At 36.7% G+C, this 72,089-nt stretch overlaps 2 protein-coding genes across 2 annotated transcripts; both read left to right on the top strand.

Annotated features, from left to right (window-relative positions):
* Positions 1–47,288: 47,288 nt before the first annotated feature.
* Positions 47,289–48,347, top strand: LOC136217291 (mitogen-activated protein kinase kinase kinase 18-like). Its single transcript, XM_066003895.1, has one exon. It carries the CDS (start codon positions 47,289–47,291, stop codon positions 48,345–48,347), a length of 1,059 nt encoding a protein of 352 aa, XP_065859967.1.
* Positions 48,348–56,999: 8,652 nt separating this feature from the next.
* Positions 57,000–58,235, top strand: LOC136217290 (mitogen-activated protein kinase kinase kinase 18-like). The gene has a single exon (XM_066003894.1). The coding sequence runs from the start codon at positions 57,000–57,002 to the stop codon at positions 58,233–58,235; it is 1,236 nt and encodes a 411-aa protein (XP_065859966.1).
* Positions 58,236–72,089: the final 13,854 nt, after the last annotated feature.

The following is a 72,089-nucleotide window of genomic DNA, read 5'->3' as shown; positions in this document are numbered from 1 at the left end:
AGCTTCCATGGTGGATAGGGGTAGACAAGTTTGTTTCTTGCTACTCTAGGAAATCGTGCCATTTCCTAGCAAGAACACATAGCCTGACGTGGACTTTCTTTCGTCCAAGTCTCCTGCCCAATCAGCATCCGTGTATCCTCTCCGATTTAGGTCTTTACCTTGATAGCATAGAGAATAATCTGATGTTCCTTTGAGGTACCTCAGTATCCTCTTCACAACTACCCAATGTGCTAGTCCTGGGTTGGACTAATATCTACTCACCATCCCAACGACATGACAGATATCAGGTCTTGTACACAACATGGCGTACATTAGATTACCTGCGACACTTGCATATGGAACTTTTTGCATCCTTTTCTTTTCGTTTGGATTCTTTGGACACATTTTGGTACTTAGGGTGATGTCCTTAGTCATCGGGCTATCTACATGCCTACTTCCACGCATACCGAAATGATCAATGACTTTATTAACATAATTCTCTTGAGACAGTGCTAATAGTTTCTTTGATCGATCCCTTGAAATCTTAACCCCAAGTATGTATGCGGCTTCGCCCATATCTTTCATTACAAAACTTGAGTTTAGCCAAGCTTTGATTTGGTTTACAAATTCTATGTCATTTCCTGCTATCAGTATGTCATCTACATACAGAGATAAAATGACAAAATTTCTACCCGACCATTTCTTGTAGACACAATGGTCCTCTTCAAGCATCTTGAAGCCATTCAAAATCATTTGATTGTGAAAACGAAGGTACCATTGCCTAGAGGACTGTTTAAGGCCATAAATTGACTTTTTCAATTTGCAGACCTTATGCTCGGAGCCTTTTACCACGAAGCCCTCTGGCTGTGACATATAGATCTCTTCGCTCAATTCTCCATTGAGAAAAGCAGTCTTAACATCCATCTGATGTAGCTCTAGGTCTAAACTTGCTACAATAGCTAAGATTAGTCTAATAGATGTAAACCTTACAACAGGTGAGAATGTCTCCTCGAAGTCTATTCCTTCCTGTTGTGTATAGCCTTTAGCGACAAGGTGAGCTTTGTACCTTTCGATACTATTGTCAGCCCTTCGCTTCACTTTGAGAACCCATCTGCTCCCAACAGCTTTTCTACCCTTTGGCAGATCAACCAGTTCCCAAACATGGTTGGATCTCATAGAATCTAGTTCCTCTTGCATTGCTATAGTCCATTTGTCTTTTTCCGGAGAAGTGAAAGCTTCTTTAGCATTTCTAGGTTCCGTGTCATCATTTGGAGTTGTTGAAACACCTTTCCACATGATTTTGATTTGACAAAATTATTTAAGTAAGTGATAAAAAATATTCTAACACATTAAATCTAAATGCTTTGACTTATTCATACTAATGTGTTTGTCCAATGTTGAGTTTATTGATTTATAAGACATTAAGATATAAAGTCTAAAAGCCCATAAGTGAAAGTCAAACCCAAGTCAACACATCAAGACCACACGGCCCAAGATTTTAAAACGCGGTCGTTTTGTACAAAGCACAAGCTCAGCTTGAAGAAGGATCGAGAAGCCTTCTCTCAATTGCTTCAAGATGAAGCTGCTGAGTGGAACGACAAGAAGTATAAGACATCGGCAGACAAGAACCAACTTCTAGACAAAGTATTTCTACTTTGGGTAAAGTTCAGAAGGCGCAGGAAGCTGTTTGGAAGACTTTGCCAAATATGTCGAAACATTCTATTTACCGGACGAAAAGCTGCCGAGCACTGCCACGGACAGAAGATGCAAGAATCTCATTGGCCAACGACACTGAGCGCGTATTGAGTGACAACGACAGGAAGCCGTTTCCCTCCAACGGTTATTTCAAAATTTGAAATTACCGGTGCCTCAAGTGTCACTATATAAAGGCCTCTCATTTGCTTCAATCGATGCAGATCTTCAATTAGTCGAAACGCTGTCCAAATTCATACTTGAAGTTCTGTGAGAAAAGCAAAGCAAAAACCTTACACCAATTTCCAATTATTGTGTAAAAGTCTAGAGTGATTTTCAATCATCTAAAGTGTCTTAGCAATTGTTGTTTAGGACAAACACTTTATCATTTCTAGAAGAATAGAAAGGAGAGGCTGAGTACTCGGTTATAGTACTCAGCGGTAGATATAGGAGTGAGTAGAGGTATAGAGGAAGGTACTCTTGTATACTCAGCTTCTATTGTAAAAGGTTTCGTGCTCTACCTTTAAAGAGCTCAGTAGAGAATTCAAAAAGCTCGGACGAGTTCCGGGGACTGGACGTAGGCGGAGAGGCCGAACCAGGATATGTCTGCTGAGTAACATATTTCTAAACCTTAAACTCCTTTATATATTGCTTGCTATAAAACTGACTAAGTAACGAACTCACGCTGAGTTGAGTGCACTAAGAAGCTGAGTTCATGAATAGACTCTAAGTGCTATCTCCTGACTCAAGGAAAGAAACAGACTTAGTCACAAGTTGACTAAGCTTGTGTCTTAGAACTACTTAGCGCCGCTGTGTAAACCTTTTCTTGAGAAAAGAAGTCAGCCTAAACGGACAAAATTTTATATAGTTCATATCCCCCCCTTGGAACTAAACTTGTCACGTTATAAGGGACCAACAAGTGGTATCAGAGCCTAACAGCTCACTGAGCAAGATATAACTATCTTGAGCTGATCCCCACAATGGCTTAGAACAGCACTCGTTTCCTCCCAGGAAACCAGACCACTCAGATTTTACCTGAGGGACTGTCCATTACTCGGCCTCCTCTGTTCTTCGGGTCTAACTATACCTTTTGGAAGAACAGAATGAAAAATTTCATTCAGGCAACAAATATGAGTGCATGGCTTTCTATAGTCCAAGGCCCATTTGTTCCTGTTGAAACTATTGACGGCCAAACGGTTGTTAAAGCTGAGACTAAATGGACAGAGGATGATCTCAAGAAGCTACAAAATCATGCTTCGGCTATAAACATGATTCATTGTGCGTTAGATGCTGCAGAGTACAACAAAATTTCAGGTTGTGAGTCAGCGCAGGAGATATGGAAGAAACTGGAAGTCACCTACGATGGAACCAACAAAGTTAAGGAGTCCAAGGTGAACCAGCACATGAGGTTGTACGAGCTGTTTGAAATGAATGATGATGAAGGAATCTCTGAGATGAACGCAAGGTTCAAAAACATTATCAACGAGCTCAAGAGACTTGGCAAGATCTTTACTGAGGAAGAGCAAGTCAAGAAGATACTTAGGAGTCTTCCTAAAAGCTGGCAAGCCAAGAAAACTGCTGTTGAGGAAGCTCAAGACTTAACCACCTACAAGTATGATGAACTCATTGGCTCGCTGCTGACCCATGAGATCTCGATGAAGAACTTTGAGGTGAAGGAGAAGTCTGAAGACAAGAAGCAAAAGTGTCTTGTCATGAAAGATGACTCCACTGATGGGAGCTCAACAGACGATGAAGAGATGGCCATGTTCACTAGAAAAATGAAAAGGCTGTTCAGAAAGAATGACAAGTATTCAAAGAAGCCTTACAAGAAGTTTGATAAGTACAAAGCTAAGTCCAGCGACAACAAGTACAAGAAGGACAGCTCAAAGCCAATCACATGCTTTGAATGTCATCAAACTGGCCATATCAAATCAAGCTGTCCTACCTTAAGGAAGGAAAAGAAAAACAGCAAAAGGCAATGGTGGCAACCTGGAGTGATAGTGATGAGTCATCATCATCAGGAGACGATGCCACTGAGTCAGCAAAGATCTGCTTCATGGCAGATGAGCTTGCTGAGCCTTGTGTTTCTGAGCATGCTGACCCCTCCATTGCATCTGACGATGAGGCATACTCAACTGAGGTAATATCACTACCCTTGCTCAGAAATGAAATGATAAATGCCCTGAGTGACCTCTACACACTTGTCAAAAAGTGTAACAAGAAGGTTAGAGCACTCAACAGGTGATGTGATGAGATTGAAGAGGTCAAACTGAGTGACCTTCGATATCTTCTCCAAGACAACTCAACTTTGCATAGCAACGTAGAAATTATGCAAAATTTTCTCTCCGAGGTCCAATCAGATTCTAAGAAACTGAAAAAGGATGTCACATCTATTCAGAACCAACTCAAGGTTCCGAATAAAAGAAATATTCCTCTAAACACTCAGTACCGAAGTACTAGTCAGCAGAGATGGAATCCTCAGTGGAATGTCTAGTGTGACTTCTGTGGGAAGAAAGGACACACCACAAAGGTGTGCTAGCACGCTCAGCACTGGGGTGCTGACCAGTCAGTGAGATATCCTAAACGGAAGGTCAGCTATGACTTCTATGGGAAAAATGGACACACTGTCCAAGTGTGTCGTCATAAAATGAAACATGATGCTTTACCTGCTGAGCCTAACAAACAAGGACCCAAAAAGACTTGGGTACCTAAAGATAACTAGCTATATTGCAGTTAAGCCTGAGGTGTGCTGAGAAGTCAAAGATGTGGTACATTGACAGCGCATGCTCGAGGCATATGACTGGTGATGAAACTCAGTTCATCACATTTGTGCGTAAACGAGGTGGAAGTGTAAGTTTTGGAGACAACAAAAAGGGTACGATAGTAAGGTCGGGAACCGTTGGTGGTAATCCTACTATTGAGTCAGTCTCCCTAGTCGGCGAACTCAAATATAACTTACTCAGCGTAGCTCAGCTATGTGACAATGGGAGAAAAGTTATATTTGATGACACTGGATGTAAAATATTCGAGGGTAAAACAAATGAGTTGATTTTATCTGCCCCTTGTATTGATAATGTCTTTATGCTGAACTTAGAAAAGAAATTTTCAAAAACTGTATGCTTAGTGTCAAAGGAAGAAAATTCATGGCTATGGCACATGAGACTTGGTCATGTAAGCATGGACCTCCTGGCCAAATTAGCAAGAAAGCAATTAGTTGAGGGACTGCCAGAACTTAAGTTCGAAAAAGATCAATTATGCCACGCTTGTCAAGCTGGAAAACAAACCAAACAATCTTTTCATAGTAAAAACATTGTCTCAACTAAGCGTCCATTAGAGTTACTACACTTGGATCTCTTCGGTCCAGTCCAGCCGCTGAGCTTGGGTGGTAGAAGATTTTTCTTGGTCATTGTAGATGACTTGTCTCGGTACACTTAGATCATCTTGCTGAGTAGCAAGGATGAAACCTTTGAGACGTTTTCAAATTTAGTAAGAAAACTTGAAAATGATAAAGACCTTAAGTTAGCTCACATCCAAAGTGATAATGGTGGAGAATTCAAGAACCAACAGTTTGTTGAATTCTATGAAGCCAACGACATTGACCATAATTTTTCTGCCCCTAGAACGCCTCAACAAAATGGGGTTGTTGAAAGGAAAAACAGAACCTTGGTTGAAATAGCCAGGACAATGCTGAGTGAGCATAGGCTTCCAAAGTACTTTTGGGGAGAAGCTGTCAACACAGCGTGCTACATACTTAATAGGGCTCTAGTTAGACCCATATTAAAGAAGACCCCCTACGAACTTTGGAAAGGATGAAAGCCCAACATTGGATACTTTCGTGCCTTTGGTTGTAAATGTTTTATTCTAAATACCAAAGATAGCCTAGCTAAGTTTGACTCAAAAGCTGATTAGGCTATCTTTTTATGCTACTCAACAAACAACAAAGCATATAGAGTTTTCAATAAACGAACTCAGGTCTTAGAAGAGTTAGTACACGTTGAGTTCGATGAAACTAACCCTGCAGGAAAAGACAAGCAGCTGACTGAGGATGATCCATACTCAGCACCCGCTGACCAAGAAACAGCCGCTGAGTCACTACCTCAAGGGCTGACCAAAGGTAAAAGCAAACTCAAATTGTTTCCACTGACCAATGTACACCTGCAGATATTGTTGAAACACAACCAGCTCAAGACATCAATCCTCCAAAAGAGATCAGAATACCAAGAGGACACTCAGAAAGTGCCATTCTTGATGCTGCTGAAAACACCCTGATGACAAGAAATCAACTCAGGAGATACCTCAGCAACGTAGCATTCGTCTCAATTCAGGAACCAAAGAACTTCGCTGAGGCTGAGTATGATGAGTTCTGGATGAATTCAATGCAAGAAGAACTTGATCAGTTCAGAAGAAATGAAGTATGGGACTTAGTGCCAAAACCAAAAAGCCAGAAGACCATAGGAACAAGATGGGTCTTTCGCAACAAGATGGATGAACAAGGGAACGTGGTCAGGAACAAAGCAAGACTTGTAGCTCAGGGCTACAGTCAGCAAGAAGGTATTGACTACGGTGAGACCTTCGCCCCAGTGGCAAGGCTAGAGACTATACGAATTTTATATGCTTATGCAAGTTATATGAACTTTAAATTTTTTCAAATGGATGTTAAGAGTGCATTCCTTAATGGAGTTATAAACGAGGAAGTCTATGTTAATCAACCTCCAGGGTTTGAGGATCCCAAGTTCCCAAACCACGTTTATAAACTCAAAAAGGCTCTGTATGGTCTCAAGCAAGCACCACGTGCTTGGTATGAGAGGCTGGCCAGTTTCCTGCTGACTAGAAATTATGTCAGAGGTAAATCTGATACAACCTTATTCATTAAGAGAAAGGGTAAAGATACCCTATTGGCTCAGATATATGTTGATGACATTATTTTTGGTCCCACTAACGAGTCAATGTGCAAGGAATTTAGTAAGCAAATGCAGACTGAGTTTGAAATGTCAATGATGGGAGAACTCACCTTCTTCCTTGGACTTCAAATCAAACAAGGGAAAAATGGCATCTTCATCAGTCAAACTAAGTATGCTAAGGAGATATTGAAGAAGTATGAACTTGAGAATTGCAAGTCAATATCTACCCCTATGGGCACTGACACTATCCTCTGCGCTGACGAAAATGGTAAGTCAGTAGACAGCAGATTGTACCAAGGTATGATTGGCTCTCTACTCTACTTAACTGCTAGTAGGCCAGACATTCAGTTCTCAGTATGTTATTGTGCTAGATATCAATCTAACCCTAAGGAATCTCATTACATAGTTGTAAAAAGAATCCTTAGATATTTGCAAGGCTCAGTGAATGCAGGTTTGTGGTATCCCAATACTCATGATTTCACACTCATTGGATATATTGACGCTGACTACGGACGAGACAAGTTTGAACGAAAGAGCACCTCAGGAGGATGCCACTTCCTTGGGAATTGTCTTGTGTCCTGGTTCAGCAAGAAGCAGACGTCAGTAGCCCTGTCAACCACTGAAGCTGAGTATATTACTGCTGGAAGCTGTGTTGCTCAAGTCCTATGGATTAAGCAACAACTTGAAGATTATGGTGTTCAGACTAAAACAATTGAAGTCAAATGTGACAACAAGAGTCCCATTGACCTATCAAAGAACCCAATCCAGCACAGCAGGATGAAGCACGTCAGCATAAGACATCACTTCATCAGAGACCATGTACTTAAGGGAGAGGTCAAGCTGACCTATGTCCCAACGGATGAGCAGCTTGCTGATATCTTCACAAAGCCACTGGCTCGTGAGCAATTCAACATACTTAGAGAAGCCATTGGTATGTTTAATCTTCTTCAGTAAATTCCAAGTATAATATGTGATATATATACATGCTGAGTTGATTACCATGCTGAGTGAATCATGCCAAATTAGTAACTATCATATGCTGGGTAAATATACATGCTGAGTGTTTATCTTAAACTGAGTGATTGAACACACGAATTATCCCTTGCGCAACACTGACTACTCAAAACTTTAAACGTTTGGAATCCTTAACACTGAGTATAAAAAAAAATCCGTTGCAAAACTTAATGCAAAACACACGAATTAAATAGCCACCTAGGATAACGTAAGCGCAATAATTAGAAAATACACGCGCCGAATGTGTCATAAATGCCAGAATCCTTGTCGATTGAGTATCTCGAGGTCAAACGGACACCTCAACGCTTAGGATCAATTCGAAACCTCTATAAATAGTGGACGATTTCCCACTCTTACCTCTTTACGCTTAGAAATTTCTGGTATTCAAATACTCTTCTCTAAAAACTCCCAAACTTCTCAAAACTTCTCTAAGAATCATGCCAAAAGATTCTCAGAATGTCTCCGGTGCCGGTTACACCGATAATCGCTCCGATGAAAACCCTCAATCCCCTGCTCAACAGGAACATGGTGAGACTCCCACCAAGTCTCAAGAAACTCAGCGTGACCACTCAAAAGTCACTACACCGAGGAAGCAAACCAAGGCTGACCAAGCCACCTCCTCGAAAGGGAAGCAAAAGCAAGATAAGGCGAAAAAGCCCGTGGAACGCACCTACTCTCTTGTTTACGAGAGTGTGAGGGGATATAAGGTTGACCATTCTCGATGGTTTTCAAAGGGCTTTGTGGAAGCTGAGCAACCTTTCTGTGAGTGGATCAAAAAGAACGGCTGGACCGAGATGTTCTCAACTCGCGAAAATACCTATCCTGAGTTAGTGAAGGAATTCTACGCTAACCTAAAAGTCGCGGATGATAATCGGGACTACATGGTCACCCAGGTTCGAGGGAAGGATATCTTCATCAACCCCGCTTATCTTGCCTCACTACTCAAGCTGAAAAACGAAGGAGCAATACTTCATAAATCTGGTGACCAAGATAAAACCAACTACTCCGTTGAGTTCTGCAAACCTCCTGGTCATGTAGGGGAAATTTTGAGTACCTCCATGGGTCAGCATCAGAAGATGGCCCACTACATACTGACCAATTTCATCTTTCCCAAGATCAACTGCACCAACTCAGCGACAAACTTTGAGAAGTGCTTCATCTGGCACATGCTGACCTACACGCCGATAAACATGCCTGTCTTCATAATCGGTGGGTTTCAAAGAAGCACTGGAACCCTTAGGTTAGGCTCCATAATTACCAGAATCCTTAAAGATCACAAGGTGAGCTTGGTTGAGGAAATACACACAATAGGAACAAAGATCACTGCAGCGGCACTGTTTGGTCTATTCTACGATCAACCAATTGTGCCTAAGAAAAGGAAAGCAGTCGCTGTCCAGGAAACCGATGGGATGCAGACCCGTAAAGGAAAGAAGGAAAGAAAGAGGAAAGCTGTTCAAAGCCCCTCCAAAGAAGTTGTTTCTCCACCAAAGAAGCTTAAATTTGTGTCCAGAGGAACAAAGCCTCAAATTCAACAAGGTCAGGATGGACCTAGGTCAGCGGAAAACCTTAAGAGGGAAGCTGAGCCTGAGGTAGAAGAGAGAGAGGACGCTGATGAGCAACCACTGAGGAAGAAGAAGAGGTTCTCTTCTGAGTTAAGTCCTATCAACGTTGCACCACTAGGAGTTGTCATTTCTGAAGATTCTCATTATGTGCAAAGTCTTGGCGTTGATATTGACCAACCACAGGTTGAACAAGATGAAGAAGAACTGGGTGGTCAGTTCGATAATGAGGAAACAGTGGATGATGAGCATGATGAGCCATCATATGTTGACCAACATGGCACAATTTACACTGAGGAGATTGAAGAGGAAGAAGTCGATCCAACAGAAAAGGAACACACTGTTCAAAGGGAAACTTCACTTGTTGACTCTATTGAGTCTATTCCTGCTGACCCCTCTCCTCCAAAGACCAAGAAATTAAAGAGACTTAAGAAGAAGGCACATCGATCCCCAGTCATTGACCTAATGAGTGACTCGCCTCTGAGGGATGAAATCACTGACCTATCAGATGTACATATTAGGTTCTTCTCTAACCCTATTGAGTCTCCACCAGAGCAACAGGAAAAGCAAGCCTCTATTTCTCAGCCTAAGGAACATGCCGACTTAACTGCTTCCCCAAGCCAAGATGATGCCGAGCAAGTGCTCGAAGATCCTGCTCCTCAACATGTTGAGCAAGCTAAGGAAATACCTGCTCAGGTCAATACTGAACTTCCTCAGCTTCCCAAATCCAGTCAGCTTCAGCCTGACTCTGAGCAAGTAACACATTCTGCCGATCATCCTCTTCCACAAATCCAAGTGCAGAATCTAATCCAGTCAGCCTCAACTGGAAATGTGAACTCAAGACCAGCCGCTGATCATGCTGGCACTTCTAATATTGAGCAGAACCAAACACCGCCTCCATTCGGTTCTACTCCTCTTCCGGCATCTGGGCCAACAAATGATGGATCATTCAGCTATCTTACTGCCTCTGAGTCTGGTCGAAGAATTATTGACTCAGCTCAAGCCCTGCTCCAGGACCTCCATCAAACAAACAACGATGCCGCTGGGTCAGTTCCTGTTGAGCCAACTCAGCTTTCGTCTGTCACTCAGCTTCTTACAGAGATCAAAGGTCTGAAGGATCTTCTGAGTGTCATGACTTTATTACAGTCTCAACAGCCCAGGCAGGAATCCATAACCAAACTGGCAGAACTCCAGCTGACAATGGTCAATCACATGAACTCCCTACAGGGTCAAATTCATCAAATGTCAGCTGCGAACACAATGTATGCAACTTCTGTCGAAGTTCATCAACTCTTCAACCAGCTTCACACTGAGTAAGAGAAAACCAATCACTAACTCTCTTCCTCCTCCCAATGCTCCATTGAGCAAATTAGTGAGGCTGTACGTCTGCTAAACTTAAGCAAGGAAGAGATGGAAACTGACCAGCTAAAAACGAATGAAATCCAGAAGTACTCTCGAGTCACTTTCAACCACGTGCGCCACTCAAATGCTCAACGTCAGTATTTTGACACATCCTTGCTGAAGATGTTTCATCAATCATTTTCCATGCTCACTAACAGTATACACCGGATTGGAAAGTCTCAAGCATATATCCTAACTATGCTCAGTGCCGCAGCTATCAGGATTCCACGTGCTATTTTGGATGATGGTGTTCCAATTTTTGACGGCATAAATGAAAGCAAACGAAAGCTAAAGGCATTCTCTAAACGCCTAACTCAAGCTGCCATTGAAGACACCTTCATTCCTCCTCCTGCCGATGGTGGCAAAACGGGGGAGAAAGAACAAGCTCAAAGAACTCAACATTCAGAGGAAGCTTCAGGTAGTCAGCAAAAATTCAAGGGAAAAGGAAAAGCTAAAGAGCATGAAGCCCAACTCAACTACAAGAAAAAGTAGCTTGACTAGGATTGACTAGATTCAATTTTGTTAAACTTGTAGTCTTTCCCTTATGCATTTTTGTTGTTGTGCTGACCTGAATACAAAACTATGCATGCATCTATCCTTTTAAAATTGACCAATCTTATGTGATGCTTACTTAAGTTTTGTACTGAATAGTTAACGCATCTTCACTAAATCAACTGTGTTATTTGTCTACATTGCTTTATGATTGTATGATGTGTTGATCTATAAGTTGACCTCTTTTACATGTCTTCTTAAAACACATTGAACAAAGAAATACTCAGCGCTCTCTCATATCTAAATCTTCCCCATAAACTGAGTTAAAAAGAATATGATTTATAAGCTGACCTATTTCTGAAAACTGACCTTAGACTTACTTGATTAAACCTTGAAATGTTTAAAGTAAAACTAAGTCAGTGGCTCAACTCTTACGGGGGAGAATCCTGAGTAATATAAGGTCAACTGTCGTGGGGGAGCTCAACTCTGACTTCTTCAACTGAATATTTTTGCCAACATCAAAATGGGGGAGTTTGTTGAAACACCTTTCCACATGATTTTGATTTGACAAAATTATTTAAGTAAGTTAAAAAATATTCTAACACATTAAATTTAAATGCTTTGACTTATTCATACTAATGTGTTTGTCCAATGTTGAGTTTATTGATTTATAAGACATTAAGATATAAAGTCTAAAAGCCCATAAGTGAAAGTCAAACCCAAGTCAACACATCAAGACCACACGGCCCAAGATTTCAAAACGCGGTCGTTTTGTACAAAGCACAAGCTCAGCTTGAAGAAGGATCGAGAAGCCTTCTCTCAATTGCTTCAAGATGAAGCTGCTGAGTGGAACGACAAGAAGTATAAGACAACGGCAGACAAGAACCAACTTCTAGACAAAGTATTTCTACTTTGGGTAAAGTTCAGAAGGCGCAGGAAGCTGTTTGGAAGACTTTGCCAAATATGTCGAAACATTCTATTTACCGGACGAAAAGCTGCCGAGCACTGCCACGGACAGAAGATGCAAGAATTTCATTGGCCAACGACACTGAGCGCGTATTGAGTGACAACGACAGGAAGCCGTTTCCCTCCAACGGTTATTTCAAAATTTGAAATTACCGGTGCCTCAAGTGTCACTATATAAAGGCCTCTCATTTGCTTCAATCGATGCAGGTCTTCAATTAGTCGAAACGCTGTCCAAATTCATACTTGAAGTTCTATGAGAAAAGCAAAGCAAAAACCTTACACCAATTTCCAATTATTGTGTAAAAGTCTAAGAGTGATTTTCAATCATCTAAAGTGTCTTAGCAATTGTTGTTTAGGACAAACACTTTATCATTTCTAGAAGAATAGAAAGGAGAGGCTGAGTACTTGGTTATAGTACTCAGCGGTAGATATAGGAGTGAGTAGAGGTATAGAGGAAGGTACTCTTGTATACTCAGCTTCTATTGTAAAAGGTTTCGTGCTCTACCTTTAAAGAGCTCAGTAGAGAATTCAAAAAGCTCGGACGAGTTCCGGGGACTGGACGTAGGCGGAGAGGCCGAACCAGGATATGTCTGCTGAGTAACATATTTCTAACCCTTAAACTCCTTTATATATTTCTTGCTATAAAACTGACTAAGTAACGAACTCACGCTAAGTTGAGTGCACTAAGAAGCTGAGTTCAGGAATAGACTCTAAGTGCTATCTCCTGACTCAAGAAAAGAAACAGACTTAGTCACAGGTTGACTAAGCTTGTGTCTTAGAACTACTTAGCACCGCTGTGTAAACCTTTTCTTGAGAAAAGAAGTCAGCCTAAACAGACAAAATTTTATATAATTCCTATCCCCCCCTTGGAACTAAACTTTCCACGTTATAAGGGACCAACAAGAGTTACTAAAAGAGCCGTGCCTTCGATACCAAATCGTCGACTATCAACTCTTTGCCTTTTAGTACGGCGCGGTTCCGAGTTTTGATAAACTTCTCTTATGTATTCATCATAACCCAGAATCCTATCTCTTAGACTTTGTCCCAAATTCTCACAAGAATCAGGAATCAAACTCCCACTTAAATAAGGATCTGTCACATTCGAAACGTTTTGAGGTTCGGAACTTTGACCTTGTTTTTGTTCCTGGTAGTGATCGGTATCATTACCTTGATCCTTAAAATTCCTCCCACTCGAATGGAGAGGTTCGTTTGAATCTATTTCCTCAAACAGAGTGAGATCAGTGTCAACTTCTCTTAGCTTAGGAAACTCATTCTCTAAGAAGACGACGTCTCGTGATTCAAATTCTGTCACTCGGCCTTCACTAGTTTCTCCCACTAGGACATATCCCTTTGATACGTCAGGGTATCTTATAAAGACACACTTTCTACCTCTTGGGCCTAATTTCCCAAATTTGCTAGAGGTATCATGGGCAAAAACAGTACAACCCCAAGGTCTGAGCATACTCAAATCGGTTTTTCTACCAGTCCACAGCTCATAAGGAGTGGAAGTGACAGTCTTGGAGGGCACTCGGTTTAGAACATATGTAGCTGTTAGCAAAGCATCTCCCCAATAGGAAATAGGCAAGTTTTCTTCAGCCATCATAGATCGAACCATATCAAGGAGAGTTCTATTTCTCCTCTCGGCAACACCATTTTGCTGCGGAGTGTATGGGATAGACAACTGATGCTCTATCCCTTTCTCATCACATAAAGCTTTGAATTCATCTGAAAGATATTCTCGACCTCGGTCAGTTCTCAAAACTTTGATCTTGTTATCTAGTTGATTTTCAACAAGGTTCATAAACTTTCTGAAACAACTCAAAGCTTCAGACTTGTGAGACATCAAGTAGATGTGACCATACCTTGTATAGTCATCTATGAAGGTGATGAAGTAGTAGGCCCCATGTCTAGCCCTCATATTCATTGGACCACAGACATCAGAATGAATTAATTGCAGAGGAAATTCTGCGCTAGTACCCTTCCCGAATGGTTTTCTATGCATTTTTCCTTTAAGACATGGTTCGCATGGAGGTAATTCAACTTTTCTTAAACTACCTAGTAAGCCCTCTTTGGCTAAACGATTCATGCGATCTTGGCCAATGTGATTTAACCTAGCATGCCATAAACTAACATCTTTATCCATAGAAGAAGAAGTAGTAACAGAAAAATTATTGGAGTCATATAATTCAACATCCAAAATAGTCAAACCATTCAGTACATATCCTGAACCAAAGAATTCATTATCCAAACTTAAATGCAAACTGTCATTAGCAAAAAGAAAGGAAAATCCAATTCTTAACAAAGAGTTCACAGAAATAAGGTTTCTCCGAATATTCGGAGCATAGAGAACATCTTATAGGAGGAGAGTTTGACCGCCACGTAGACTCAATCTACATGTGCTAATCCCTTCGACTGAAACTCTCGAGTTGTCTCCCATATAGATCCATCTTGAACCGACTGGAATTCGTCGGAACTCGACAAAGATCTCTCTTTCCTTCGTCACATGGTCCGTTGCACCTGAATCAACAACCCACAAAGGATCATGTTCAACTATAAGAACAGTGCTAGATACATTTATTTCACTCACACATGAGTTAGTGTAGTGTACCTTAGGAACTTTGCAATCATTTGCATAGTGTCCTTTTTCTTGGCAGTTGAAACATTTCACACGTGAAAGCTTCGGTTTCTTTCTGTTCTTTGTTCTCTTTCCCTTTCTATTTTTTGTATTCACAGGCTCTTTGGCTTGCTCTTTTCCCTGGCCATAGAAGCGCTTACGCTTTTGCCTTGGAGGATTAGAACGCCTCCCACTTGAGTGGGCTCCCACATAATGGGCTTCACCATTGATCTTAATTGATGCCAGGCGATCCTCCTCTAGCTCAAGGTGGCGACAAACAGCATCGAAGGTTTGAATTGCTTCGGTGTGGGTTAGGTGCACCTTCATGTGCTCCCAACTGTTTGGCAAAGAGCGGATAACAGCTTGCACTTTCTGCTCATTGGTCAACTGATGATCTGCTTCATTCAGCTCACTGATCATGTTGGACATTTCTCTTAAATGCTTTTTCATTGTATGATCGGGCCTCTTCTTGTAAGTGTCAAACTTAATTGTCAATGAGCGGAGCCTAGTCAGAGACACACCTCCGAATTTCTCCTTCAAGGCATCCCATAGGCCATTGGCTGACTCAATCTTACAGAATTGCCTAGTGAACTCATCATCCATGGCACTCAGCATGATGATGCGGGCAGTGGAATCCTTTTTCTTCCATGCCGTATAATCTCGACGAAGCTGAGCAGTTGCACCATCCTCAAGTTCGGCCATAACCGTATTCAAGTGAGCAAGCACATCTTGCTCTTCAAGCACATACTTTATTTTTATTGACCAAACCTCATAGTTATCCCCATTTAATTTCAGGTCTTTGTTGAGTTCAGCAACTATAGACTTTCTAGCTGCTGCCATTGATGACTGATCTACAATGGTATTGCATGACTTAGTAAGAAGTTATTAAAGGTTCAATACACACATTAATTCTCTAGACAACTTATATCTAATCAATCGAATTTTCATTCTAAATTTCGATTCGAAAATGAGACCGAAGTGGCTCAAATTACCCTTTACACTTTAGTAGTAGATCCAACTAATTAGATACATTAATGCTTAGAGAATTTTGTTACTCACAAGTAATGATTTTGCAACTTATTACAAAAATATGGTTGTTGTAAGGAATTAAGATGACTTTTGATTTATTATTTCGATCTTAATGTTGACTAATCTTAACTACTAAGGTCGAAGATAATCATTAAATCAATAATAACTAATCACTGATTTAATAAATCGCAATTAAATGCTCACATAAAATTATTCAAGCTCATCAATTCCAATCCAACATACAAAAAATTATCCAATCAAAATCGAATAATAATTAAATTAGGATCCCAATGGTTATCCAAACATATTTGAATAATCACACCATAAATAAAAATTATCCAAACATATTTGAATTTTTTTTATTAAAAAACATTAGAAAACAAAAATTTCAATAGAAATCCTAACAAAAATTATAACACTGGAATAATAAACCCTAAAGAAAAAATTTATTCCAAAAATTAAATCCACAACCACACCAAAAATAAAAAATGGTTCATTTAACCAACATAAAAATCTTCCATCTCTTCCATGTAGGGAATTTCTCCTACACGGAACGGACGAGGGAAGGAACGAATCACAGATCTCCTTAACATTTCAGGTATCTTCCCGAAAAACCTCCTGTATTGGACAGACCTAAGTTGTCTCTCGGACCTCAGTCTCACTCCATCGTCACTTACATGTAAGGTGACATTCAGCTCATCTAGCTCATTTAAGAACAATGACACGGAATGTTCATAATTCAAGCCAGAACTGTTAAAGCTATGCAAATATAGCCTATGGAGTCTTGGAGAGGACTTTAGGATTTCAAGAAGGCCGGAGAATAATATTATTTTGATCATGACCTCCGTCAAAATCTTCCATAAGGATGAGGCACTGCATAAGGTCATGTACCTCGATCAGGTGACGCACAATAGCATCTGCATCATCCCATCACACTTCCTTAGACATTCTGCATTTCAAAAGTCTAATGCGAAATATCTCCCTGATAGCCACTTGATTGTCTGTTACAGGCTCCACTGGGGTGAATCTAATGATTGCCATGACTATCCAAAAACAAAGAAACACCAGAAAAGGTTAGTGCCACATGCATAGACCTTTTCCCAATCAAAACATCTCTCGATTGTCATAGTGGTAGGGACCTCCTTAAATCTGATTTAAAATCATTTATAACACATAAACAATTTTATAAAATATTTTTAGAGAGTTTATAAAACATTTATAACACATTTAAAATATTTAATATACCCTAATTAAAAGAGATTGTATAAACTGCTCATCCAAAATTTTTGAAAAAATACCCAAAAAATCAGAAAAATTCAGAAACGCGTTCTGTAAAAAAAACGGGAAAAAATTGGTCATGGGAAGAGGGCCCACATGCCCACACGCGCCTGGCGCGTGTGGAGGGGCCTCTGCCACGTGGCGTGCGTTGGTTGGTACAGCTGGCGCCAGCGCGGCACCGACTTGCCAACCAGTGCCTGCCGTGTGAAGGCCACGCGCCGCCTTCCCGACCGATTCCGGCGACGAAAAATATATGAAACCTAGGGTTTTCGGGGTCTCTAGACTCGATGGTGTGGTCGGTTTTTCGATTTGACGAGCGGAACGAAAAATCAGAAGGTAACAGAAACCTAAAACGGGTTTAATTGAGTAAAAAACGTTTAAATCGAACCCTAATTTAATTTAATCACATTTTAATCCGTGGACTAGACCTCTAGTCCTAAACAATTGGTGTCTCGGGTCATGTTCTTGTTCTATCGACATAAGAACTCTCTTCACTACATGGACTCCCCGGTCATCTCCGGATGATCTGCTATCCACGGGCTCACAATACACCCCATCGTTTCCTCCATACTCATCATCCTCGTACCTCTCAACCATATTAGCGCTCCTACTCTTTGGACATTCATTCGAGCGGTGGCCCGATTCATTGCATCGAAAGCACTTAAACGGAGCTGGTTTGGTGTACGGGTTGTTGCCATTAGGAGGGGCTGCTGTCCTAAAGGGTCTCACATCTCCGCTAGGTGATTTTCCCCCACTCAAGACTTTAGTGCCACTTGAGCTAGCACCACCTTTGTCCTTGTCCACCCCCTTGGACTCTTCTCCCTCCTCATATGCTTCCTCAATCCTCGGTCTCCGGTACCCATCACGTGCTCTAACATTCAATTGAGACTCGACCTTCAAAGCTAGATTCCTTGCGTCTTGAACACGGATTACCATTTGGGTCCCAATTCTATCTTGAATATTATACCGTAGCCCCTCTAGATACCTTGAAGTCTTTTGGATTTTGGTTTCTGATAAGTTAGCCCTTGCCGAAAGCCTCAAGAACTCCAAAGTATACTCATGAACGCTCCTAGGCCCTTGTGAGCAATTCCGGTAGGAGCTGTAGATATACTGCTCGTAGTCGGGTGGCAAAAACTGTTCTCTCATCATCGATTTCATCCTCCGCCAAGACCTAATCGGTTCCCTTCCTCCTCTTCTCCTCTCTTCCTTCACATTATCCCTCCATACCGAGGCTCCCCCTTTCAACCTATAGGCCACTAACCGAACTCTCCTATCTTCCGGTATACCCGTATAGTCGAAGAACCTCTCCACCTCAAGCAACCAATCAAGGAACCCCTCAATGTCAAGTTCCCCTCCAAATGAAGGTAGATCAACCTTTAGCTTGAACGCATCATCCCTATCATAGTGTCCTCCATACCCCACTCTCCCATTCATTCTGTCCATATAGCCTCCTCTACCAACATTATGACCCCCATATGGGTCATTCATTCCATAATTCCCCCTTCCGTGACCACCTACATCATCGACATTCAAAATATACAAATTCCTGGCACGCACATGCGCGGGACCAACAACATCATGCATATTCATATCATTCACATGCCTAACATCCCCAATACCGACATCATGCCTAATACCCATGTTTCTAGCAATCCTATTCAAATCGAATTCATCAAATAGATCACCGTCACTATCACTATCGGCATTTCTAATGACCATGGTGTTAGGATGCCTTACCTCATGAACCCGAGGGTCCACTCGTTGTGGTGCTTGGTTTCTCAAAGGAGGTGGCATTGGGTGTCTATCCGGTGGAGGCCGGATTGTATCTACATTTTTCCGGTGAGGGTCTCCGGCGGGTTGAGTGTGGGAATTCCGAAACTCAAGAACAAGTCTCTCCATGGCAAGGTGCATTTCTCTTCTACCCACTTCTTGCTTCTCTTCAAGGTCCATCATCTTGTCACTCACTGCCTTCATATTTGCTTCTAGTGCTTCGAACTTTGCTCATTGGTTCCAATGGCTTCGGTGGTGATACATGGTTGAACCATCTCCGAGAAGAAGTCTCCGGTAAGGAAAACGACTCGGCTCTGATACCAACTGATGTAGATTAAATCGATCTGAGAGTTTTAATCGTAAACTCACAAAGATTACAAACTTCTCTAGCTAAACTAGAAGGTTGAGTCAACCCAAAAAGGATAATATCCTTGCTCCACTGGAGGCTTCAAATTCAATATTCATCAAAGTTGGGAAACATTACAAAATGAGGAGAATATATACTCCTCCCAAATAAAAGACAAAAGACTAAAAGGCCCCCCCTAGGGTTACCAACAACTAAGGAACCATAGCGGTAAGGTAGGAATTACATAAAGAAAGATAATAGGGTAATTAAGTTAAATGGCAAGGTGGTGAATAGTTTGTTGAAACACCTTTCTACATGATTTTGATTTGACAAAATTATTTAAGTTAATCCATGATTAAGACAATTAAATTTAAGTGCTTTGATTTAATTGTACTAATGTGTTTGTTCAATGTTGAGTATAATTATAAATGAGAACAGAAATAAAAAGTACGATAGAATGAAGTCAGCATGAGGCACAGAAGCTGGGTAGAATAATGACTCAGCATAGCAGAAGAAAAGTCTTCTTCAAAACAAACGCTTGAAGACGAAGCTGACCGAAGAAGCTAAGTAGAATGTGACCCAGCCTCACCAGAGACAAAGATTGAAGGCAACATCTATTAAAGTCAAGCTGAGTGTTCATCAGGACAGCGCCAATGATCCGTTTACTAAAAGACAAGATCCGATAGAGATCTGTGCCAATTTAGAAGCTTTGGAATTACGCAAGGAGACAGTTTCGAGATGCATGGGTCAACTGGCCTTTGGCTAAAAGACGAAACTGGCACTAGAAGACGAATCTGGCGGAAGAAGACAAGCCTGACGCCTGCTAAATTCAAATGATAGGATTGGCCTGCAAAACTGTATGCTGACCAGTGAATGACGCAAGAAGACCGTTTGAATTCAACGGATACATCCGAATTCAAATGATTGCTGCCTCAGAATTCACTATAAAAGGACAAGTTCATCTCTTGGATCCTTTGCCGAAATACAAAAAAGAAAAGCATACATACAAGCACATACAAACAAGAAAAGAAATTACTTACACCCAAATCATATTTCTGTGTAAAAGTCTAGATTGAATTTGTATTCATCTAAAGTGTTCTTCATCTAGAAAGAACAAATCTGTATCAATTGTAAAAGTTGAGAGAGTGGTGCTGAGTACTCGGTTTTAGTACTCAGCGGTAGAGAAAATCTGAGTGTTTGGTTATAGCGCTCAGTAGGGGTTGAGTAGACGAATAGAGGAAGGTACTCTTGCATACTCAATTGCTTGTAAACGGTTTGTGCTCTACCTTTAAAGAGCTCAGTATTGGATTGAAAAAGCCCGAAAGGATTCTGGGGACTGGACGTAGGCGGTGAGGCCGAACCACGATAAATCTGCTGCGTAATTTCTAACTCTTTCTCTCAATATATATATGTATGTGTTGCTTGCTTAAATTACTCAGGATATAAATTGTATAAGCTGACACTGAGTAATCAGAGTGCTGAGTTGGAAGCTGACCTATGTGGTAATTCCCAACTCACAAGTAAAACAGTTCTAGTCAGCCTCTGACTAAAGCTGTCTTACATCTCTCTCGGCCGTGCTGACCAAAACTGAGTTAAGTAATTTAAATAATTGATTAAGTCAGCATAATTAAGCGAAAAAGTTAAATTAGTTCCTAACCCCCCCTTGGAACTAATTACATGGGACCAACAAGTGGTATCAGAGCCCATTAGCTCACTACTCAAAGATAAAACTATCTTGAGCTGATCCCTGTAAATGGCTGAGAACAGCACTCGTTTCCTTCCTGGAAATCAAACAACACAGATACTCCCTGAGAGATTATCTATTAGTCGGCCTCCCCTGTTTTTCGGATCAAATTATACATTTTGGAAGAACAGGATGAAAAACTTTATTCAAGCTACAAACATGAGTGCATGGCTTGCAATAGTTCAAGGCCCGTTTGTGCCTTACAAAATGGTTAACAACGAGAAAGTTGTTAAGAGTGAAACTGATTGGTCAGAAAATGACCTTAAAAAACTACAAAATAATGCTTCGGCTATCAATATGCTTCACTGTGTGCTAGATGCTGCAGAGTACAATAAAATTTCAGGTTGTGAGTCAGCACAGGAAATATGGAAGAAGCTGGAAGTGACCTATGAAGACACCAGCAAGGTCAAGGAATCTAAGGTGAACCAACATATGAGACTATACGAGCTGTTCGAGATGAATGACAATGAAGACATCTCCGAGATGAACGCTAGATTCACCAACATCATAAATGAGCTAAAAAGACTCGGCAAGAACTTCACAGAAGAAGAGCAGGTGAAGAAAATCTTGAGAAGTCTACCCAAGAGCTGGCAAGCTAAAAAGACAGCTATGGAAGAAGCTCAGGACCTGACCACATATAAGTATGATGAGCTCATAGGATCTCTGCTGACCCACGAGATCTCCATGAAAAACTTTGAAGCTAAAGAGAAGTCAGAAGACAAGAAGCAAAAATCACTTGTCATGAAAGCTGACTCAACAGAAGCTGACTCATCAGATGATGAGGAGATGGCCATGTTTACAAGAAATATGAAGAAGCTGTTCAGAAAGAATGACAAGAACAACAAAAGGCCATTCAGAAGAAGCGATAAGTACAAAGCTGAGTCCAGCGACAACAGATACAAAAAGGACAGCTCGAAGCCTGTCACATGCTTTGAATGCCATCAAACTGGGCACATTAAATCAAGCTGTCCAACTCTGAAGAAAGAAAAGAAAGGTAGCAGAAAAGCAATGGTGGCAACATAGAGTGACAATGATGAGTCAACCTCATCAGAAGCTGATGCCACGGAGTCTGCAAACATATGTTTTATGGCGCACGAATCTGCTGACCAAGGCCGATCTGAGCAAGCTGACCTCTCAGATGAATCTGACCAAGAGGAACACTCCAATGAGGTAACATCTCTTATCTTGCTTAGAAATGAAATGGTGAACGCCCTGAGTGATCTATATACACTGACCAAAAAGTGTAACAAGAAAATAAAAGCACTCAGCAGGCAATGTGATGAGATTGAGGAGGTCAAACTGAGTGACCTCCGACATCTGCTTCAGGACAACACTAGGCAAGATGAAAATTTAAAAATAATGCATAGATTTGTCTCTGAAGTCCAATCAGACTCCAAGAAGCTGAGAAAGGACATCATAAACATACAGAACCATCTGAGTACATCGGCTAAGAAAAGGCTCTATCCCAATGCTGAGTACCAAGGTACTGGTCAGCATCGACAGTACACTCAGTAGAACAGTCAGTGTGACTATTATGGAAAAAGAGGACACACTATAAAGGTGTGTTGGTATGCTCAACACCATCGTGCTGACCAAAAGAGGAAATACCCTCAAAGGGTAATCTTTTGTGACTATTGTGGTAAAGATGGCCACACCATAAATGTATGTCGTCACAAATTAAAACATGATGCATCACCTGTTTATGCTAACCAACGAGGACCCAAAAAGAATTGGGTACCTAAAGATGAATAGTTTAAAATGCAGGTGAGCCTGAGGTGTGCGGAGAAGTCAAAGCTTTGGTATATTGACAGCACATGCTCGAGGCATATGACTGGTGATGAAACTCAATTCATCACACTTGAGCGTAAACGAGGTGGAAGTGTAAGCTTCAGGGACAACAAAAAGGGTAAGATAGTAGGTTCAGGTACTATCAGAGGTAACCCTACTATTGAATCTGTCTCCTTAGTCAGGGGTCTCAAATATAACCTATTGAGCGTGGCTCAGCTGTGTGATAGCGGTAGAAAGGTTGTATTTGATGCCACTGAGTGTCGGATACTCGAGGGAAAAACAAACGATTTGATTTTAACTGCCCCTCGTGTTGACAATGTCTACATGTTGAGTTTAGAAAAGAATTTTTCAAAAAACATATGCTTAGTGTCAAAGGAGGATAACTCCTGGCTATGGCATAAGAGACTTGGTCATGTAAGCATGGACCTCCTTGCCAAATTAGCAAGAAAGCAATTAGTTGAGGGTTTGCCCAAACTTAGATTTGAGAAAGATCAATTATGTAATGCCTGTCAGCAAGGTAAACAAACCAAAAAGTCTTTTCAAAGTAAAAATATTGTCTCAACCAAGCATCCATTGGAATTACTACACTTGGATCTTTTCGGACATGTCCTGCCACTCAGCTTGGGCGGTAAGAAATTTTCCTTAGTCATTGTAGACGATTTCTCTCGGTACACTTGGGTCATCTTGCTGAGTAGCAAGGATGAAGCTTTTGAGACATTCTCAACACTGATAAGAAAACTTGAAAATGACCGAGATTTAAAATTAGCTCACATCCGTAGTGATAATGGCGGAGAATTAAAAAACCAACAGTTTGATGAATTCTGTGAAGTCAGCGGCATTGACCATAATTTTTCTGCTCCTAGAACTCCTCAACAAAATGGGGTAGTTGAGAGGAAGAACAGAACACTAGTTGAAATAGCTAGGACAACGCTGAGTGAGAATAGGCTTCCAAAGTATTTCTGGGGTAAAGCTGTCAACACAGCATGCTATATACTCAATAGGGATTTAGTTAGACCTATTCTTAAGAAAACCCCCTATGAACTTTGGAAAGGACGAAAGCCCAACATTGGATACTTTCGTGCTTTTGGTTGTAAATGTTTCAATATGAAAGACAACCTTGCCAAATTTGATTCTAAAGCTGATGAAGCGATCTTTATAGGGTACTCAACTAACAGTAAATCATATAGGGTGTTCAATAAACGAACTCAAGTCATAGAAGAGTCTGTCCATATCGAGTTCGATGAAACTGACCCTGCAGGAAAGTCAAGTCAGTCTGCCAAAGATGACCCATGCTTAGCTTCCGCTGACCAAAATGGAGCCGCTGAGTCATTACCACACGGGCTGCCCAAAGGTAAAAATGAACCTGAAATTACCTTTGTTGACCGATCTAAAACTGCAGAGATTGTTGAAACACCTGCTCCTGACAACTCAACATTACCCAAAGCGATCAAAATCCCAAGAGGACACTCGGAGAAGTCCATTCTTGATGTTGCTGAGAACAACCTGATGACAAGAAATCAACTCAGGAGATATCTTAGCAATGTTGCGTTCGTCTCAGTCCATGAACCAAAGAATTTCACTGAAGCTGAGCACGACGAATTCTGGATAAACGCTATGCAAGAAGAGCTTGATCAATTCAAGAGAAATGAGGTATGAGATTTAGTACCAAAACCTAGGAATCAAAAGACCATAGGAACTAAGTGGGTCTTTAGAAATAAGCTAGACGAGCAAGGCAATGTAGTCAGGAACAAAGCCCGACTTGTAGCTCAAGGCTATAGTCAGCAAGAAGGCATTGACTACGGTGAGACCTTTGCTCCCGTTGCTAGGTTAGAGGCTATTCGAATATTATGTGCATATGCTAGTTTCATGAACTTCAAACTATATCAAATGGATGTCAAAAGTGCATTTCTTAATGGGTTTATAAACGAAGAGGTATATGTTAGTCAGCCTCTAGGGTTTGAAGATCCAAAATTTCCAAACCACGTTTATAAACTCAAGAAGGCCCTGTACGGCCTGAAACAAGCACCACGTGCTTGGTATGAAAGGTTGACCAGTTTCCTGCTGACCAGGAACCATGTCAGAGGCAAAGCTGACACAACCTTATTCATTAAGAAAAAGGGTAAAGATACCCTGCTGGCACAAATTTACGTAGATGATATTATCTTTGATGCTACTAATAAAACTATGTGCAAGGAATTTAGTAAACAGATGCAAACTGAGTTCGAAATGTCAATGATGGGCGAACTCAACTTCTTCCCTGGACTCCAAATTAAGCAAGGGAAGAACGGCATCTTCATTAGTCAGTCTAAGTATGCGAAAGAAATATTGAAGAAATTCGATATGGAAGAATGTAAGCCCATATCTACCCCGATGGGTACTGACACAGTCCTTTGCGCTGACGAGAATGGTAAGTCAGTAGACAGTAAGTTATACCGAGGTATGATTGGCTCTCTACTTTATCTAACTGCTAGTAGGCCTGACATTCAGTACTCACTATATTATTGTGCAAGATATCAAGTTGACCCCAGGGAATCTCACCTTATAGCTGTAAAAATAATTTTTAGATATTTGCAAAGCTCAGTCAATGCAGGTTTATGGTATCCAAATACAAATGACTTCACACTCATTGGATACACTGACGCTGACTTTGGACGAGACAAGCTGGAACGTAAAAGCACCTCAGGAGGATGTCACTTCCTTGGGAGCTGTCTAGTGTCTTGGTTCAGTAAGAAGCAATCATCAGTGGCCTTGTCAACAACTGAAGCTGAGTACATTGCTGCTGGAAGCTGTGTGGCCCATGTCCTATAGATTAAGAAACAGTTGGAGGATTATGGAGTACAAACTGATACAATCGAAGTCAAATGCGATAATAAGAGTGCCATTGACTTATCCAAAAATCCAATCCAACACAGCAGGATGAAGCATGTCAGCATTCGGCATCACTTCATTAGAGACCATGTACTCACAGATGAGATCAAGCTGACCTACATACCAACCGATGAACAGCTTGCAGATATCTTTACAAAGCCTCTGGCTCGTGAGCAATTTAACATACTAAGGGAAGCTATCGGTATGTCTAATCCTCTTCAATAAAATTCTATGTTTAATTGAATGTTGAAGTGATTACCATGCTGAGTGATTTGTGCGAAATTAGTAACTATTGCATGCTGAACTAATATGAATTACATAAAATCACCTTATGCTGAGTAGACATACAATACCGAGTGATTATCATAAGCTGAGTTACTAAGCATACGAATATGCCTATTACGTAAAACTGTGCACTCAGAATGAAAAAAACGTTTAGTATTCTAGATACTGAGTAAAGCCAGTAACAAAATAAATGCTAGCATGCACATTAAGTAGCCACCTAGGATGACATAAGAGCAATAATTAGAAAACACATGCGCCGAATGTGTCATAAATGCCAGAGATAACTGTCGATTGATCATCTCGAGATCAAACCGCCATTCCGACCTATCAGATCAACTCGGCACCTCTATAAATAGTGGACGAATTCCCACTAATCACTCTTTACACTTAAAATCTTTGGCACTCAATCTCTCTCCTTCTCTCAAATCCTAAATCCTCTCAAATTTTCTCAAAGAATCATGTCTGACGATTCTCAAAACATCTCCGGTGCCGATTACGCCGATAATCGCTCTGATGAAAATCCTCCTTCCCCTGCCCAGCAGGACTATGAAGAGACTTCAACTGAGTCTCAAGGGGATGGTCAGCATGACCAATCTAAGGCTACCACTCCTAGCAAAAACCCTAAAGCTGACCAAGCAACACCTTCGAGAAAGAAGAAGAACAAGCAACCTAAGGAGAAGGCATTCATTCCTGTATACAACAGCATAAAGAATTGTGAGGTACTTCGTTGCCGTTGGTTCTCCCCAAGCTTTGTAACGGCTGAGAAACCTTTTTGTGAGTGGATCTCTAAAAACGGCTGGACCGAGCTCTTCTCTCTTCCCGGTAACACCTTTCCACAGTTGGTAAGAGAATTTTACGCTAATCTCAGAGTTGACGAGGACAATGCTGACCACTTAATCACCAAAGTCAAGGGCAAGGACATCACAATTACTCCGTCCTATCTCGCAACTCTGCTAAAACTGAAGACCAATGGTTCAAAACTCAGAACCACAAATGATTACCTGAAAGTTGACTATCCTGTTGAGTTCTGCAAACCAAAGAATCACAAAGGGGAAATAGCCAGCACTTGCATGGGTCAGCCTCAGAAAATGACTCATTACATCCTGACTAACTTCATATTCCCCAAGGTCAACTCCTCCTCATCGGCTTCCAATTTCGAGTAGTGCTTTATCTGGCACATGCTGAATTATATCCCACTCAACATGCCCGTCTTTCTCATCGGCGTATTCCAATGAAGTACCAGGAAACTCAGGTTGGGCTCCCTCATTACAAAAATTCTTCAGGACCACCAGGTGAGCACCGTCGAGGAAATTGAAATTTAGGGTACAGAAATGATAGCGGCACTACTGTTCGGGTTAGCCTATGACCAACCCATTAAGTCAAAGAAAGGAAAGGGTGCAGAGGAAAATAAAGAAGGGGATAATATGGTTGAAGCAGCACAGGATGTGCCAACCAAGAAAGGAAAGAAGGTAATGGTAGAAAAAGAGCCCGCTGACCGAACGAGGCAAGATAAGAAGCGGAAAGCTGACCAATCTGCAAGAGATATTAACACAGTGCCGAAAAAGATTCGGATTGTTTCTAGTGCCAAGAAAGCCGCTGAGCAAGCTCAAGGGGAATCTAAGAAAAGGCAAGTTGAGCCTGAGGAAGAAAGTGAGGAAACCCCTGAAATGCCCTTGAAGAGGAAGAAAACATCTGGGTTGACGCCAATTGATAACAAGGGATGGATTTCTGATCAACTTTCTTCCCTGTGGGGGCGTCGTTGGGTTCGACGGGGGGAAGCTCCGATGCCAAAGTTAGTATGGAATAAGGAGAATAAACTATATTGACAATGGTAGGGTTTAAGGAAGAGAATGAATGTGTACCTCAATAGTTTGGGGTGCAAGCTATTTATAGTCATGTGATCGTAACTCCCAGTAACCAGAAAGTCTCCATTAATGCCTCATTAATGGCGGTTACGGATCTCCCTTAAGTGTGGCCATTAGCTCATTAACGGTTCATTAATTGCCTTTATTGGGAATCGGCTTGAGCGGGCGGATCGAGATGAATAGGCGGATCTCACGTAAGTTTGACTTCAGATAACGTATGGCGGAATCTAGGAGATCCGCCACTGAGATGACTTGCTTGATACGCCATCGCTTCCCCAGCGTTCCCAATACGTTGTCGTTTTGGTAAATATCCTCTTGGATCCCTTGGATAATATCTCGATGTTATCACCAATTGAAGCTAACCCTCTTGACTTCGTGGTCACTCCGGAATCACACTTTGTATGGAGTCAAGAAATTGACCTTAAGAAGACTCCTACTGACCAGGAGGAAGAACTGGGAAATGCTGAGGGACAGCCTCAAGCTGATAAGTTGGGTGATGCTGAGCAAAATGAGCAAGTTGATACTGACCAAGCTGAGCATCGTTCGAAGTCACCAGTGAAGGACAAGGTGGTGGAAGGCCTTGACACTGACCTCAACCTCTCTTCTAAATCTCTTGAGCCTATTTATGCTGATCCCTCTCCACCAACCAAATCCTCTAAGGAAGGTTCAGATAAGTGTTTTAAACGCAAGGCTCAAAAGACAAACCTCATTGATCTGATGGATGACTCCCCACTCAGAGATCCCATCACTGACCTCACTAAGCTTCAGTTCCAATTCTTCTCGACTGTCACTGAGCCCTCTCCGGAGAAATTCAAGGAAAATCAAGCCTTTGTTTCTCAAGCTGAGGAACAAGCCGACCCCACAGTTCCTAAGGGTCCAATCCCCGCCAACACTTCTGCTCAACTCCCCACTGAGCAAGTGCTCGAAGTTCCTGCTGCTCAAGACAAAGAGTTAGCAAAGGAAAATCCTGCTCAAGTCAGCTCTGACCTGCCTCCACCTTCTGTAAATACTCAGCTTCAAACTGACTCTGAGCAGGTCAACATCTCTGTTGATCCACCTTTTCCCACTCCAACAAAGAAGAATGAAAACCAGTCAGCTCCTGCTGCTGACCTGGACAAAAGTGCAGTTGCTGACCAAGCTGGCACCTCTACTTCTCAGCATCAAACACCTCCTCCATCTGGTGCTGACAAGACTCCGGCCTTTGAGCAACACATTGATGAATCCTATGCTTACCTGCATGCTTCTGAGTCTGGCAGGAAAATTATTGACTCAGCTCAAGCTCTCCTTCAGGATCTTAATCAAACTCAGGCTGATGCTGCTGGGTCTGTTCATATTGAGCCAACCCAAATCTCCTCTGTCACTCAACTTCTCACTGAAATCAAAGGTCTCAAAGACTTGATGAGTGTCATGACATCATTTCAATCTCAACAACCTAAGCAAGAGTCAATAGTAAAGCTGGCTGAACTCCAGCTGATGATGGTAACTCATATGGACACCATTCAAGGTCAACTCAATACCTTATCAGCTGCGCACTCAACATATGCAACCTCTGCTGAGGTAAATCAACACTTCTCCCAGCTGACATCTGAGCTGACCGGAGCTCATGAGCTTATCTCCTCCTCCTCCCAGTGTTCCATCGAACAGATAGGTGAAGCCATTCGCCTACTCAACCTGAATAAAGCAGAAATGGACACTGATAGTGAAGACAAATGAGATTCTGCAATGCTCTCAATCTACCCTTAAGCAGGTTCGGTACACCAACGTTCAACGTCAACAATATGACACTGCCCTGCTCAGGATGTATCATCAATCATATGCCAAAATGACAGAATCTATAACTTGGATCGGGAAATCTCAAGAGTATCTCTTAAGTATGCTCAGTGCCAATATTAAGATCCCCGCTTCCACTATGTCCGATGGCATGGAAGTCTTCAACGGTCTTCGGGAAAGTACGAGTAAACTCCAAATGTACTCATCCAAACTATCTCGTGCTGTTCAACAGGGAACCTTCTATCCTCCTCCTCCCAATCCCGATGCTGGCAAAACGGGGGAGAAAGAAAGGCAAGCTGCTGGAACTCAGCAGAAACAGAGGGAGATCACTCAGCCTGCCGGAAATCAGTAGAAGCTTGGTTCAACTTCTGCTGACCCAAGAAATCCAAGTCAGCAACAAAGAACTGTCAAGGGCAAAGGCAAATCCCACCAAGTTCAAGTCAACATAAAGAGATGGATTAGAAATAGTCTTAGACTTGTAACTTCATATATGGCATGTCCTATTTTGTTGCTGACTATCTATATAAGTATCCTTTTTATTCAAACTAACTTATCTATATGTGATGCTTACTTGTTGTGTTTATATGCTGATTTGTCATACTTAGCTATCCATTGAACAACAAATTAAAACTTGTGAACATAAGGGAAATACAAGTAAAATATACTCAGCACACATAACTCTGATACCTATATGATAACTCTGATACCTATGTGCAACACTGAGTAACAACTATATGTTCCAAGTATTGACCATCTTCTGAAAGCTGACCTAGGCTCATCTGAATTAGATCTTGGAAGGTCTAGAATTGAACTAAGTCAGTAAAGGCATGTCTTAATTTCACTCGATTAAATCTTAGAAGGTTTTGAGTCAATAGATGCAACCCTTACGGGGGAGTAACTTCAGAAGAATAAAAAGTAAATCAATCATGGGGAACGTCGATGCTGAGTTCCATAATTAAATATTTTTGCCAACATCAAAATGAGGGAGTTTGTTGAAACACCTTTCTACATGATTTTGATTTGACAAAATTATTTAAGTTAATCCATGATTAAGACAATTAAATTTAAGTGCTTTGATTTAATTGTACTAATGTGTTTGTTCAATGTTGAGTATAATTATAAATGAGAACAGAAATAAAAAGTACGACATAATGAAGTCAGCATGAGGCACAGAAGCTGAGTAGAACAACGACTCAGCATAGCAGAAGAAAAGTCTTCTTCAGAACAAACGCTTGAAGACGAAGCTGACCGAAGAAGCTGAGTAGAATGTGACTCAGCCTCACCAGAGACAAAGATCGAAGGCAACATCTATTAATGTCAACCTGAGTGTTCATCAGGACAGCGCCAATGATCCGTTTACTAAAAGACAAGATCCGACAAAGATCTGCGCCAATTCAGAAGCTTTGGAATTACGCAAGGAGACAGTTTCGAGACGCATGGGTCAACTGGCCTTTGGCTAAAAGACGAAACTGGCACTAGAAGACAAACCTGGCGGAAGAAGACAAGCATGACGCCTGCTAAATTCAGACGACAGGATTGGCCTGTAAAACTGTATGATGACCAATGAATGATGCAAGAAGACCGTTTGAATTCAACGGATACATCCGAATTCAAATGATTGCTGCCTCAGAATTCACTATAAAAGGACAAGTTCATCTCTTGGATCCTTTGCCGAAATACAAAAGAGAAAAGCATACATACAAGCACATACAAACAAGAAAAGCAATTACTTACACCCAAATCCTATTTCTATGTAAAAGTCTAGATTGAATTTGTATCCATCTAAAGTGTTCTTCATCTAGAAAGAACAAATCTGTATCAATTGTAAAAGTTGAGAGAGTGGTGCTGAGTACTCGGTTTTAGTACTCAGCGGTAGAGAAAATCTGAGTGTTTGGTTATAGCGCTCAGTAGGGGTTGAGTAGACGAATAGAGGAAGGTACTCTTGCATACTCAATTGCTTGTAAACGGTTTGTGCTCTACCTTTAAAGAGCTCAGTATTGGATTGAAAAAGCCAGGAAGGATTCTAGGGACTGGACGTAGGCGGTGAGGCCGAACCAGGATAAATCTGCTGAGTAATTTCTAACTCTTTCTCTCAATATATATATGTATATGTTGCTTGCTTAAATTACTCAGGATATAAATTGTATAAGTTGACACTGAGTAATCAGAGTGCTGAGTTGGAAGCTGACCTAAGTGTTAATTCCCAACTCACAAGTAAAACGGTTCTAGTCAGCCTCTAACTAAAGCTGTCTTACATCTCTCTCGGCCGTGCTGACCAAAATTGAGTTAAGTAATTTAAAGAATTGATTAAGTCAGCATAATTAAGCGAAAAAGTTAAATTAGTTCCTAACCCCCCCTTGGAACTAATTACACGGGACCAACATAGTTGAGTGGCAAAACAGTAAATAGAAGGTGGCAGGTATTGTTCCTAACAAGAAGAACTTGGGGAGGAAGTATTCCTCAAACCTGGTACGCCCCGCGTAACCTGCTTCACGCCCCGCGTGGCTGTGCCGCTGGACTTGATGGCTCTCGTTGGGCATCACACGCGTGGCGTCCCCGGCAGTACGCCCCGCGTTCTTTACCTCCTGGACGGAACTCTCTTTGAGGCCCGGTTCCACGCTCTGCGCCTCGGAGGGCACGCCCCGCGTATATGACCCGCTGGGCTGTTCCCCCGATGTTGGATTCTTCACGCTCCGCACCCCCTTACGTGCGCTCCGCGTGCTAGGTTTTTCGCCCTTGATCTCATCTCCCTCGGCTAATTCTCTCCGGGTCTCATCTTTTGGTTCCGGGTCCGTATTCGGAGAACGGATGCCCTCATCACAATTTATAAGGTATGTTTGGATTGAGGTTAATTGATGTTAAGTAATATAATTCTAAACTAATCTTGTTTGGAAATTAGTTTATTTGAGAAAAATTTTATTAGAAGGAAGTGTTTTTTAAGATGATTCGTGTGAATTAATTATTTGATGTTATGTTAGATCTTATCTAATAAAATATTATCACTATAAAAAACACATAGCATTTTTTTTATATAAACATCTGTTTTGTCCAAGTTAAAATAGTTACTATGATTTACAATTTTAAATTATTTATTTATTATTTTAAAAATAATGTTTAAAAGGAAGTTCAAAAATGTCAACATTACTCAATTAAAATTGAATCCATAAAAAATGTCAAAATGATTTAGGTGTCTATTATTGCACCAATAGCAGAGAACTGAATCATTTTTTATATTAAAAAAGGAAAACCTAAAAGTGTCAAAAATTGGCAACATTATCTTAAAAAATTAAGCAATCCACCTTATCAAGCACCCTTCCAAACGCACCACATTTGATTGAGATACTCTTAGTGATTTTTTTTCAAAATATAAGTCGCTTTAGTTTTCTAACAATTTCTACTTTTATTTTTTGGTCCAAGCATTGATTTTTGTCCTGTATCCATGTGGTGAAGCTCTTAGCCTAGTGGTTGAGAGCTTACTTATGTCTTGGGAGGTCATGGGTTCGAATCACATCCGGGTCTGGTGGGGATTTTTCTTTCTTCTTTAATGTAAGCGCATTGCGCAAATTAAAAAAAAAAAGATTTTTTTAAAGTTAACCAATGTAAAATTCATTATATACACTCTATATTAATTGTATTTTTAAATTTGTGTAAAAACTCTAGAATAACTTATATAATGGGAAGGATGTAGTATTATTGTTACTATGATTGTTATTTAATAACAATAGGCTTAATGCTTCTCTAGCCCCCTTAACTTGTCCAAATTGGTCATTTTACCCCTCCAACTCATCGAATGTCCTATTTACCCCATTAACTCCATAAAAATGATATTTCTCACCCCCTTAACTTGTCCAAATTTATCATTTTACCCATTCTCAACTCATCGAATATCCTATTTACCCTCTTAACTCCATAAAAGTGGTATTTCTCACCACTTATGATCATATTTACCCTCTTAACTCCATAAAAATAGTATTTTTTATCCCTTTATAGTAGTCAACAAAGTTGAAAAGAGAAAGAACGAATAAAAAATACAAATAACAAGAACATTAATATAAACAAGTTAAATACATTATATGTAGGGATAATGTACCAAAATAGACCTATGATTTTTGGGGAAGTATCAATTTAGGTTCTACTTACAAAATAGCATAAATATAGGTTTAACGTTTAATTTTTTTTATCAATTTAGGCTTCGATAACGGATTGTAAGGGGGTGAAAAATACCACTTTTATGGAGTTAAGGGGGGTAAATAGAACATTCTATGAGTTGGGGGGATAAATGGACAAGTTGAGGGGGTGAGAAATACCACTTTTATAGAGTTAAGGGGGTAAATAGGACATTAGATGAGTTGAGGGGGTAAAATGACCAATTTGGACAAGTTAAGGGGGCTGGGAAAGCATTAGACCATAATAATAACATTACTAGTAAATACGAAAAAAAATCCGATAGAATATCGTGGCGTCAGGGATGTAAACGGGGCGGGGTGGGGCAGGTATTTGGTTTCCCATCCCCGTCCCCGCCTAAACGGGGATTCCCCGTCCCCGCCAACTAAACGGGGGATAAAATTGTCCCCGTTCCTGTCCCACGGGAAAACCGCGGGTATGGGGAATCCCCGTTTACCCATTAAGAGTTCGAATTCAAATGGAATTTTGGATAGGAATGTGAAATTGGAGAGTAAAGGATCGAGACTTCCAAATGGTGTGATTGGTGGTGAACATCAAACAATTATTCTGTTAGAGCCATTTTCAGTAATTTATTCTGAGCTCGTTACTCAACCTTTTTCCGAGATTCCAATTACTAACCCTTCTATTACAAACGTACTTCAAATCCTAGTTTTTGTTTTGCTAAAATCCGATATCTACAGGCTTCGAAATAGAGCCCAAAAGTTCCACAAATCACTATTTTTTCTAAAAATTGCTGCTGTTTATTCAACTAAAATGCAAATTACTGGTTTGGTCCCTGAAAGTTTTAAGTCGCTCCAAATTCAGGGTTACCCGAATGACGCGATGATTTTTCGATCCAAGTTCCATGATGTAATTACTAACCCTTCTATTACAAACGTACTTCAAATCCTAGTTTTTGTTTTGCTAAAATCCGATATCTACAGCCTTCGAAATAGAGCCCAAAAGTCCCACAAATCACTATTTTTTCTAAAAATTGCTGCTGTTTATTCAACTAAAATGCAAATTACTGGTTTGGTCCCTGAAATTTTTAAGTCGCTCCAAATTCAGAGTTACCCGAACGACGGGATGATTTTTCGATCCAAGTTCCATGATGTTCCAAGCCTCGCCCTTGGCTACTTTAATGACGTCAATAAATTTGTTTATTTTTGTTTTAACCTCGTACATATTATTTTTTCATGATTTGTTTATATTTTGAGCTTTAAAATATTATTTTCCAGTTGTAATCTTCATGTTTTATGTTGATATTTGTAATCTAAAAACATTGAAAAATTATTAAATCAATAAAAATATAAAAGAAAAATTAAAAATTTATATCTTCATGTTGTTTTTATTAACTTAATGCATATATACACACCTAAACTTGGCGAGTTTTACCTAATGGCACCCTGAACTTTTTAAATAATCTATCACACATCTATAGTTGCCTTTAAAAACCTATCGCACAGCTATAGTTGGCTTTAAAAACCTATCAAATATCTATAGTTGGCTCATTCAGACCTCATACACACAAAATCGTTGATTTTTTTTGTTTTTGACGGATGAGGTGGCATACCGAACAAACTCCCGCGTTTTTTTTTCCTATAACACGCATACCATCTCGTTTGTTAAAGACGAAAGATCAACGATTTTTTGTGTAGGAGGTCCGAATGAGCCAACTATAGGTGTGTAATAGATTTTTAAAGTCAACTATAGGTGTGCAATAGGTTTTTAAAGCCAACTATAGGTATGTGATATGTTATTTTAAAAGTACAGGGTGCCAATAGACAAAACGTGCCAAGTTCAAGGGCGTAAATATGCGTTAAGCCTGTTTTTATTGCTTTTATATTCGGTACCATATTTTAAAGAATTGTTTTCCAATTGACCTGTCAAGTGACATCGGGAACCCAAGAAAGTTGTTTTTATTTTCAGTCCTTGTAGCTCTCACTCAATTGTTTCATTAGAAATCAAGTCATTAGAGGCATTTGTTTTATTAAATTACCATTTTACCATTCGAGAACTAGCTTCTCTGACATAACCGTATTATTTTTACAATTTTTAATCCCCATACTTGCGTATCAAGGTTGAAAATTGGGATATTTCGAAAATATCGCCAACAGAAAAAGACTTTTTTAACTAATAAAATATTAATATTTTGTAATTAATTATTTTTTAGTTAATTATTTATATATAATTAGACCCTTAAATTTAAAGTTTAATGATGCTAATTTTCAATTAATGACGTATAAATTTTGAATCATTCACTTAATAAAGAAATTAGAGAATAATTAAATAATTGCCTACCAAAAAAAAAAGAGAATAATTAAATAATTATTCTAGGTTTGCCTAGAATCTAGGTATGAGTTCTTCCTTTTCTGCAGAGCTTTGGAGGATCTTCTCCGGCATCAGGCTTGCTAAGAACCTGGGAGTGAAGAAGTTGATTGTGGAATCTGATAACCTCGAAGCTATCAAAATGATCTCTGAGAAGAGTGCTATTTGTTTGAACAACCAGAATTTAGTCAAACGGATTAGAAGAGTTTGTTCTTCTTTTGATTCCATCAGCTTCTGCCATATTTTCAGGGAGCAGAATAGGGTGGCGGACCGTCTGGCGGCTGAGGGCCATGGCAGGATCTTGGGTGTCTCAAGTTTCTCTTCTCCTCCTGAGTTCCTGTTTTCCCTCCTTTTGGATGATGTGGTGGGGGTTAGCTTCTCTAGGCTACTCCTAGACTAGGTCTTTTTTTGGTGTTTTTCCTGTCTTTCTTTTCTTTCATTTCCTACCAAAAAAATAAATAAATAATTAATAAATTAAGTATGTCTGGATTGAGGTTAATAGATGTTAAATAAGGGAATTTTAAACTAAACTTGTTTGGAAAATAGTTTATTTGGGAAGAAGTTTATTAGAAAGGGGATCTTTTTTTTAAGGTTATTCGTGTGAATTAATTATTTGATGTCACATTAGATCTTAACTAATAAAATATCAACTAGTGGTGTACCCGTGTAATTACTAACCCTTCTATTACAAACGTACTTCAAATCCTAGTTTTTGTTTTGCTAAAATCCGATATCTACAGCCTTCGAAATAGAGCCCAAAAATCCCACAAATCACTATTTTTTTAAAAAAATTGCTGCTATTTATTCAACTAAAATGCAAATTACTGGTTTGGTCCCTGAAATTTTTAAGTCGCTCCAAATTTAGAGTTACCCGAACGACGCGACAATTTTTCGATCCAAGTTCCATGATTTTCCAAGCCTCGCCCGTGGCTACTCTAATGACGTCAATAAGTTTGTTTATTTTTGTTTTAACCTCATACATATTATTTTTTCATGATTTGTTTATATTTTGATCTTTAAAGTATTATTTCCGAGTGGTAATCTTCATGTTTTATGTTGATATTTGTAATCCAAAAACATTGAAAAATTATTAAATCAATAAAAATATAAAAGAAAAATTAAAAATTTATATCTTCATGTTGTTTTTATTGGCTTAATGCACATATACACACCTAAACTTGGCGAGTTTTGCCTAATGGCACACTGAACTTTTAAAATAACCTATCACACACCTATAGTTACCTTTAAAAACCTATCGCACACATATAGTTGACTTTAAAAACCTATCACACATCTATAGTTGGCTCATTCGGACCTCCTACATACAAAATCGTTGATTTTTTTTTTGACGGATGAGGTGGCATACTGAACGAACTCCCGCGTTTTTTTTTCTATAACACGTATACCATCTCGTTTGTTAAATACGAAAGATCAACGATTTTGTGTGTAGGAGGTTCAAATGAGCCAACTATAGGTGTGTAATAGATTTTTAAAGTCAACTATAGGTGTGCAATAGGTTTTTAAAGCCAACTATAGGTGTGTAATAGATTATTTTAAAAGTTCAGGGTGCCAATAGACAAAATGTGCCAAGTTTAAGGGTGTAAATATGCATTAAGCCTGTTTTTATTGCTTTTATATTCGGTACCATATTTTAAAAAAGTGTTTTCCAATTGACCTGTCAAGCGACATCGGGAACCCAAGAGAGCAGTTTTTATTTTCAGTCCTTGTAGCTCTCACTCAATTGTTTCATTAGAAATCAAGTCATTAGAGGCATTTATTTTATTAAATTACCATTTTACCCTTCGAGAACTAGCTTCTTTGGCATACCCGTATTATTTTTACAATTTTTAATCCCCATACTTGCGTATCAAGGTTGAAAATTGGGATATTTCGAAAATATCACCAACAGAAGGAGATTTTTTTAACTAATAAAATATTAATATTTTGTAATTAATTATTTTTTAGTTAATTATTTATATATAATTAGACCCTTAAATTAAAAGTTTAATGATGTTAATTTTCAATTAATGACGTATCAATTTTGAATCATTCACTTAATAAAGAAACTAGAGAATAATTAAATAATTAATAAACAAGTATGTTTGGATTGAGGTTAATAGATGTTAAATAAGGGAATTTTAAACTAAACTTGTTTGAAAAATAGTTTAATTGGGAAGAAGTTTATTAGAAAGGGGATCTTTTTTTAAGGTCATTCGTGTGAATTAATTATTTGATGTCACGTTAGATCTTAACTAATAAAATATCAATTAGTGGTGTACCCGTGCAATGCACAAGAATTGAGATATAAAATCTTATTGATATAATTATATATCTAACAAAATTAATATTAAATTAATATGTGACGCGATATTAAATTATTAATTTAGAAGGATGATCAAACTAATAAAGTTTATTTGGAAAGCAGTTTATCAGGAGGGGATTTTTTTTTAAGGCGATCCTGTGATAAATGAATAATTTGATTCATGTCATATTTTAACTAATAAAATATTAATATTTTGCAATTAATTATTTATTTTTTAGTTAAGTATGGAGATTTACTTAATTTGTAAAGATGGAAAATTTTGACTAAAACTGTTAACAAATAAAAGGAATTTCAAAATTTAATTAATTTCAAGAACAAAACCCCTCAAATTTGAATTTGCATACTTTGACTATTTATTAATTGGGAATGGGAATTAGTTGTTGTATATAAATATCACAGCACATAGCTATAAACCTCCCACAAGAACACTACTAAACCCAAGAACGGTGACCTAATCTACAATATTTGCCTGGAGTACGCTATTCTAGATTTGTAGAGGAAGTACCTGTTTTCTGCGGTACACCGGCGTTTGTTTCTCCGGAGGTTGCACGAGGAGAGGAGCAAGGATCTCCAGCTGATGTGTGGGCATTAGGTTGCACCATTATTGAAATGGCCACAGGAAATATCCCATGGTCAGAGTACAGTGATGATGATCCAATTTCAGCCTTATTACTTAAAATTGGATTCACCTACTCTATGCCTGAATTTCCGATATGGTTGTTGGAGAAAGGTAAGGATTTCTTGAGCAAGTGTTTAACGAGAGATCCAAGAGAGAGATGGAGGACCAAAGAGTTGCTTTATCATCCTTTTGTTGTCGATGATAAAGAGATCAGTATGAATTCTTCTCCAAGCTGCGTGTTAGATCACGATCTATGGGATTCTGTGGATGGATTACAAAGTCCTAATCAGGATGAACAGCTTGATCGGATCAAGTTTTAATTGGGATGAGGAATGGAGTATTGAAGATGATACGGAATCTGCATTATTGATGACCTCATCAAATTCAATTCTTCTTGCTGTTAGAAGTAGTGAAAATGAAGAAGAAGAAGAAGATATAGAATCTGCATTGTTCATCACCTCATCGGAAGAGTTTGAACTTGCTCATCATTTTAGTGAAAATGAGAATAGGATTAGTATTTGGGATTTTGTATGAAATAAATTCTCATTTTTGAGATTGTTAGTAATGAAATTTTGTCATTTTTGAATTCCATGCTTCTTGTTTTTATTCAATGATTATATCAGGTTAACTAGTTTTTATTATTATTATTATTTGGGTTAAAATTCATAATCTAAATTAAAATGATGATTATCATTTACAACTTTCAATCTTTGATCTTCAAAAAAAAAAAAAAAAGAAAAAACCTTTAAATTATTTAAAAATAATAATCAAAAGTGTTTACATTGGATTTTGAGTTTAATAATACCGATTTTCAATTAATGACCTATAAATTTCAAATCATTCACTTAAAAAAAATTAGAGAATAATTATAGCAATTGATAAGGTATGTTTGGATTGAGGTTAATAGGTATATTAAATAATATAATTCTAAACTCATCTGGTTTGAAATTAGTTTATTTGGGAAAAAAATTATTAGAAGGGGGTGTTTTTTAAGATAATTCGTGTGAATTAATTATTTGATGTTATGTTAGATCTTAACTAATAAAATATTAACACTGTAAAAAACAGAGTATTATTTTTTTATATAAACATCTGTTTTGTCCAAGTTAAAATAGTTACTATGATTACAACTTTAAATTATTTTATTTATTATTTTAAAAAAACTTTAAATTGTATAAAAATAATGTTTAAGGAAGTTCAAAAATGTCAACATTACTCAATTAAAATCGAATCCATAAAAAATGTCAAAATGATTTAGGTGTTTATTATTGCACCAATAGCAGAGAACTGAATCATTTTTATAATAAAAAAAGAAAACGTAAAAGTGTCAAAAATTGGCAATATTATCTTAAAAAATTAAGCAATCCACCTTATCAAGCACCCTTCCAAGCACATCACCTTCGATTGAGATACTCTTAGTGTTTTCTTTTTTCAAAATATAAGCCGCTTTAGTTTTCCAACAATTTCTACTTTTATTTTTTAGTCTAAGCATTGATTTTTGTCTTGTATCCATGTGTTTTTTAATATTTCAACCATAAATGAGAGAGATTTTTTTTAAAGTTAACCAATGTAAAATTCATTATTTACACTCTATATTAATTGTATTTTTTTAAATTTATGTGAAAACTCTAGAATGACATATATAATGGGATAAATGTAGTATTATTGTTACTATGATTGTTATTTGATAATAATAACATCACTAGTAAATACGAAAAAAAAATTCCGATAGAATATCGTGGCATAATTCATGTAAGTCCATCAGAAACTCTGTCGGTAAATCTGCAAAACTTTGCTAATACGAGTAAATTCGTCAATTCTGTCAGTAAATAAAATGAATGAATGATTTTATTATTTTACTTAGCGACTAACAAACGGTCACAAAGTTTAGTAGCAAAGGTTAGCATCTGATTGTTGGGTGTTAATCACAAAGGTTAGTAGCGAAGATTAGCAACTGATTGTTGGGACCGAAGTTTCAGTTGCAAAAGTTGCAACTGCATGAAGAAATCAGTCTCATGGTGTTTGCAACCAACGATATTGCAACATAATGATTTCAGTTGCAAATCACTGATATTCCATCCCAAAATTCGTTTAGCAACTGATTTGGGACCGAATTTTTGGTAGCAATCTCCGTGTTTTCTTATAGCGTATTCTCAAAATCAAAATTCATTCAATAATAATACAAATCTATATTTCTATCACTTAACTCCCACACTACATGGACAAAAGATTTATGAAATTTCTATATTTGCTAACCTAATATCCTAAAAGTCTAATAGACTCTTATGAAAAAAATATTTTTATATGGTCCTGTTTGATAATAACAAAAATCACTTAAATTATTAGATTAAGCACTTATTTAGTTTAAGTGTGTTTAAGTGTGTTTGATAATGGTTTTTTTTTATTAACCACTTAAATTATTCAATTAAGCTACATATCACTTATTTTGATAAGTCAAAATATTTAACTTAAAATTTTAAGTTAAACATTATATAAACTAATATTTTAATATTCAGCACTTATTTTTAATATTTATCAAACACTTATATCATTTAATAATTTCAGCACTTATGATATTCAACACTTAAAATTCAGTACTTATTTTTTCAGCACTTAATTTTCAGTTTTATCAAACAACACCTTATAAACGTTAAAAAGGAAAGAAATAAGTTAAGAAGGAAGATTAATAATGTAAATATGTGAATTAAGAGAACTTAAAGGAAATTTATTTGTTATTGGGTAAATTTCATCAATGGTGTACAACCTTTACCCCATTTCACACTTTGGTGTATAACCTTTAATTTGTTTCACTAATATATACGAACTTATAGTTGACCTTCCACTTTGATGTACAACATGTAAAAATGACCGGTCAACATGCCACGTCAGCAGTTTGACCGGTCAAAAATTCAAAATTTGACTCACCTAATATAAAAATTACTTTTATACTCTATCTTTCGTCCTTTCCCTTCCACTTTCTCTCTCTAACTCCTCTCTCCCTTTTCATCTTAAAGAAAAGGAAAGCTGAAAAGACATATGTTAGAGTTATTACATGAATATGCCAGAATGATCATAGAAGATTTAACAATATAAACAATTAACGAACAAGAAACAACTGAAACCAAAATCTACATTTCTGCACATGAAACATAAGTTCTCCTTCAATAAAAAATGAGTGGATCAAGAAATGTAATCCATCGGGGCTTGTATCATTGTGCCCTGGTTTAATTTTTTTTATTCTTTTTATCAATTTGGATGAACGGGTAATGATCAGATGTTAATAGAATTACAAGCTTGGGTTTGTAATGGAAAAGATTACAGTGCGTTTGAGAATTTCATTTTATTTCCAATTTACCGCTTTAAATATTTTTATTAGTTTAATCTCTTTTCCGATTAAACTGACAGAATTTTTCAGCCGAGAATATCCAGGCCTTGATTCATTACCTGCCTTCATCAAATTGATCTTCATTCTTATCAACAATATCATTGTTGGATCTAAGGGAAAGATTGAAGGAAGAGAAAAATAGTAGAGAGGGAGAGGAGTTACAGAGAAAGGGAAATGGGTAAGGAGGAAGAAGAGGCTATAAAAGTAATTCTTATATTAGGTGGGTTAAATTTTGATTTTTTGACCGGTCAAGTTGCTGACGTGGCGCGTTAATGGCCATTTTTACATGTAGTACACCAAAGTGGGAGGTCACCTATAAGTTCATATCTTCATCACATCTCAATCACCCCTCATAGTGATTGATGCCTTTGTGATGTGGACATGCTCTTATTAGCAGAGTATGTAAAGTAATTTAGCACAAGTATACTAATTAAGATTGTAGTCAAAGTGAGTGCATTTCTTAATGATATAATGGTATTAAAACTGCAATTTCAAATAAAACCCTGCATAATCATTTGTTTATTTGTTTGTTTTAAGCAAACAAAGACCCATCTACATTAATAAACAAGATGTTTTGAACTAGATCCAGTAAGAGGATATGAAGTTGTCAAAATGCTAGTTCCAGCTGGCATAGACAGCTCCGCTAAAAAAATCACATGTGAACTTTTACCCATATGCCAAGAACTTACGGATGCTAATGACATCAACCCATTCAAAAATAGAGATAAGAAAATGTGGCTAACCAAGCAAACAAAGATCTAAACAATATATAAGCATCTCAATATAGAAGAATCAGCCCTAAAATAAGATGTTCAAAATAAGGTTAAACTACATTACAACCTCTGAACTTTGAAAAGAAATAACAAGCAAATTACACGCATAAATTAAAAACAAATAAGTTACAGAAGAATCAGATGTTACCTAAAAGAAAGAGCATTGTTGATTCAGGTGAGCCGTTAGGTTAGAAGACCTAAAAACGTTTGACTCATGAAATCAAGATCATTCTTTAATACCGTAAGCCTGATGAGAAACCTAGAAGTACGTAATTAGTTTAATGGCAAGAGGGTTACAATGCGGAAACATAGGGAAAATGCAAAAGAAATGGGTTACTGCGAGTGAGAGTAAAATGGAGATTGTGAATAAGAGTGAAAGTGAGAAAGTGAGAAACCTTTAGGGTTACTGTGACGTATGGGGGTGAAAGAAAAAGAGTCGATCGTGAGAATAACATGGTAAAGTGAATGAGTGTGAAATGAAAAAAGTGTGATAGGTGAATGAGTGGGAAGTGAAAATTGGCTCAAATTTTTGCGGGGAAGTGAAAATAGTGTGTAATTGAAAATTGGAGGGAATCTTTTGATGGGAAACTTTATAGATATTGGACTTTGGTAGAAATTTGTGGTGAATTTTGATCTAGTTGGTATTTAATAGAAAATGATTTAGTATCCATCGAGACTAGTCTGGACGGGTGGTTTCGATATTTGAAGACCATGTTTAGTGACTAACATGGTCTTTGTACACATGGTAAAGACCTAATTGGGTATTGGAAGCACAATGTTGAGTAAGACCAATACGGGATTAGGTAAGGTTAAAGAGACTTCTCGAATATGTTTACGTGTTATAGATATACGAGAGGATACTCAGTGATGGATACAATATTGAATGTGATTTGAACTTTGGTTTTTAGTAAAGTGTTTATATAAAGATCATTATGTTTTGGTTAAGTTTAATTTGAGGTTATTTGTTATAATTATGTTTTAGTTGGTTAATTGAATAAAAATGTTATTTACGAGTTGTAAAGTTTAAGGTTTGATTTGCTTAAATGTTTTTACAAATGTATACATATAGCTATTTTAACAAGAAAAAAAAAACTAGTTTCTATAGTTGATGGTTGCTTATTAAGATTTCTATCTCACATTTTCAAATGTTTTAATGTTTTTAGGCGAAGAAGTATGGGGTACTGAGGGAGGTATTCCACAATAAGGCGATGATTAGATACAACCATAGTTGTCTAAGTCGTCTTTTAGGAATTGCATACCATTTTGTACATGTAGATATATGCATATTTTTGGGCTTACTGAGTATTTAGGCACTTGAGTTACCAAGCTTGAAAGTTAGCGGAGTTATATATACAATATTTTGGATTGAATTGTTGAATTACGGTATTAATTTGTGAGTTTGAGCATATTTTTCTATTTTAAACTCGTTTTAGTAATAAAAAACAAAAGAAACATATTCGTAACTGGAAATTGTAAGCAATTTTTGGACCTATTCTAAATGTAAAAGTAAGTTCTAAAACATTTCTTAAGTTTCAAATCAAATTGGAATTTCTTAACATCTAGTTGTGAGATGTTATTTCCAAATCGTACATGTTTGTGGTAATGTCTCAATGTCATATCTGATTTTATTTTGGAACGGGTCTGACAACTACTGACAATCAACCGTCAAAATCATTTAAATAAAACAACACACAAGCACATACGCCGAAATGAAATCCACAAACCCACAAACCCACAAATGTATCTCTCATCCTCTTCAACACCATTCAAAAAGCATCGTGTGTGACTTATAGCTTGACCAAAAGGAGAGACTTATGATAAAGCCTCTGAGACCATTCGACATCGAATGACCCATCACGTCCGAACGTCCAAAAGACTTCCCTCCTTAATTACATTCAATATATATTTACCTTCTTATGAAAAAATATTTTTTAGATGGTCAATTTAGAAAAGTTAAAAAGGAAAGAAATAAGTTAAAAAGGAAGATTAATAATGTAAATATGTGAATTATGAGAAATGAAAGGAAATTCATTTGTTATTTTCACTATCTTCTTTATTGCACAAAAAATGTTTGAAATTAAATGGAAAAAGTCATATAATATGAAGGAGAAATATTTGTGGGAATTGAAAGAAAAAAACCAATTTTTATAACCTGGTGAAAAGAGTGTAGATTCACGGGTGCACGTTGAGACTCACATGCCAATGCTAGGAAATTCGATTCCCTGACATTTCTAAATTTCTAAACACCAGAGTGTTCAGTAACAATTACGTTAGGAGAATATCTTGTATTTTGTGGTAAATACGATAAAATATACAACGCGTTTGTAATATATTTTTACATTTTTTCCAAGATAACATTGTTTTTATCTATATTTTAAACGCATCAATCTGGTCAATAGTTTGGGAAATGATATCAATTTGTTCTATCAGCCACAAAATAGCACTAATATTACATTCTAATTGCAATATATACAAGTTGAGAATGATGATTGTCATGCAATTTTAGTAATTTTTCGTTAAAGGTCTTTGCTTCATTAGTTGGTAATGTCGATCCATAGATTTCACTTGTAAATAACACAATTATTTTTATATTTCAATATTTCAAATATATATTTCTAATCTTTGCCTTAAACCTTCATATATAATATAAAATAATATTTATATTAATTACATTCAATATATATTTACCTTCTTATAAATAAACAAACCTTTTTTTAAGGAGTTGATGTGGTTCTTATGAAAAAATCTTTTTTATGTTGTTAATTTAGAAAAGTTACAAAATAAAGAAATAAGTTAAGAATGAAGATTAATAATGTAAATATATGAATTAAGAGAAATTAAAGGAAATTGATTTATTATTTTCACTACCTTCTCTATTTCACAAAAAAAAATATATGCAATTAAATGGAAAGAGTTATACAATATGAAGGAGAAATATTTGTGCGAATTGAAGGAAAAAATAATTTTTATAACCCGATGAAAAGAGTTATAGATTCATGGGTGCAGGTTGAGGCTCACGGGCCAAGGACATGGGATTTGATTACCTGCCATTTCTAAATTTCTAAACATTAGCGTGTTCAATAATAATTATGTTGCGAGAATCTCCCGTATTTTGTGGTAAAGTTGATAAAATATACAACGGGTTTGTAATATATTTTCTCATTTTTACATTTCTATCCAAAATAACATAATTATTATCTATAGTTTAAAAAAACGCATCAATTTGATCTATAGTTTAGGAAATGATATCAATTTGGTTGTTTACCGACAAAAATAAGACTAATATGTATTCTAATTGAAAAAAAATAAAGGCCTAATACATAAATAACTCCCTGAACTTGTCCAAATGTTGCTACTGCCCCCCTCCCCCCGAACATTCAATTTTAACAACTTACCCCTCAAACTTGTCTAATTGTAATACATAACCCTAAATTGCTGACATGGACTGCAATTGAAGAAACACGTGAAATACAAATACTACAACGCTCGTGGAGTGTGATAATCAGATCTTTGGCGTGACATGAATCCGGGGAAACGTTTTTACGGTTGCTTCAAGTACGGGGTAAAAAAAATTCTCAATGGGGTTAAGTTTTACAATTGGACAAGTTTAAGGGGTAAGTTGTTACAATTGAAAGTTGGAGGGGGCAGTTGCAATATTTGGACAAGTTCAAAGGCTTATTTGTGTATTAGGCAAAAAAATAAATCTTGTAATATCAAGCATTTAATAAAAGATATTTTTTCTCTCTCTAAACATTAACTTTCTCTCTTTACCAAACGTTATTTAAATAATCTCAAAATAAAAAAATTGAAGAATTAAAATTGCTTAGAATATTAGTAGTTGTTAAAATATGTCATTTTTGAAGTCATAAAGGGTGATTTTAATAGTATCAATTGAAAAGGTTCTTATTTTTGTTAAAGTTGAAAACCCCAGTCCTCGTTTTGACAAAAAGTAAACCACAGTCATTTATCTGAAAATTAGTAAAACCGCAAGGGTTTTATTTAAAATTCAAGCATTTAATAAAAGATATTTTTTCTTTAAAAAAATAGATATTTTTTAAGGTTACAAATTTACAAATATGGAACATTTTGACTAAAACGGTTAATAAATCAAAGGAATTTTAACATTTAATTATTCGAAGAATGATTTTAATTGGGTTGATAAATAGAACAAAAACCCTCAAATTTGTATTTACAATTAATGTTGAATGTTTATTCATTGTAGGGTCAAAATGGGAACTACTTGTGTGCAATATAAATACCACAAACCTCCCACAAAGAACACAACTAAATCCCCCAAATAAATCCCAGTATTTTTCTTCTTTCTCTTCCTTTGCCATGGAATGGAAAAGAGGACCTCTAATCGGCCGTGGCTCCACCGCCACAGTCTCTCTAGCCACCTTTACGTCTACCGGCGAGCTCTTCGCCGTCAAATCATCCCAGCTCTCCAACTCTCTTTCGCTTCAGAAAGAGGAATTTTTCCTATCTAAGTTCCGCTCTCCTTATCTAGTCGAATACGTAGGCCATGAGATTACTCAAGAGAACGGTGACCTGATCTACAATGTTTGCCTGGAATACGCTCCCGCCGGCACACTTTCCGATGAGATATCCAGAAACGGTGGCTGGATGGATGAGCCTACGATTAGATTATACACAAGAAATATCATTCTAGGCTTAGATTACTTACACACTAAAGGATTAGCACATTGTGATATTAAGGGCCAGAACATTCTTATAACCAAACAAGGTGCAAAAATTACTGATTTTGGCTGCACTAGATTTGTAGAGGAAGTACCAGTTTTCTGCGGCACACCGGCGTTTGTGTCTCCGGAGGTTGCACGAGGAGAGGAGCAAGGATCTCCAGCTGATGTATGGGCATTAGGTTGCACCATTATAGAAATGGCCACAGGAAAAATCCCATGGTCAGAGTACACTGATGATCCAATTTCTGCTCTATATAAAATTGGATTCTCCCAAGAGATGCCTGAATTTCCGATGTGGTTGTCGGAGAAAGGTACGGATTTCTTGAGCAAGTGTTTAACGAGAGATCCAAGAGAGAGATGGACAACCAAAGAGTTGCTTGATCATCCTTTTCTTGATGAGAAAGAGATCAGTATGTATTCTTCTCCATACTCCTTGTTAGATCATGATTTCTGGGATTCCATGGATGGATTACAAAGTCCTAATCAGGATTTTGAAGTTGAACAAGATTTATCAAATCGAAAATCTCCAGCTGAAAGGATGAACAGCTTGATCGGATCAAGTTTTAATTGGAGTGAGGAATGGAGTAGTGAAGATGATACAGAATCTGCATTATTCATGACCTCATCAAATTCAATTCTTCATGAACTCGCTGATAATGTAGAATCCTTGCCTTTCCATTCATTGATAATGTGATATATATACACAAGATATATGTGTGAACATGATAATTACAAATCAATTATATTCCTAAATTACAGCAAAAATATCCATATCTAATACACCCCCGTAGTCGAAACGGGAGGTGGTCGAACGTTGAGACTAGAGCGGAAGTCGTCGAAAAGAATTTGTGGTAGACCTTTGGTGAAAATATCTGCAATTTGATGACGAGAAGGAACATGAAGTACCCTAACCTCTCCTTTAGCAACCTTTTCTCGAACAAAATGTATATCCATCTCAATATGCTTGGTACGTTGGTGTTGTACAGGATTACCAGTGAGGTAAACTGCACTCACATTGTCACAATATACCAAGGTGGATTTACTAATAGGGCAATGAAGTTCAAGAAGAAGATTTCTAATCCAGCAAGTTTCAGATACGACATTAGCAACACCACGATACTCTGCTTCAGCACTAGAACGAGATAAAGTGGGTTGCCGCTTAGCAGACCAAGACAGAAGATTGTCACCAAGGAAAACACAATATCCTGAAGTAGAACGTCGAGTGTCAGGACATCCCCCCCAATCTGCATCTGTATAGGAGACCAAGGAATCTAGTGAAGAGGTTGTGAATGTAAGTCCGAACTCCAGGGTTCCTTTAACATATCGAAGAATCCGCTTGATAGCTGCCATATGAGACGTTTTGGGATCGTGCATGAATAAACAGACTTGCTGAACAGCATAACTGATGTCTGGGCGAGTGAGAGTCAAATACTGTAATGCACCAGCTAAACTTCGATACTCAGATGGATCATGATAAGCAGAACCAGATGAAGCACTCAGTTTTTGCTTAGTGTCAACAGGTGTTGTACAGGAATTTGCTGAAGAAAGACCGGCTTTAGAAATGATCTCAGTAGCATACTTCTTTTGAGACAGAAAAAGAGAGTCGGCGCTCCGAGTGACAGATATCCCTAAAAAATAACTCAATGGGCCAAGATCTTTCATAGCAAATTCGGAACTCAATTTGTTGATAATTGACTCTTGTAGAGCAGTGGAAGAAGTAGCTAGAACGATGTCATCCACATATAAGAGTAGATATGCCATCTCTGCTCCCCGACGAAAGACAAACAGTGAATGATCAGATTTACTATGAGAAAAACCCATGGTAGACAAGAAAGAGGCAAACCGTTGGTACCACGCCCGTGGTGCCTGTTTGAGACCATAAAGAGACTTTTGAAGAAGGCATACATGATCTGGATAGTTGGGATCCCGAAATCCCAGTGGTTGATGCATATAAACAGTCTCATGAAGATCCCCATGAAGAAAAGCATTTTTTACATCCAGCTGATGTAGTGGCCAACCTTTAGAAAGTGCAATACTTAATACAGCTCGAATTGTTGCTGGCTTAACAACTGGACTGAAAGTATCACCACAGTCTACCCCAACAAGTTGATTCGCCCCATTTCCAACAAGTCTTGCTTTGTATCTTTCAAAAGATCCATCTGCATTAAATTTGTGCCTGAGAATCCACCAACTACGAAGAACATTAGCATTAGAAGGACGGGGTACGAGGACCCACGTCTTATTTTCAATAAGAGCCTTATATTCTTCAGTCATGGCTTGTTTCCAATTAGGGTCTTGTAAAGCAAGTGAGGGATTAGAAGGAATAGGAGAAATAGTGGTGGTGTGTAAGTTGAGCTTTCTTTGGGGTTTGAAAATTCCAAGTTTAGCTCGGGTTGTCATAGGGTGAGTCGGTTGGGTTGGGTTGGCGTGTATAGGATCGGGAGAAGGCGGGGAAGTGGGCTGTTGTGGGGAGGTGAGCTGTTGTGGGGAATTTGTGTTTGGGCCGTGTTGAATTGGAGAAGGAAAGGGACTGTCGAGAGGAGAAGGGGGAAGTGCTGGGCTGTTTTGGGAAGATGGGTTGGGACTGTTGGGCCGTGGTGAAACTGGGCTTTGGTTAGGAGTGGACGCATTAGTGGGGAAGGGAATAATGGGTTGGGTTGTTTGTGTAGGTGAGTTGGAAATAGAAGAAATGGGAGGAAAATGGAAAATAACGTGACGAGATATAATTATTTTCCGCGCGGAGATGTCGTAACACTTATAGCCTCGATGATTGGATGGATATCCAAGAAACACACATGGAGAGGACCTAGGTTGAAGTTTATTTCTAGAGGAAGAAGGGACAAGTGGGTAACAAAGACAACCGAAAGTGCATAAGTGAGTATAAGAAGGAGTACGATTGTAGAGAATTTGAGTCGGTGAAAGAAGACTAAGATTTTTGTGAGGGAGAATATTTAAAAGATAGGTCGCATGAGCAAGAGCATGAGGCCAGAAAGAATGAGAGCAAGAAGCATGTGTTAGAAGAGTGCGAATTATATTATTGATTGTTCGAATCGTTCGTTCAGATTTACCGTTTTGGGAGGAAGTATGTGGACATGAAAAACGGAATTGCATACCATTATTGTTAAAAAAATCATGAAAATGACTATTGTTATACTCACCACCATTATCACACTGAAAAGTTTTGATATCTTTTTCAAATTGAGTACGTACGTAATTTCGGAATGTGAGGAACACAGAAAAAACTTGAGATTTATTTGCTAAGGGAAAAGTCCACAGAAAATTAGAATAATCATCTAGGAAAAGAACATAATATCTATAGCCACTAGAACTTAGAACAGGAGATGTCCATATATCACTATGAATAATATCAAACGGCATTGATGACATATTTTTAGAAGCATAAAAAGGCAATTTAATATGTTTCCCAAGCACACAAGAATTGCAAATAGAAAAATCAACATTTTTAGGACAAGAAATAAAATTATTAGTTCGAAGATTGTCTAAAATTTGAGGACCAGGATGGCCCAATCTATTGTGCCAAACTGAAGGAGATAAAACAGAAGCATTTAAAGCATAAGAAGACTCTGAAGAGGAGGATGTGACTGGATATAAATCACCGGTGCTATTACATCTCATAATAGGGATCCCCGTGCGCAAGTCCTTCACAGAGAAACCAACAGGATCAAATTCAACGGACACATTATTATCAATAGCAAATTTCCGCACAGATATAAGGTTTTTGATTAATCTAGGGGCATGTAAAACATTGTTCAATTCTAGGGTTTTGTTGTTTGTTTTTAAGGATGCATTACCAAGACCGATAACAGGAATACAAGTGCCATTACCTACTACGATACTCGTGTTAGGACTCTTATTTAAATAAGATGTGAGTTTACCTCCATCCCCGCTCATGTGAGAAGTGGCGCCGGTGTCCATATGCCAAGGTTCTGCAGGTGGTGTGATTGTCAAGGTGTGCATAGCCGCCTCAATGTTTGTTGGAGTGTAATACTGGGCCAGATGGGCCTGCGGATGGGCTCCCAATATGCCTGGCTGGACTGCAGAAGAATTGTTATTAAAAACAGGCCCGCGAGTTGCACCATGAGTTGCACCATGTGAAGAATTGGGCCAAGAAGGATAAGGACATGGGGGATAGGCCCATTGGGGCGCCTGTCCAGTCCATGGCCCGTACCCCCATGGCTGTTGTAAAGAAACAGCCCCTGACCAGCGAGGACCGCTATTTTGCTGCCATCGTCCGCCTCTGCCCCGTCCGCCTCTGCCACGGCGATAATAACCCCGGCCACCGCGAGCAGCGCCAGAATTTTGAGGGAAAGAAGGCCGAACGTGATTTGAATATGGAGGAGCTTGATTCGACGGGGACTGTTGGGCGATAGTAACGGCGGCAATTTCAGATCCGACGGTGGCGGCTGTGCGTTTTTTACGGGCAGATTCTTCCAATAATAACATGGACCTTGCCTTTGTGAAATTGGGCAGAATGTCATTGTGGCGAATTTGTGTTCCGATTGTCTCGTAGGCGTCAGTGAGCCCCGAAATTAATTGAAGAACGAGACGATCGTTGGATACGGCAGCCCCGACGTTGCTTAATTGGTCCGAGAGGGACTTCAAATGTTGGCAGTAGGCAGAGATATCATCAAAATTTTCAAGTCTAGCATTGGACAGTTCTTGTTGTAAATAAAGGGCTCTTGAATTTTTATTATCGGAGAATTGTTGTTCTAGGAGTTTCCAAGCGTCGGCGGCTGTTAAATTTGGTCCGATGATACTGTTGAGAAGGTCTGAAGATATGGTTCCATAACCATTGCAACACGATGGCATCAACACGAGACCATAAACCTGGATTCTTTGCTTTCATAACCGAAGAAGAGGTTTCCGATTTATCGTCGGTTTCAGGAAGGATATGATCAAGAACTTGAAAAGCACGGGCATGTGTTTTAAAAAGTTCAGCCCAAGTGGTATAGAGGCCTTTGCCGGATTCGAGAGGATCACGAATAAAGGAGGTAATGTTGATAATGGAGAGGGCCGGATGAGTTGGTGCGGCGGCGGCACCATTGTTTTGTTCATTGTTTGGCATGGTGGCAGTAGAGTTTTTAGGGATGAAGAACGGCAGAATGAGGAAGAGAGAAAGAAGAGATTTGGGTGGGATTAGGGAGAGAAATTTTAGGAGAGAGTTTTTAGGAAAGAAATTAGGCTCATGATACCATGATAATGTAGAATCCTTGCCTTTCCATTCATTGATAATGTGATATATATACACAAGATATATGTGTGAACATGATAATTACAAATCAATTATATTCCTAAATTACAGCAGAAATATCCATATCTAATACTCGCTGCTAGAAGTACTGAAAATGAAGAAGAAGATACACAAGAATCTGCATTGTTCATCACCTCATCAGAACTGCATTGTTCATCACCTCATCAGAGGAGTTTGAACTTGCTCAAGGTTTTAGTCAAAATGAGAATAGGATTAGTGAAAAAAAAAATTTAGTATTTGGGATTTTGTATCAGACCAATTCTCATTTTTTAGATTGTTAATAATGAAATTTTTTCTTTTTTCCTTATTATTATTTGGGTTAGAATTCATCTGTTTTGTCTATTTAGTCTAAATTAAAATGGTGATTATCATTTACAACTTTAAATTTGTTTATCTTCAAATAAGAAAAAAGCTTTAAATTGTTTAAAAATAATAATCAAAAGGAAATTCAAAAAGTGTTTACGTTAATAGTATGTAATACCAATTTTCAATTAACGACCTATCAATTTCGAATCATTCACTTAATAAAAAAATCTAGAGAATAATTGAAGTCATTGATGGTATGTTTGGATTGACGCTAATGGAATAATAGACTAATCTTATTTGGAAAAAAAATGTTATTTGGAAAGAAATTTATTAGAAATGGAAGGTTTTTTTTTCTTTTGAAAGTCATCATGTGAATTAATTATTTGATGTCACGTTACATTTTAACTAATAAAATATTATAGTTTTGTATATATGTTGCACTAGAAATGAGATAGATATATAATCCTATTGATATACATAATCATATATCTAACAAAATTAACATTAAATTAAGATGTGACACGATATTAAATTATTAATTCACACGGGTACCAATCTAATAAAGTTGACGAGAAGAAGTTTATTGGAAGAGGAATTTTTTTAAGGTTAGAATTCATCTGTTTTGTCTATTTAGTCTAAATTAAAATGATGATTATCAAAGCCGGTTTATAAAACTAGTTTTTCTAACCAAGTCAATTTTGTAAAAATATTGTTGTCAAAACTAATTTTGTAAAACTATTTTTTATTGATAAAATGACTTTTTTCCAAACCGATTTTATCGACTTTTTCGCAATATAATTTTCTGACACGCCCGACATTTAATAAACCTCTACTGACTTGCGGTTTTATTAAAATTAAAACTACTATAAAAAGGAAAGAAATCTTTGAACTTGGCACGAAGATTTAAAATTGTATTCGCGGAATCGATTCAACCGTCGTCTCGATTAGATTTTGGGATTTTAATCGACCCGTATTTCACAGTTTATTTTATTTATTTATTTATTTTTATTGACTCGCCATTTATCAATCTCGACTGATTTGGATTCCATTGGACTGTTTTTTCATCGGTCCTCCGACCCCAGTGTCTACAGTTGCCCCTACTTTGCTATTTTGACAGTGATGTGTGTGCATTTCGAAAGCCGTTTTCGTGAATGCAACACATACGATGTAAAATATGTTAAAGTAAAAGACATAATAGGAGTTGGAGGAGGACAACCCAATCATACCGTCTGATTTGGATTATCGTGTCTTACCTTTCGAATCCAGACCGCGAGTTTGCGGTTTAGATTGATTAACCACTGACGGGTGAGCGGACTTTAACACTCGTCCGAGAGTTTAGACTCGAGACCCCATCCTAGGGGTTTTGACTGCAGTCACTTATGTAGATGATATTTGAGCTTTATCACTCGCTAGAGAGTTTGGACTTGAGACCTTGTCCTAGAGGTTTTGACCACAGTCGCTTCTTTGGATGATATTTGAGCTTTATCACTTGCCTGAGTGTTTGGACTTGAGACATCGTCCTAGAGGTTTTGACTGCAGTCGCTTCTTTGGATGATATTTGGGCTTTATCTCTCGCCCGAGAGTTTGGAGTTGAGACCTCGTCCTAGAGGTATTGACCGCAATCGCTTCTTTTTAACAGGATCGTCTGGATTTGACTGGAGTTGATAATAGTGGCATATGCCTTCACTCTGTAGATTGATATTTGTAGATTGATTTTTATATTTTTCTGCTCTGTAGGCTGATGTCTATAGATTTTGACCCTAGGTCACTTTTCAGTAGACTATTGTCTGAATTTTTGACTGGTGTCAATGTTCTGTAAACTCTTAATTTTGACTGTAATATTCGCTGAATCGGAATAATTTATTTTTACTGGTGGAAATTAATTGCAGACTGAAACGGGCTACAGACTGGAAATCAGCACAAAAGATAAACACTTATTACTTTTTACCTTTATGTCTCGTCGTAACTTTTTACCTTATTTACCATTGTGCCATCTCTCCCTTTATAAAAGGTGGTGGGGCTTCATTTTTACCCCACCCCTTCTCTCTCCTCATTTTCTCTCTCTAGCATTTACCTTTTTTGAAATGTCTCCCGGAAGCAATATGGTTCGGGCTCCGGACAACACGCGTTCTACGATTCCGTACCCAGTGGGTACGGAAATCATCCCTCTCTTGGATTTACCGGGGCATACTAATCGCCTTCTCAACGAGCAGGTAAGTACATTCAACTAAACTTTTTAATTCTTAGGCGTATGTTAAAAATGAAATTTTACTTTAAAAAAATAAACTATACCTCATTAATGAGTAATTATTTGGGGAAAGTACGAAAAAAATACTTGTGGTTTGCCGATTTTGCAAACAGAGGCATGTGGTTTAAAAGTTTACAAATAAAGGTCTGTGGTATGTTTTATTTACAAAACAAAGTATTACAATTACACAGTTAAGTTCTGATTATAATCAAAGACATTTTTATCTTAAAAAAATTATTCTTACATATCAGCATAACATAACCCCCGAAAAAAACAACTTTCTAAATCGAAAAATTTAATAATATGTTGGAATTTTACGTTTTTTACTAAACTGACAGTTTATTAACTAAATTGATATTTAAATTCATTTTACAGTTGCAATTTGATAATGGTATATGTATTTTATCATATATAAATGTAACTGAAAAAATTTAAGAAAATGCTCTTATTATCATCGATTACTTAAAAATGTAATTTTAAATACTTTGTTTTGTAAAAGAAAACATACCACATACCTTTATTTACTAACTTTTAAACCACGGACCTCTATTCGCAAACAAGGCAAACCACGAGCATTTTTTTCGTACTTTCCCTAATTATTTTTATATTTCTAAATTTCAAATATATATTTCTAACCTTTGCCTTCAACTTTTTCATATATAATATAAAAATTAACAATCTTTATATTAGTTACATGCAATATATGTTTACCTTTGTATAATTAAGAAACCTTGTTTTAGGAGTTGATGTGGTTCTTATGAAAATAATAATTGTAACTGGTGAATTTAGAAAAGTTAAAGGAAAGAAATAAGTTAAGAAGGAAGATTAATAATGTAAATATGTGAATTAAGAGAAATTGATTTGTTATTTTTACTGCATTCTTCATTTCACGGGTGCAGGGTTGAGGCTCACGAGCCAAAGGTAGAGAATTCGATTACTTGCCATTTTTAAATTTCTAAACACCAATACGTTCAGTAATAAATACGTTGAGAGAATCTCATGTACTTTGTGGTAAAGGCAACGCGTTTCTAATATATTTTTACATTTCTACCTGAAAATAACATTATTATTATCTATAATTTAAAAAAAACGCATCAATTTGGTCTATAGTTTGGAAAAGGATATTTTAGCCAAAGAAAATAGCACTAATATTTAATCTAGTGGTAAGATAAATCTTATAATTTCAAGAATTAATAAAGATATTTGTTTGTTTAAGATATTTTTTTAGGTTACAAATTTACAAGTATGAAAATTCACTTAATTTGTAAAGATGGAAAATTTTGACTAAAACTGTTAACAAATAAAAGGAATTTCAAAATTTAATTAATTCCAAGAACAAAAACCCTCAAATTCGAATTTGCATACTTTGACTATTTATTAATTGGGAATGGGAATTACTTGTTGTATATAAATATCACAGCACATAGCTATAAACCTCCCACAAGGACACTACTAAACCCAAAACAGACAAAAATTAAAATAAAATACTCTTTTTCTTTTCCGCTCCTCCCTTTCGAGCCATGGAATGGAAAAGAGGACCTGTAATCGGCAGTGGCTCCACCGCCACCGTCTCTCTAGCCACCTTTACATCTACCGGCGAGCTCTTCGCCGTCAAATCATCCCAGCTCTCCAACTCTCTTTCGCTTCAGAAAGAAGAATTTTTCTTATCCAAATTCAGGTCTCCTTATTTAGTTGAATATGTAGGCCATGAAATTACACAAGAGAACGGTGACCTAATCTACAATATTTGCCTGGAGTACGCTCCCGCCGGCACACTTTCCGATGTGATATACAGAAACGGAGGCTGGCTGGATGAGAGTACGATTAGATCATACACAACAAGTATCATTCTAGGCTTAGATTACTTGCACAGTAAAGGATTAGTACATTGTGACATTAAGGGAGAGAACATTCTTATTACTAAAGAAGGAGCCAAAATTACTGATTTTGGCTATTCTAGATTTGTAGAGGAAGTACCTGTTTTCTGCGGTACACCGGCGTTTGTTTCTCCGGAGGTTGCACGAGGAGAGGAGCAAGGATCTCCAGCTGATGTGTGGGCATTAGGTTGCACCATTATTGAAATGGCCACAGGAAATATCCCATGGTCAGAGTACAGTGATGATGATCCAATTTCAGCCTTATTACTTAAAATTGGATTCACCAACTCTATGCCTGAATTTCCGATATGGTTGTCGGAGAAAGGTAAGGATTTCTTGAGCAAGTGTTTAACGAGAGATCCAAGAGAGAGATGGACGACCAAAGAGTTGCTTTATCATCCTTTTGTTGTTGATGATAAAGAGATCGGTATGAATTCTTCTCCAAGATGCGTGTTAGATCACGATCTATGGGATTCTGTGGATGGATTACAAAGTAGTCCTAATCAGGATTTTGAAGTTGAAGAACATTTATCAAATCGAAAATCTCCAGCAGAAAGGATGAACAGCTTGATCGGATCAAGTTTTAATTGGGATGAGGAATGGAGTAGTGAAGAAGAAGATACAGAAGAATCTGCATTATATAATACTACCTCATCAAATTCAATTCTTCATAAACTTGCTGTTAGAAGTAGCGAAAATGAAGAAGAAGAAGATATAGAATCTGCATTGTTCATCGCCTCATCGGAAGAATTTGAACTTGCTCATCATTTTAGTGAAAATGAGAATAGGATTAGTCCAAAAAAATTTAGTATTTGGGATTTTGTATCAGATAAATTCTCATTTTTGAGATTGTTAGTAATGAAATTTTCTCATTTTTGAATTTCATGCTTCTTCTTTTTATTCAATGGATATATCAGGTTAACTAGTCTTTATTTTTATTATTATTATTATTATTATTATTATTTGGGTTATCATTTACAACTTTCAATCTTTGATCTTAAAAAAAAAAAAACCTTTAAATTGTTTAAAAATAATAATCAAAAGAACATTCGTCAATTACAATTGAATTAATGTTAATTCCTGTGGAAAAGCATTTAAATTGGAATCATGTTAAAAAGTGTTTACATTGGATTTTGAGTTTAATAATACCAATTTTCAATTAATGACCTATCAATTTCAAATCATTTACTTAAAAAAAATTAAAGAATAATTATAGCAATTGATCAACTGAGGTATGTTTGGATTAAGGTTAATAGATGTTAAATAATATAATTCTAAACCAATTTTGTTTGGAAATTACTTTATTTGGGAAAAAATTATTAGAAGGGGGTGTTTTTTAAGGTCATTTGTGTGAATTAATTATTTGATGTTACGTTAGATCTTAACTAATAAAATATTAACACTATAAAAAATAGAGCAATACATAATCTTTTTCTAAAATTTTCGTTTTCAGGTCGTTAAAGTTGGTTTTAATGTTGAAATTCGAGGGACCGAAATTGTAATTTAGAATGAACTTGATGTGTAGTTTTCAAAGGCTAATAGTTTTTTGAATATATAAAAAAACAAAATGAAAAATACACAAACTTTTATTACTTCTCTCCACTCACGCACAAAAATACATAACATTGAGATTGTATATATAAGAGTTCCATCTTCTACCAAAAAAAAAAAAAAAAGTTCCATCAAAACATGTAACCCAAATTAATTAAAAAAAACCTACTATATTGACTTAGCTAAACAACAAAGACTTTTGTACTCAAAATATGGGTAGACTTTAATTCTTTTTCTGCTCATGTACAGAGCAATTATGGACTTTAGTAATAATTTATTTTTTATTTTTTTTAATTTCTAAATTAAGTTTTTTTTTTTAACATGCCCCTTTAAACTTACTTTTTTGTGACTCCCAGTTGAGCTCTCAAATGACCGAACACATCGTACTTCAACGGTTTCGTAAAAATATCTGCAATCTGATCTTGCATTTTCACGTACTTCAGTATCACCTCCTTTTACTCAATGTACTCCCGAATAAAATGATACCTCGTGTCAATGTGTTTACTCCGATCATGAAACACGAGATTTTTTGCTAATGCCAATGTGTTTACTCCGTCGGATCATTTTGAGTCATCTGAAATTCTTCTAGCAACTTTCGGAGCCAAATCGCATGACACAACATGAGGTTGCAGCAACATATTCAGCTTCACATGTTGACAACGTCACAATCGGTTGCTTTTTTAAACTCCATGTGAATGCCGTGTCACCGAGAAAAAATACAAAACCAATTGTACTTTTTTGATCATCTTTGTCGACACCGACCCAATCACTATCACTGTACCCAACTAATTTCAAGTCGTCAGATTTTGAATAAAGTAATCCCAAATTAGTTGTACCTTTCATGTAACGGATAATTCTTTTTGCTGCGTTCCAATATGACACTGTTGGGGCTTCCATGTATCGACTTACTAAGCCGACTGCATAGAGAATATCCGGTCTCGTACATGTCAAGTATCTGAGACTTCCGACCAAGCTTCAGAATAATGTCGGATTGACTCTATCTCTACCTTCATCTTTTGTCAACTTGATTCCACATTCGACTAGCGTGTTAACGGAATTATAATTTTCCATCTTGAACTTCTTTAAGATCTCCTTTGCAAAACCACTTTGAGAAATAAAAATTCCAATGTCATTCTGTTTGACTTCAATGCCAAGATAATATGTCATTAGACCAATGTCAGTAATCTCGAACTCGCGAGTCATAGTCTGGTTGAACTCTTCGAACATTTTTGGATTACTCCCTGTAAAAATAAGATCATCTACATACAAACAAACAAGTAACATATCTCCATTTTTCACCTTTGCATACATGTCATATTCAGGTGGGCATTTGACAAAACCATTTGCTTAAAAATATTTGTCAATGTGACTGTTCCAGACTCGTGGTGCTTGCTTGAGACCGTAAAGTGCCTTTTACAATTTTAGCACTTTATTTTCTTGACCTTTGACAACATACCCAGGTGGTTGCTGGATATAAATTTCCTCTTCCAGATATCCGTTGAGAAATGCGGATTTTACATCCATTTGAAGGATTCTCCACCCATGTGAATTAATTATTTGATGTTATGTTAGATCTTAACGAATAAAATATTTACACTATAAAAAACAGAGCTTTTTTTATAAACATCTGTTTTGTCCAAGTTAAATAGTTAATATGATTTACAATTTTAAATTATTTATTTATTATTTTAAAAAAACTTTAAATTGTTTAAAAATAATGTTTAAGGAAGTTCAAAAATGTCAACATTACTCAATTAAAATGGAATCCATAAAAAATGTCAAAATGATTTAGGTGTCTATTATTGCACCAATAGCATCTGAATCATTTTTTATATTAAAAAAAGAAAACGTAAAAGTGCCAAAAATTGGCAACATTATATTAAAAAAATTAAGCAATCCACCTTATCAAGCACCTTTCCAAGCACACCACCTTCGATTGAGATACTCTTAGTGATTTTTTTTCAAAATATAAATCGTTTTAGTTTTCCAACATTTTCTACTTTTATTTTTTGGTCAAAGCATTGACTTTTGTCATGTATTCATGTGTTTTTTTAATATTTCAACCATTAAATGAGAGAGATTTTTTAAAAGTTAACCAATGTAAAATTCATTATTTACACTCTATATTAATTGTATTTTTAAATTTATGTGAAAACTCTAGAATGACTTATATAATGAGAAGGATGTAGTATTATTGTTACTATGATTGTTATTTAATAATAATAACATTACTAGTAAATATGGAAAAAAAAATTCCGATATAGAATATCGTGGCATAATACTTGTAAGTCCATCAGAAACTCTGTCGGTAAATCTGCAAAACTTTGCTAATATGAGTAAATTCGTCAATTCCGTTAGTAAATAAAATGAATGAATGATTTTATTATTTTACTTAGCGACTAACAAGCGGTCACAACTACATATGCATTGCACGGAAATTAAGATATAGTACAATCTTATTGATATAATCATATCTAATAACTTCAATCTATCTTACCTTACCTTTTTTACTTTCCATTAGAATTTTCCTCTTAACTCCATCCAATGGTCTTAAGTGTTGTTAATATTAAATTGGTTGAGTCCACAATGCCAACATAGAAGACCTAAAATTTATAATTTTCAAAATAAGTGCCAATCACCTGTTACATTAAATTAAGCACCATAAATTTTATTAAAAACATATAATAAATTAATACTTTTCAAATGATTTTGGAGTAAAAATTGAAGCAGATGCATTTTTTTATATTATTTTGTTATTCTTTCATGTTATAATTGACATATATCTTCAAATTTGTTATATTTTTCTTAAATCTTATTAATATTCAGTAGTTTAATTTTACTAAAAAAAATAATAATATAAGGGTGGGAGTTAGAACTTTAACACGAAGTATATTATTAACATACATTCTAAAAATAATTATTAATTATTGAATTTTATGTATTAATTTATGAGTGATTACTATTAATTACCTCATCGAGTACATAAATTTTGTTTCATATTTAAGAAAATATGAAATGATATTTTAATTTAGGCCATTCTTTCTATTTTCTTATTTTAGGAATCATTCTTTTTTATTAATTAAGAATATTTAAGTCAAGGTGCCTTCTATGGTGCCTTCTATAGTTACTTTATATGTTTTTTTTAATTAAATGGTGTTTTTAAGGTTTTATAATAAGCATCTGTTTTCTCTAAATTAAAATGGTGATTATAATTTACAACTTTAAATTATGTATCCTTAAAAAAACTTTGAATTGTTTAAAAATAATAATCAAAAGGAAGTTCGTAGTCAATTAAAATAATTAACATTGGATTCAGGTGAAAAAACGTTCAAATTGGATTTCGAGTTTAATAACGTCAATTTTCAATTAATGACCTATCAATTTCGAATCATTCACTTAATAAAAAAAAACTAGAGAATAATTGAAGTAATTGATCAACTAAGGTATGTTTGGATTGAGGTTAATATATGTTAACTAATAGAATTTTAGTTTATTCTTGTTTGGAAAATAGTTTATTTAGGAAGAAGTTTATTAGAAGGGGATTATTATTTGAAGGTCATCCGTGTGAATTAATTATTTAATGTCACATTAGATCTTAACTAATAAAATATTAACTAGTCGTATACCAGTGCATTGCACAAGAATTGAGATATACAATCTTATTAATATAATCATATATCTAACAAAATTAATATTAAATTAAAATGTGACATAATATTAAATTAGTAATTCACACCGATGACCAACCTAATAAAGATTATTTGAAAGAAGTTTATTAGAAGGGGGAATTTTTTTTTAAGCTCCTGATAAATTAATATTTTAATGCCACGTCACATTTTAACTAATAAGATATTAATAATTTGCAATTAATTATTTATATATAAATTTTTAGACCTTAAATTTAAAGTTTAGATCGCAATGTGTACACAACATATCATAAAATTAATACAAATTAAAAATGGTAACGGGGAATGAGAATATAATCTTAATAAGAGAAAGAGAAATCTATATTTTCATATTCCATTTGTTGGAGATAATTATTGTTAATTATCTATTTATCTATTCTGAAATACTAACGGATAACTATTAAACTTATTTAGAGTTATTTAATAACTAATGTTTATATTTAATGTATATTACACATTATCAATTCTATTTAAACTCTAACTCATGTATTCCCCTATCTATACAAAGTTTTATACTCAATTAAACTCCATTTCACATCGTCGCCGCTATCCAAATTCGTCCATCAGTCTCAGATCATCAAATCCAGTCACCATGCTCACTTCCATCTCAAGACGCTTTCTTCTTCACATTCCCCTCTCCCTCCTTTGTTTTATCAGATTTTGGGTTCTATTTCTCCTCTTCATACTCGCAACTCAAGCGATTCCTCCACTGAAATTATCGCTTCCTTTCATCAGCTTCTTCGCATAAAGCCCTAACCTTCTATCATTGAATTCAACAAATTGTTGTTTGCACTTGTTAGAATGAAAAAATTTCAGTCAGCTATTTTGTTATCGAAGTAGATGGAATCGGTGAGAATTAAGCCTGATCTTTATACTTTTTACTTTTAACATCATAATTAATTTCTTCTCTCATTTAGAGCGTCTTAATTGTGTGTTCTTTATCTTGGCTAAAGCTCTAAAGCTTGGTTTTCAACCTAGCATTATAACCTTCAATACTTTAATCAATGGGTTATGTATTCATGGTAAAGTCGATGATGCAGTAGATTTATTTGATAAGATATTTGCTTTAGGTTATCAACCAATATATATATATATATATATATATATATATATATATATATAATGTTATTGTAAAAGGGCTGAGTAAAATTGGTAATATATATGCTGCAATTTCTTTGCTGGAGAGAATGAATGAGAGAGGTTGTGAGCCTGAGGTGGTCACTTATAATACTATAGTTGATGGCCTTTGTAAGCATAACTTAGTTACAAAATCATTTCACATCTTTATAAAGCTTAGGAGTCAAGGTATTTGGACAAATGTTATCATCTATAATTGTTTAATTCATGTGTGTTGTATTAGTAAGTGGAACAAGGCTTTAGTGTTGTTCAGTGATATGTTAGATAGGAATGTAGCTCTAGATGTTATTGTTGGAGATAATTATTATTAATTATATCTCTTTACCTATTATGAAATACTAACGGATACACTACAAGAAAAATAGGTATTAATGAGAAAAAGTTAGCGAGAATAAAAAATATTCTCACTAAAAGCATAATTTAATAACATTAATAAGAATAAATTATATATTTTATTATTAATCACAAAACAATTTATTTATTAAATTTGTTTTTATCTTATTCTCATTAATATTTATTTCTTGCCAATTTATTAGTTTCCATTTATTATTATTCTCATTATTTTATTTAACTATAATATTAATGATACATTTTATTCTTGTTATTTTTTATCCAAATAATTTCATCCAAAACTTCAACTTACCGCTAAGTGTTCCCTCCAAACAATCCCTCCCAAATTTTTGTCCCCAAATCTTAAAGCTTTAGACAAAACCTCACAAATTCCTAATTTGAAATTCATTGTCAATTCGTAAAGCGCATCAAACAGAAACTCGTTCTAAAGCTTTAGACAAAACTTCCACACCTCAATTTAGGCTTCTACAACCTAAATTTTGCCCCAAATCATAGACATCTCCACGCCTCAATCCATGGCTTTTGCGACATAAATTTATATCAGCCTGAAATTCATACCGATCTAAATCATTAATCATATCTGACATCTTCTCCAACCTGAACCGTTACTCGTCACGCAAAAACCTAAATCTTTAATTGCATGTGTGTTAAGCAAGAACCTTCTGCGACTCTGTAACTAGTAAGTTCTTCTCTTCCATCAATCTCTTTTTTCCATGTACGTATGCCTTTAAACAATGCTTTAGTCAGTTGTATATGGGCCATAGGTACTTTGCCTATGTTTACTAATATGGGTCATACGTATGTTGCCTAGGTTTCCTTTGTGATTGTTGTTCAGATGTTCTTACTACCTTTCATGTATAGTTCTGAGAATCTTAGATCATGGCTTCTTCTAATTTGTGTGGAAGAATTTTTTTTGTTTGTTTTTTTATGCTTCCTTCAAAAATGAAAATTTCAAGTTCAAATTAACCCTATCTAACTACAACCTATCTGTTATATTATCTCTATTTATCTGTATGTGCTATATTATTTATATGCTAGGGCAGGAAATACTTTTCTTGTAGTTGTCATACCACATATAGTTTTAGGAACTAAAAACCTTTTGGTTGCTTAATCGTGATCTATCATTTCTGTTTTAATTGCAGCAATATCTGTTTCAAATGTGTCGGTTTCCAATCTAGAGCTTCCCATTTGATGCTACAACTCAGATTTTAGAGAAGCCACAACTAGAGTCTATAGGTATGATCCTATGACTTACTTCAACATAATACTTCATATTGTTTAATCTTCACAAAGATGACGACTACTACACTATTTACTTTTGATGTGAATATTATGAACAGAGCAAATTGGCTTACTATAAGCGAGATACAGTGATAAGTGTCCAATTCAACGTTCAAATGTCCACTTTAGTGCTAGGTTATTTAATTAATTTGGTGTTATTTTGGGTATTATTGCTTGTTTTGGTTTGATTTGCCTCCACATGACTCAAATGATTAAAAGAAGCAGAATTTGACCTAATTTGAAGCAAATTTGGACTAGAAGGGAATTTGGAGCTGATTCAGAGGAGCTGAAATAAAAGTGGAGTTAGTCTTGCCCAAGACTAAGGATTTCGGGAATCACAGACTCCAGAATTGATCAGGACTCTCCCCTATTCTATCAAGAATGAACCTGGACAGTTGGAAATGACTAAGCATGCATGAAATTAGGAGATATGACAGATTAGAAAAGATTTGTGATTAGGAAAAACTATCTTTTTGTTAGCTAATTTTTAGGAGAGGCTTTTCTCTACAAAAGGCCTGATTTACGTTCTTAAAATAGGTTGTTTTTAGGTTTTATTTTTCAGTATCATTTTGTTCTCTTTTTGAAACAGAAACATGTGTTCTTCCATGGCTATTCGTAGCTAAACTTTTATATTCGGTTAAGGGTTAATTCAAAGGAGGTTTTTTCATTATCGTGAGACTATTGTGCTTTAATTATTCTTATTAATCTTACCGTTTATTTGTTCATTGCATTTAGGGATTTATTCTCGATTGATTATTCAATCTTCGAATGATAACTGCAGGTCGTTCTTTGAATTGGATTGTCATACGGCTGAATTGGTAAAGTTAGAGTTTTACCTAAATGAACCAATCATAGTAGCAATCGATAATATAAATTAAGTTAGTTTTGTATTTGAAAGAATAGATTCAGATTTGGCAACCTGAGATTGTCTTTCATGTGACATTAATACAAAAGTAATTAGGTTTATTTGAGTCGAATGAACAAGTAATTTAGTTTCTAAATCGTCGACGCTGAGTGTCGGTTGGCTAAGGTCGGGTTTTTCTAATTCATCAGGCTGTCAATAGATTAAATCTTGACCGCTGAGGCAGGATTATTTATTGATTAGGAACTGGTTATTCGCACGTGCTTGACCAATTTAATATTAAGGAAGAATACTCCAAACCGATCCGGTATGTGTATAAGAGTCTATTTTATCTGTCTGTGATCGATACTGTGTGAATTACCTACATGCGAACTCCCTTGATCGGATTTCACCAAAAATTGTTTACAAAATCATATTTACTCTTGCTAATTTTATTTTATTTGAAATTGTCTTCACAATTGGTTAAATCTCACAAATCAAAACCCCATGTTTATTTACTTTGTTTATTTATCAAGTCATTATTGTTTTGAGTCAGTAATATTCCCTTGGGTTCGACCTTTGCTTACCCTTGTTACAAATCCATATTTCGGTCAAATAAAGTTATATTTATCTTTGGTGGATTCGACACCCATCATACAGCTTACCTTAGTTCCTTTAGTCTAACATCTCTGATTTCAATTGATGTTCTGTACCACTTAATAGTTATGCCTATGTTGGTTCTTTTAGTCTAACACACTCCATTTAAGCTGACAAGATAATTTTTTATTATCTCTTTGATTAACCATCTCCAACAACTAAAACTTTACGATCAAGATATGAATAGAGTTATCAACACACTCATAACTTTTGTTAACTATGTATGACTTTTGAACATTTAAATGAATGTTGCCATTAAGAGAAATTGATAATCAATAATTAGAATTAATGTACCAAATCCAACATTAGCATTTGGTCTGCTCCAAAGATGATGAGTACTTTTTGTTTATAGGAATTGAAAGCCTTTTTTTCTTTTCTTTTTTTATTGTTTGCTTTTCTTATATGATGTATGTGCCTCTTCGAGTTAAATGTGAAAATCTCATTCATTGTACATATTTCGCATTAATTTGTGTCTATTTGAGTTCTGTATTGTTGTTTTATCTCCCAAAAGATATAACAATTTCATTGGTTACTATTCAATTAGGTATTTTTCTTATTTATAAATAGAAATTTATTATTGTAGTATTATTACTTTTAATTTATTAATCTTTAAAATGCCTATGTCTATTCTTGGACCATATTGTAGCATTTTCATATAGTTCAGGAATGGTAGTTGCTCCTTCCGTCATCATTGTATTTAATGTTGTTTAGGTTGGGGATTAATCATCAAAAATCAACGAAGCGCAGCGGAATGTTGTCGTTGGAATTTTCTATAATCCCGTTAAACCGTGTTAGACTTCCACGCCTCCTACACATCTCCTCAATCAGACGGTTGCTTTCTTTTGGGACTGTAGGCGACGATCCTGGAACTGGGATCTCTTCTCTACTTACTTGAATTTCACCGTAATGTTGCAGATGGCGTCATTGGCGGCTTGCTCAGAAAGCCCAATGGAGGATTGCTGGTTATGGCCCGCTAGTGCTTCGGGTGAATTTTCTGTCCGCTCGGCTTATATCATGTCCGGCTCTGATCCGCAGGCTCCGAATTACACTTGGTCTACCATTCGTGTTGGATCAAGATTTCTGGGATTCCATGGATGGATTACATAGTCCTAATCAGAATTTTGAAGTTGAAAATTTGTCAAATTTGAAGTTATCGAATAGGAAATCTCCAGTTGAAAGGATGAACAGCTTGATCGGATCGTCTTTTAATTGGGATGAGGAATGGATTACTGTTAGAAGTAGTGAAATTGAGGAACATGAGATCTCCATCACATCGCCTACTGAGTGCTCGTATTTTCTTGTTACACTTTTTGATGAGTGTATAGAGATCACTCAGGGAATTTATCATTTCATTTCTGAGTAAAGGTAGAGACATTACCTCTGTAGAGTGTTCCTCATGGTCAGACGGACCTGAGTGGTCAGCTTGCTCAGAATGGCAGAGGTCAGCAGATTCATCAGCCATGAAACAGATATTTGCTGACTCAGTGGCATCAGCTTCTGACAAGGTTGACTCATCACTGTCGCTCCAAGTTGCCACCATTGCTTTTCTAATTGCCTTCTTGTCTTTCTTCAGGGTAGGACAGCTTGACTTGATGTGGCCAGCTTGATGGCATTCAAAGCAAGTAACGGGCTTTGAGCTGTCTTTCTTGTGTCTGCTGTCACTTGACTCAGCTCTATATTTGTCACTTCTTTTGAGTGGCCTTTTGCTGTATTTGTCATTTTTCCGAAACAGCTTCTTCATTTTTCTAGTGAACATGGTCATTTCCTCATCATCTGATGAGTCAGCTTCGATTGAGTCAGCTTTCATGACAAGAGATTTTTGCTTCTTGTCCTCAGTCTTTTCTTTGGCCTCAAAGTTCTTCATGGAGATCTCATAGGTACTTTGCCTATGTTTACTAATATGGGTCATACGTATGTTGCCTAGGTTTCCTTTGTGATTGTTGTTCAGATGTTCTTACTACCTTTCATGTATAGTTCTGAGAATCTTAGATCATGGCTTCTTCTAATTTGTGTGGAAGAATTTTTTTTGTTTGTTTTTTTATGCTTCCTTCAAAAATGAAAATTTCAAGTTCAAATTAACCCTATCTAACTACAACCTATCTGTTATATTATCTCTATTTATCTGTATGTGCTATATTATTTATATGCTAGGGCAGGAAATACTTTTCTTGTAGTTGTCATACCACATATAGTTTTAGGAACTAAAAACCTTTTGGTTGCTTAATCGTGATCTATCATTTCTATTTTAATTGCAGCAATATCTGTTTCAAATGTGTCGGTTTCCAATCTAGAGCTTCCCATTTGATGCTACAACTCAGATTTTAGAGAAGCCACAACTAGAGTCTATAGGTATGATCCTATGACTTACTTCAACATAATACTTCATATTGTTTAATCTTCACAAAGATGACGACTACTACACTATTTACTTTTGATGTGAATATTATGAACAGAGCAAATTGGCTTACTATAAGCGAGATACAGTGATAAGTGTCCAATTCAACGTTCAAATGTCCACTTTAGTGCTAGGTTATTTAATTAATTTGGTGTTATTTTGGGTATTATTGCTTGTTTTGGTTTGATTTGCCTCCACATGACTCAAATGATTAAAAGAAGCAGAATTTGACCTAATTTGAAGCAAATTTGGACTAGAAGGGAATTTGGAGCTGATTCAGAGGAGCTGAAATAAAAGTGGAGTTAGTCTTGCCCAAGACTAAGGATTTCGGGAATCACAGACTCCAGAATTGATCAGGACTCTCCCCTATTCTATCAAGAATGAACCTGGACAGTTGGAAATGACTAAGCATGCATGAAATTAGGAGATATGACAGATTAGAAAAGATTTGTGATTAGGAAAAACTATCTTTTTGTTAGCTAATTTTTAGGAGAGGCTTTTCTCTACAAAAGGCCTGATTTACGTTCTTAAAATAGGTTGTTTTTAGGTTTTATTTTTCAGTATCATTTTGTTCTCTTTTTGAAACAGAAACATGTGTTCTTCCATGGCTATTCGTAGCTAAACTTTTATATTCGGTTAAGGGTTAATTCAAAGGAGGTTTTTTCATTATCGTGAGACTATTGTGCTTTAATTATTCTTATTAATCTTACCGTTTATTTGTTCATTGCATTTAGGGATTTATTCTCGATTGATTATTCAATCTTCGAATGATAACTGCAGGTCGTTCTTTGAATTGGATTGTCATACGGCTGAATTGGTAAAGTTAGAGTTTTACCTAAATGAACCAATCATAGTAGCAATCGATAATATAAATTAAGTTAGTTTTGTATTTGAAAGAATAGATTCAGATTTGGCAACCTGAGATTGTCTTTCATGTGACATTAATACAAAAGTAATTAGGTTTATTTGAGTCGAATGAACAAGTAATTTAGTTTCTAAATCGTCGACGCTGAGTGTCGGTTGGCTAAGGTCGGGTTTTTCTAATTCATCAGGCTGTCAATAGATTAAATCTTGACCGCTGAGGCAGGATTATTTATTGATTAGGAACTGGTTATTCGCACGTGCTTGACCAATTTAATATTAAGGAAGAATACTCCAAACCGATCCGGTATGTGTATAAGAGTCTATTTTATCTGTCTGTGATCGATACTGTGTGAATTACCTACATGCGAACTCCCTTGATCGGATTTCACCAAAAATTGTTTACAAAATCATATTTACTCTTGCTAATTTTATTTTATTTGAAATTGTCTTCACAATTGGTTAAATCTCACAAATCAAAACCCCATGTTTATTTACTTTGTTTATTTATCAAGTCATTATTGTTTTGAGTCAGTAATATTCCCTTGGGTTCGACCTTTGCTTACCCTTGTTACAAATCCATATTTCGGTCAAATAAAGTTATATTTATCTTTGGTGGATTCGACACCCATCATACAGCTTACCTTAGTTCCTTTAGTCTAACATCTCTGATTTCAATTGATGTTCTGTACCACTTAATAGTTATGCCTATGTTGGTTCTTTTAGTCTAACACACTCCATTTAAGCTGACAAGATAATTTTTTATTATCTCTTTGATTAACCATCTCCAACAACTAAAACTTTACGATCAAGATATGAATAGAGTTATCAACACACTCATAACTTTTGTTAACTATGTATGACTTTTGAACATTTAAATGAATGTTGCCATTAAGAGAAATTGATAATCAATAATTAGAATTAATGTACCAAATCCAACATTAGCATTTGGTCTGCTCCAAAGATGATGAGTACTTTTTGTTTATAGGAATTGAAAGCCTTTTTTTCTTTTCTTTTTTTATTGTTTGCTTTTCTTATATGATGTATGTGCCTCTTCGAGTTAAATGTGAAAATCTCATTCATTGTACATATTTCGCATTAATTTGTGTCTATTTGAGTTCTGTATTGTTGTTTTATCTCCCAAAAGATATAACAATTTCATTGGTTACTATTCAATTAGGTATTTTTCTTATTTATAAATAGAAATTTATTATTGTAGTATTATTACTTTTAATTTATTAATCTTTAAAATGCCTATGTCTATTCTTGGACCATATTGTAGCATTTTCATATAGTTCAGGAATGGTAGTTGCTCCTTCCGTCATCATTGTATTTAATGTTGTTTAGGTTGGGGATTAATCATCAAAAATCAACGAAGCGCAGCGGAATGTTGTCGTTGGAATTTTCTATAATCCCGTTAAACCGTGTTAGACTTCCACGCCTCCTACACATCTCCTCAATCAGACGGTTGCTTTCTTTTGGGACTGTAGGCGACGATCCTGGAACTGGGATCTCTTCTCTACTTACTTGAATTTCACCGTAATGTTGCAGATGGCGTCATTGGCGGCTTGCTCAGAAAGCCCAATGGAGGATTGCTGGTTATGGCCCGCTAGTGCTTCGGGTGAATTTTCTGTCCGCTCGGCTTATATCATGTCCGGCTCTGATCCGCAGGCTCCGAATTACACTTGGTCTACCATTCGTGTTGGATCAAGATTTCTGGGATTCCATGGATGGATTACATAGTCCTAATCAGAATTTTGAAGTTGAAAATTTGTCAAATTTGAAGTTATCGAATAGGAAATCTCCAGTTGAAAGGATGAACAGCTTGATCGGATCGTCTTTTAATTGGGATGAGGAATGGATTACTGTTAGAAGTAGTGAAATTGAGGAACATGAGATCTCCATCACATCGCCTACTGAGTGCTCGTATTTTCTTGTTACACTTTTTGATGAGTGTATAGAGATCACTCAGG

Source organism: Euphorbia lathyris, chromosome 2 (assembly GCF_963576675.1).
Source record: "Euphorbia lathyris chromosome 2, ddEupLath1.1, whole genome shotgun sequence".
In the NCBI taxonomy this organism is placed as follows: Eukaryota; Viridiplantae; Streptophyta; class Magnoliopsida; order Malpighiales; family Euphorbiaceae; genus Euphorbia; species Euphorbia lathyris.
The sequence above is the reverse complement of the archived record's forward strand: the minus strand, read 5'-3'. Positions and strand labels throughout refer to the sequence as shown.

What these genes read in the sequence shown, in the direction of transcription:
- LOC136217291 (XM_066003895.1), top strand. Translation starts at nt 47,289, where the DNA reads ATGGAATGGAAAAGAGGACCTCTAATCGGCCGTGGCTCCACCGCCACA.
- LOC136217290 (XM_066003894.1), top strand. Translation starts at nt 57,000, where the DNA reads ATGGAATGGAAAAGAGGACCTGTAATCGGCAGTGGCTCCACCGCCACC.